The 72,089-nt window shown below is 35.4% G+C and overlaps 3 protein-coding genes across 4 annotated transcripts; 2 read left to right on the top strand and 1 right to left on the bottom strand.

Moving 5' to 3' along the window:
- Positions 1-16,760: 16,760 nt before the first annotated feature.
- On the top strand, positions 16,761-21,692 carry NIA1 (nitrate reductase 1). The gene is made up of 4 exons (XM_020346587.3): positions 16,761-17,835; positions 17,924-18,064; positions 18,543-18,775; positions 20,101-21,692. Exons 1-4 carry the CDS (start codon positions 16,872-16,874, stop codon positions 21,415-21,417), a joined length of 2,655 nt encoding a protein of 884 aa, XP_020202176.2. The 5' UTR covers positions 16,761-16,871; the 3' UTR covers positions 21,418-21,692.
- A 6,311-nt stretch (positions 21,693-28,003) lies between these two features.
- On the top strand, positions 28,004-28,899 carry LOC109787974 (small ribosomal subunit protein uS13c). Its single transcript, XM_020346588.3, has 3 exons — positions 28,004-28,163; positions 28,232-28,456; positions 28,543-28,899. The coding sequence occupies exons 1-3, from the start codon at positions 28,065-28,067 to the stop codon at positions 28,702-28,704; spliced, it is 486 nt and encodes a 161-aa protein (XP_020202177.1). The 5' UTR covers positions 28,004-28,064; the 3' UTR covers positions 28,705-28,899.
- A 33,871-nt stretch (positions 28,900-62,770) lies between these two features.
- Positions 62,771-67,038, bottom strand: LOC109808174 (phosphatidylinositol 4-phosphate 5-kinase 1). Of its 2 annotated transcripts, none has more exons than XM_083077076.1 (8): positions 65,778-67,038; positions 65,535-65,699; positions 65,207-65,372; positions 64,782-64,892; positions 64,501-64,694; positions 64,266-64,396; positions 64,066-64,171; positions 62,771-63,549 (listed from the first exon to the last, which is right to left on the bottom strand). In XM_083077076.1, the coding sequence occupies exons 1-8, from the start codon at positions 66,761-66,763 to the stop codon at positions 63,264-63,266; spliced, it is 2,145 nt and encodes a 714-aa protein (XP_082933202.1). In that variant the 5' UTR covers positions 66,764-67,038; the 3' UTR covers positions 62,771-63,263. The 2 variants fall into 2 exon arrangements, with proteins under 2 accessions (XP_082933202.1, XP_082933203.1); XM_083077077.1 differs by having other exon boundaries at positions 64,078-64,171; positions 65,778-67,036.
- Between the last annotated feature and the right edge of the window lie 5,051 nt (positions 67,039-72,089).

Genomic DNA, 72,089 nt, shown 5'->3' with positions numbered 1-72,089 from the left:
ATTAAATTCTTTATACAAATGAAACTTCATAATTTAGGATATACAATATCAACTAGATTAAATATTATTCAATAAAAATAAATCAACTTACCTTTGACTCATTTAGTTGAAAGGTTAAAAGAGTTAAATTATACGAGTCAAAGAGTGAAACACGCAACTAAAACCCAATCAATATATGTGGACTAAATGAGTTGATCAGTCAACCCGATTTAACATTCTACCAATAAACAACACTACACAAATGAGAAACATGAATTTGACACCGTCATGTAAAACTAATAAGTGAGATTTTTTTCCCCTTCAAATTACTTATTGCGATTTACTTTGAAAATCTTATCAATAATTAGATAGCTTAATTACTACAACAAAATTTAGTATTATCATAATTATTTAATGGCAATAAATTAATTGCCTCTATTTTATTATTTAATAAAAATATTAATGACTATTATATAATAATCACTAAAAAGGTATTTACATCATATCAAAATTTACTATTAACAACAATTATTTGTTAGAAAAAACTTAAGTCTCATATCGACTAAAAATAAAATAATTAAAGAGTATATAAGTAAATGATAACTCTCACCTTACAAGTATGTTTTATAAGGTTGAGTTAGGCCTATAATTTACTATTCTAAGTTGGTATTTAGGAAATAAGATAATTAAAAAAATTAAAGAATATATACTTAGAAGATAATCTTCGTCTTCTAAGTCTCACATCAATTAGAAATAAGGTAATTAATGAGTATTTGTACTCATCTTACAAGTCCTACATCGATTAGAAATAAGATAATTAAATAATATTATAAATCTTTTCTTAAACTTTTAGCGGCAATTTTAAATGCTAGTAACAAATGACACAAAAAATTATACACTTTTCCCGACCATTATGAGGGTCTTTACCAGCATATAGAATAATTGCCGGTAAATATTTTAGCGACACTGCATACAATGACTAATATGTGAAATGCTGGTAAAAGATTTTATAGCAATTTTTATTGCCACTAAAAATCTATTTTATTGTAGTGAATCGATCAGCATCCATATAGAACGAAAGACAAATTTAATAGGCACTTTTTTTCTGATAAAAAAACACTAACAAACAATTTTAATACAAAATAATACACTATCAATATATCATACTGTTAATATAATGTATCATGTCACTATAAATTCATAATTTCTATTAATTAACATTTTAATTTTCATTAGTTAAAAGTTATTATAACAAAGAAAATTTCGATTCAAATATTATGTATGAAAAAAATATGATTAGAAAGAGAGACTCCATTAAAGTTTAAAGGTAATCAATGAAATTTTCTGACAAAAATTAATTATCAAAAAAAATTAATAAATACTTCATACCAATTACATAATTACAGTAACAATCTTAATCTTGATATATTATATATATATATATACATTAATAAAAAAGATATACAAATTTTAGATTAATTTATCTTGTACATCCTTCTAAATCATTTTCTCTCATTATTTTTTATTTAACTATTCTCTCTTTGTTCTGTTTCAACTTCACATTTAGTTTTTAAACTTATCAACCTTACAGTAACTACTACTTATTATTATTTTTTATTTTTTTTTAATTTGAGACACATAAAGTGTCTCTTTTTCTTTAATTTTTTTATAACGTAATTTTTACAGATTGAATCAAATAATATCCAATAATACAAAGTAAAAATTATATATATATATATATATATATATATATATATATAATATGATTCAAACTAATGAATTAAATATATAAATTTAAGCTTAATTTGTTTAACAAATTTGTCAAAATAATTTAATTCAAGATCGTAACCCTAATCCTCAAAAAAGATCGTAACCCTAGTTTTCTATATTTAATTATTTATAAATCAAGCCCGCGAAAAGTTTACTGGTTGTTTCACCTTAATTTTACCCCAACTTATTGTTTCATGTACATCCATAATTTATAGCCTTGCGAAGAAGAAATCATTTTTTTATTCCCCTTGAAGATTGAAACGTTGATACAAACATGTATTTTTCATATAAATAGGAAGTTGATAAGTTTACTTGACTGTGATGATTAATAGTAGACCAATGACATCATTCTTAATGGCATCAAACAGATAAATGCACACTCAAAGGTATGTGCGTTAGAAGAAAAGGAGATAAATATGATATATAGGTGAAAAAAAAAATGAAAGTGAAAGGAAATTAACATTTATATTTGTTACAGATGATAACTTTGCCGACTTGCCGTGAAATCTGGATGAATAATTGAATATTTGTATTAATTCTGTGGGTGGAAAGTAGAATATTTAACGGCGAACCAGACGCCTGATAATGATTTTCTTTTTCTTTTGATGACTGATGATGATTTATTTTGAAACTGGTGATGGCATTACCACGGTAACACATTTCACGATACGATTCAATCCCGTGATTTTCTATTCTCATACGTGTGGAAAGCGTTTATCTGTAAAATTTTATCAATAAATATGTTTTTTTTTTCCTTATCCTGTATTTTAAGAAATAATTATTTAATAAATAAAAAGTGTATATTTCTCTTTGGGTAATTGTTTTCAAGCATATATTTGTTTTAGTCTTCCAATGTACTTTTTTGTATTTGATTCTTTAACGGGTTAACTAACTTTTTTAGCTGTAATATTTTTTTTAGTTGCCAATTATGTTTTCTCTAATGGTGTGTATTGGGATTGGTTAAATTAATTCGATCTATTTTAAAAATAAACCTATTAAAAAGTAACACGTGTAGATGAGTAAGATTAACAATTATATGTTTGTTTATTTTGCCGCTCACTTGTTTATTTTATTTTTGTTTTGTTTATTCGTTTGAAAATTATTTTGAATTAATTAAACTTCAAGATAGAAGACATTTAATTTTATTATACATATGTTATTTGTTTTATAAGTTGAGTAATGAAGGATTTGCCTCTTCATTTGCAACACTTACATTTATCATATTTTTTAAAGCAGAGTTGGCTGGGTATTTTTAGTAGTTATTTACTAAAACGGATAGTTTTGAACTTATTTACCAAAAGCATGTTGTTTTGAACTTATTTACCGATATCGGTCAATGTTGACAAACAAGCATTTTTCATGTTACACCACCATTTTTGGTTCTCTCTCTGGAGGCCACTTGTTGGAGGCCACTTGTTAATTGCATGGTAGATTAGCATTCACCTATTTGCTTAAACAAACCAACAACTTCGTATCCAGCATATCTCCATGGATGATGATCCTCTATGGTAACTATCGCTTGGTTATCAATCATGCAACTTCATGCAATTCCTATCAATATCAACATTATATGAAATACGTTTGCCATATTAAGAAGTGTGTATTTTTTAAATTTTTAGATAAATGTTCCAAGTGTTGGGAACAAAAAAAAAACTTCTTTTCTTTTATACATTGTTCTTACCGGAGATCGGTGGGTTATTAAGCACTTAGTATTTGAAATTGCTATAGAGTGTTCTAAGTCAAGCATGTATATATTGTCAATTCTTTTTCTAAAGAATCTGATTTCTTTTGTCTTTTTATCACATATCAAGCAACATGTATTATCAAATTCAATTTTAAAGCCTTTGTCACTTAGTTGACTTATACTCAAGCAAATTATGTTTCTGTTCTTACCGGAGATCGGTGGTAGGGACGATCTGCTGGGTAAGATCAGTGAGCCTCCTTCGCTGGTACGCTTGCTGTTCCAAGATGGGGGTGGTACTTGCAAAAGAGACTCCGATGCTAAAGTTAGGATTTGTATGAGTAGATGTCTCGTATAAGTAATGCACGTACCTTAGTGTGAGTTAGGGTTACGTTGGGCCTTAGGCCTGAGATCAGTTATGATCTAATTAGATAGTGGATCTCGTCTAGACCGAGATCTTCTGAGATCAGTTATGATCTGGTTGGATTGCGAATCTCGTCTAGAACGAGATCTCCAAATGCGTGTTCCGAGGTCATTCCACGCCGTGATGCCGAGCTCGAGCTCGGCATGGCGGCACGGATAGTACACTAGCCCCCCGAGCTCCGAAGACCGTGGGTCAAGGAGTTAAGACCGAGCTCGTCAAGTGGCTGTGACCCTTCGCGTACGCCTGCTTATCGAGATGTCATGTGTCGCAACTGGTCATTTCCCGAAAACGTGTAAGTGGCGCGTTAATGGGAGTGACGGTTATGTAATGATGGTTTTCCTTTGTCATAATGGTTCTCAATTAATGTATCGTCAGATGCGCCCCTTGACTGACATGTGTCATGACCATTTTGAATTTGGGAGGAACCCTTTTCTTTCACTCGCGCCTCTTCCCTTTTCACTTTACTCATTTTTCGCTTTTTCAACTTCTTGCGCACACCGCTTCTCTCGCTTCTGTTTGTCTTCTCTGTTTCCGTCGCCATTCCCAGCAACTGGGTTCTGCTCCTTCCTTATTGCTTCTTTCTTTTGTCAAAGGGGTACCAGGTACTTTGATTTCTCTGTTCTCTCTCCTTTCTCCAATCTTCTCCTTCTTTGAGTCTTTCTTATTTTCTTTATGGCTGGAGAGAGTGGTGTTGGATCCTCCGCGCCTGCCAAGGGTAAAGGTAAGGCGCGGGGCAAGGCGGTAGCTACCGGAACGGCCGCCGCTGAGAAAAAGAAGGTGGTGAACCCGCCTAAGGACCTCGTTCCAGGCATTCCTGGCTACGATTGGGTTCGGCGCGAGATAGGGGAGGCCCAAAGTGTTTTTCGGTCCTTTCTTGAGGTCAATGCGATTTGGAAATCGCACAGAGTTTGTGACCCTTCCGTCTCTCGACTGATCCGGCTTGAACCTTGTCGGGCCGGTGAAGGTGTGTACATGGGGAAGTCTACTGACCCTCCCCATTTCTATGTCTACCAATGCTTCTTTAGGGATTTAGGTGTCTGCCTTCCCTTCACTCAATTCGAGTGTGATTTCTTGAATTTTATCAACTCGGCTCCTTGCCAGTTGCACCCAAACAGTTGGGGTTTTTTGAGGGCTTTTCAAGTCCTGTGTTCTGCTCTAGGTATAGAGGTATCCCTTCCCGTCTTTCTTCATTTTTACCAGCTGAAGATAGGCGTTCCGCCTTATGGCGTTTTGTCTCTGAGTGGGAGTAGGGATGGGGATTTATTCACTCTTTACTCCCAGTCATACAAAAATTATAAACAAGAGTTTTTCCGGGTTGCCCTTGTGGATGTCGACCCCTTGGAGGATGGGGCGTTCTACTTCGGCGGGTTGCCGAAGTTCCCTTTCTATTGGTGCCCCAAACCATCTAGGTTTCACGGGGTGGGCCAATTGAAATTGACGGCTTCGGAGACGGCCGCCATTGAGAACCTTATCGCGCTTCCTCGCCCGCTGGATTGCAAGCTCGTCCCGTCGCTTGCGAATTCGGCGTACAAGGAGAGGGGCCTGGAGAGTGAGTATCTCGTCCTCTTTAGATTGTTAGGGTTTGTGTAACCATCCTTTGCTGATGTGTTTTCTTTTTTGTGCTTGTAGGCATAATGGGCAGGAGCAAGTGGCGTGAGCTGAAGCACCGCTACAACGTTACCCAGATAGAGGTCCCCGAGCCTCAAGAGGAGGAGATTTCCCCCCTGAAGATCAATCGAAAAAGAAAGAGGGGCGAGAAAGAGGTCGGGGGGACCTCTGCCCCTCGTGGGACGGAGGAGGTGACCTCCAAGGCTACTGATGCCGGCACAGTCGACCTTACTGGGAGTCCTCCGTCTAGGGGGCTCCCCAAATGGCCGCTGCGGAGACTGCTGAGCGAGTTGCTCCCTCTGTCGAGGTAAGTGTCTTATTTTCTTTAGCTTTTCTTCTATGCTGGTTTTGCTTGGTTTATTGAGGTATCGCTCTTTGTAGGCAGGGATAGCTGTCGAGGTGGGGGCCCGGGTTGCTGAGCAAGTCGCCCAGGCCGCCGTGGTGAGTACCTCGTTTTTCGTTTTTCCCACTATCTTGTAGGTTGTTCTTTTTGTTTCTTGACATGGGGTCGGTTTTTGCAGGCAGGGGATGCGGCTGAGACTCCTGTGCCCTCGAGGTCAGAGGTGCCAGACGTGGACCCTCCCGTTGCCGAGCAGGAGACGCCTGTTTCTGCCTCTGTCGAGGCTTGCGGCAAGGGGCCGAGTTTCGAGGTCCTCATCGCTACGCCTGTAGCTTCGACGGTGCCGTCTGGTTCATTGCAGGGGGCTTCCCGGAGCCAATACTTAGCTCATCGCTTCGGGAAGGGCCGCACGCAGGTGCGATTGGACCACGTGAGCGCCTCCGCTGACATGAACTCGCTGTGGAGCGCGGGGGTGACTGCCGAGAAGTTCTTCCCGCAGGGCTCGCTGAGCTCGGACGACCAGGGGCTGATAGACGAGGTCGGACCCGTGGAAGGCTTTGACGCCGCCCAGGTCTTTCTGCAAAGGACTATGGCGATTGTGGACCACTGGAAGCATAAGTGGTCCAAACAGCAAGAGGACCTGGTTAGGCTGAGGAACCGAGTTCAACCTCTGAGGGACGAGAACAAGGTCCTGAGGGAGGAGAGCAAGGTTTTGAGTGCCGCCCTTGGCGAGGCAAAAATGCAGGGGGCCGAACTTCGAGCAATAAGGGGAGATCTCGCCAGGGTTCAGAAATCGTTGGAGATCGCCCTGCGCTCCAACGAGAATTATGCCTCCCAGGTGACTGAGCTGTAGGGGCTCGTCGGCTCGTCTCGAGGTCGGGTGCGTCTTTTGGAAGATGAGGTGACGTCTTCCCGGGGCCAGATTCGCTCTTTGGAGGATGAAGTGACATTTCTAAAGAGCGAGCTGGTGGCAGCGACTGAGAAGTGCCTCTGCGACGAGGTTGTCCTCGGTGGCAAAGAGGAGGAGGTCGCCTCTCTGAGAGTGGAGCTGGCGAAGTTGGAGGCGGAGAGGGCGGTGCTGGAGAAGAAGCTGGAGGAAACCGAGCAGTCTGTCTTGTTTGAGCATAAGCGGGGTTTCCTCAAGGCAGCTCGCCAAGCGAGGCTTCTTGCCCCGGGGTTCGATTTCTCTGCCATGCAAGTGGAGAAGGTTGTCCGCTTCGGCAAGCTGGTAAAGGAGGACGACGTCGAGGACAACTCCAGCGATAATGCCTCTGCGTAGGCTAAATGTGTAATAGCCTAGTTTAATCTTTCTGCTTTATATTTTTTTGTTGAATTCAAGTGTGGAACTTTGAAAACATGGCTGTGTATATATGTATTTTTTGTCCATTTGTCATTGCGTTATTCTTTGCCTTTGCGTTTAGGCTTGATTTTTTCCTGTTTGCGCGTTTTGAGACACACGTTCAATGTCTGTTGCGTACTTTTATACTTTGTGATACTTAGACTAAGTTTCGGGGCAGAGTGGATTGCGCTACGGTTCAAACTTGACCTTGAGTTGATCATGCCGAGGTTCGAGCTTGGCCTCAGATTTTTGCTAAGTAACTCTCGTGAGGGTTCGAACTCGACCTTGAATTAGTTACTCCGGGGTTCGAATTCGACCTCTCGAATTTTTGTGAAGGTTCGAACTCGACCTTGAATTAATCATGTCGGGGTTCGAATTCGACCTCGGATTTCCGTGAAGGTTCAAACTCGACCTTGAATTAATCACGTCGGGGTTCGAATTCGACCTCGGATTTTCGTGAAGGTTCGAACCCGACCTTGAATTAATCACGTCGAGGTTCGAATTCGACCTTGGATTTTCGTGAAGGTTCGAACTCGACCTTGAATTAGTTATGCCGGGGTTTGAATTCGACCTCAGATTTTAGCAGAGTGAATTGTACGAAGGTTCGAACTCGACCTTGAATGAGAGCGAAATAAGTTAGTCCGAACTCAACCTCTATTTGGCATAAAACATAAAATGACGCGGAACTTAAGAAAATATGAGTTGAACAGAATGAGTCATTTTATTGATTGTGTAAGTGTGCCTCGTTAAAAACCCTCTCAGCCAAAACCCATTTTTCCTGTTTTTTGGGATAAAAGACTGAGGCGGGAAAAGAGTGCACAGCTCATTCGTACAAATTTAGCTAAAATAGAACTTGAGATGTGTAGTATTCCAAGTTTGCGGTATACGTTTTTCGCTGAGCTCTTCTAGCCGGTACGCTCCATTTTCTAAGTCTTCTGTAACTCGGAATGGGCCACCCCAAGTGGGTGCAAACTTCTCATCTGACGTGTCTTTTCGTTCTTCACCTAGCAATCGCCATACCAAGTCGCCAACTCGGAAAGAGCGAGGTCGCACCCGGGTGTTGTATCTTCGGGAAGCTCGGAGTTTTGGAGGCTTCTTCGTGGATTTGAGCTTCGTCTCTAAGCTCGTCAACCAAGTCGAGGTCGGCTGCTATCTCCTGAGCGTTTTGCTCGCTGTTGAAAACTTGGCGTCGGTGGGATGTTTCTCCGACTTCCACTAGGATCATTGCGTCAGTTCCGTAGGTCAGCCTATAAGGTGTCTCTTGCGTGGTTGACTGGGGGGTGCAATGATACGCCCAGAGGATGCTGGGAAGCTCGTCGGCCCACTGTTTTTTGGCATTCCCCAGCCGTTTCTTAAGTTCTCAGAGGATGACCTTGTTGGCTGCTTCAGCTTGGCCATTGATTTGGGGGTGTTCCACCGAGGTCGGGAGATGTTTGATACCGAGCTTGCAAAGGAAGTCCTTGAATCCCTATGCTATGAATTGTCGGTCGTTGTTAGTAACGAGGGTATGAGGGATTCTGAATCTGCAAACAATACTCCTCCAGGTGAACCTTTGCACATTTTCGGTGGTGATTTTGGCGAGTGGGCATGCCTCGATCCACTTGGTGAAGTAGTCGATCGCCACTAGGAGGAACTTGAGCTGACCTTTCGTAGGGGGGAATGACCCGAGGATGTCCATTTCCCACTGTGAGAAAGGCCATGCCGACATCATATGGTGGAGAGCTTCGGGCGGTTGCCGTGTGTGTTGCCGAATTGCTGGCATTCTCTGCATTTTTGTACGTAGTCCTGGTAATCCGATTTCAGAGTGGGCTAGTAGTACCCAACTCGGAGTACTCGGGTCGCCATTGAGCGTGCTCAGGAATGCATGTCACATATGCCCCGGTGGATTTCCTCGATGACATAGGTCGCCCGAGGCGCGGTCAAGCACTTGAGTAGTGGGGTGGAAATGCCTCGCTTGAATAGCTCATCCCCGATAATCACGAATTTGGCCGATCTCATCCTCACTTTCCGAGCTTCGTCCTTATCCTCGGGAAAGGTTCCTTCTTTCAGGTAACTCCAGATGCTTGTCATCCACCCCTGGTCTTCGCTGTCGCTAGCGTTGACGACTTTGTCGTCCAGGCTGGGTGAGTGCAAAGTCTCCTGAATGATAGTCCGGTGCTGTCCAGGCCTTTTGATGCTAGCGAGCTTTGACAGGAGGTCGGCTCGGGCATTTTGTTCTCATGGCACATGTTGTATGGTGAACTTGTCGAAGGACGAGATCTGGTGGGATGCGATGTGGAAGTACCGTTGTAGAAGAGTATCCTTTGCCTGGTACGTCCCACTAAGCTGCTCTACCATAAGCTTCGAGTTGCTGTTGTAACTCACTCTTCGGGCTCCGAGGTCGCGAGCTAGCCTCAGTCCTGCGAGAAGTGCCTCATACTCCGCCTGGTTGTTGGTCACCTTGAAGCTGAACTTGAGAGATTGCTCCAATGTGACCTGGTTTGGCCCTTCCAATATGATACCTGCACCACCACCCTTAGAGTTGAAGGACCCGTCAACGTGTAAAGTCTATGCCTGGGGTTCCTCGGCAGTGGTGGGCGTGAGCTCGGCTACGAAGTCGGCTAAACATTGAGCTTTTAGGGCGCCGCGACTTTCGTACTGGATGCCGAACTCGGACAACTCAACTGACCATGCAATCATTCGCCCGGCGAGCTCTGGCTTTCTCAGGATTTGCTTTATGGGGTAGTCGGTTTTGACTATCACTTGGTGGCTCTAGAAGTAAGGTCGGAGACGTCAGGCTGCGGTGACGGGTGCCAGTGCCAATTTTTCGATCATTTGGTACCGTTTCTCTGCATCTTGGATGACTAGGTTGATGAAGTAGATTGGCGTCTGCACTTTCTGATGTTCCTGCACTATCACTATGCTGATGGCATTTTCTGCCACGGCCAAATAGAGGAGGAGGTCAGTTTCGTGATCCGGCCTTTGTAGGATTGGCGGAGTCGTGAGAAAAGTCTTGAAATTGCAGAAAGCCTCTTCGCACTGATCCTTCCACTGAAAGTCTTTTGGCTTCCGTAGCAGAGTGAAGATTGGCCTTGCTTTCTGCGCGAGTCTGGGGATGAAACGGGATAGTGAAACTAACCGTCCGGCCAGGCGTTGGACTTCTTTCACCGTTTGCGGACTCTACATCTGGATGATGGCTTTGCACTTCTCAGGGTTTGCCTCGATTCCTCTGCTAGTGATCATGAAACCGAGGAACTTACCTCCCTGGACACCGAAGACGCATTTCTCCGGGTTGAGACGCATGTTATGTCTCCTGATCTGGGCGAACACCTCTATGAGGTCGGTAGCATGGTCTGTGGCCGAGGTGGTCTTGACCACCATGTCGTCGACGTAGACTTCCATGTTCTGCCCGATCTGCTGGTGGAAAACCTTGTCCATTAGTCGCTGGTAAGTGGCCCCGCATTTTTGAGACCGAAAGGCATCACCTGGTAATAGTAATTGGCGTGGTCAATGATGAATGACGTATGCACCTCGTCGGGTGGGTACATCATTATCTGGTTGTACCCGGAGTAGGCATCGAGGAAGCTGAGGAGGGCGTGCCCGGACACTCCGTCGACCAGCCTGTCAATGCTCGGCAAGGGGTATGAGTCCTTGGGGCATGCTCTGTTCAAGTCAGTGTAGTTGACGCACATGCGCCACTTCCCCGTGCTCTTCTTCACCAGAACCACATTCGCCAGCCATGTGGTGTACATGACTTCACGGATGAAGCCGGCGTTCAGCAACTTTTGTGTCTCGGTGATGATGGCCTCCCGTCTTTCACCGCCGACCTTCCTTTTTCTTTGGGCCACTGGCTTTGCCTCCTTGTGTATCGCTAACCTGTGACAGATGAAGTCAGCGTTTATACCTGGCATGTCGGCACTAGACCAGGCGAAGAGGTCGGCGTTCTTAAGGATCTCAGCTTCGAGCTGCTATTGCAACTCCGGGCTCAACTGCCTGCTGATTTTTGTGCACTGCCCGGGGAGTTTCCCGATCTAGAGGTTGTCAAGCTCGTCAATGGGGCTCTGCCACTCGTCATGGGAGTCAGATCTCGGATCGAGATCAGCGATTTCCACGTGGGTGATGTGAGCCACGGTGGGGGGATCCTTCTTGCTTTGCTCGTCGGACGAGGAGATCTTCAGACTCTCGGTGTAGCACTGTCGAGCTGTCTTCTGATTTGCTTTGACGGAGATGATTTTTTCGTCACTTCTTGGGAACTTCATGGTGAGGTGTGGGGTGGACACCACTGCTCCGAGCTGATTCAACGTCGGCCTTCCAATGATGATATTATAGGAGGTGTTGGCTTCCACCAGGAGGTATGGGACCATAATTCTCCTTGTATCCAGAGAAGTTCTGAAGGTGGTCAGCAAGTCCACGTATCCCCGGGTGTGTACTCGCTCTCCTGCAAAACCGACTAGGGGCTCTGTGTGAGGTTGGATGAGAGAGTGGGGGATGTCTAACCTGAGGAATGTCGGCCAATACAGGACGTCTGCCGAGCTCCCTTGGTCTATCAGTGTCTTGTGAACCTCCCAATTAGCTACCTCCACGGCTATGACCATGGGATCATCCTGGTTGGGACTGATGCCAGCATAGTGGTTATCGGTGAAGGTGATTGGCGGTGAGCTTTGGTGCGAAGCCGAGGTAGCGGAATGGACGCTGTTGATATTGCGCAGGTGTCTCTTTCGGGCCGAGCTGCTGGCGCCTCCCCCTGCGAAACCACCTGCAATTGTATTGATTACTCCCCGTAGGGGAGTTGACCCTGTTTCCTGGCTTACCACGCTTGCACTGCTCCGCCGGCATTTTGCTGAGAGCTAGAGGGTTGGTCTGTGCGAGCTCCTGAACCACGACCTTTGCCTCGTCCTCGTCCACCATAACCTCCTCGGTGACCCTACTGTCGCTGGACATATTGGCCTGCCTAGATGAGCTCTTCAATACCGTCTCGGAGTGTGCGACACTCCTCAGTGGTGTGACCGTGATTCCTGTGGTACCGACAGTGCTTGGATTTGTCGGCACTTTGGGGGTTGTGACCTGGCGGTGGCAGGGTGAGCAGGTTGCTGTTACTGGCCTCCTCTAGGATATGTACTCGGGGTGTGTTCAGGGGAGTATAGAAGTCATATCTCCCCCCTCTGTTTGCCCTAGCTGATTTCTTGAACTGGCTGTCATTGTTGACCTTGATCTTGTCCTTGTGACCTTGTTCTGACTTTATTGGTCCTTTGCCGCGAACCTGGTCACAAAAAGCGGAGTGTTCCTCCATCTAGATGAAGACCGCAGCGCGGGCGCGGAACTCGTCCATGTCGCGAGGAGCCTCACGACATAGGCTGTCGACGAATGGCCCGGGCTTGAGTGCCCTGAGCATGGCATGCAGGGTGACCTCGGGGTTCAGATTTCTGATCTTAACCGAGGTGGCGGCAAATCGCTCTAGAATGCCCGGAGTGGCTCGTCGTCGTTCTGTCTGAGACTGGCCAGGGTGGCTAAAGTGATGTGGTGAGGCCAGCTCGTTGCATATTGCGCCGTGAATCGCCTGACCAGAGTGCTGAAACTGTCGATTGACTCAGCGGGAAGTTGGGTGTATCAATTAAGTGCGGCCCCTTTGAGCGAGGTCGGAAAAACCTACACAAAATAGCATCATTGTTAGTGTAGAGGTTTACCTGTGTCGTATACAGGTCGATGTGCTAATCGGGGTCCGTCGTGCCATCATAGCGATCGAGGTGGAGAGGTTTCCATCCGTGAGGGAGTGGTGTCCCCTTGATGCCATCCACAAAGGGATGACGGCGGAAGGATGCCTGACCCCACGTGACATGAGTAGGGGCCTTGCTAACTTCATGGGCCGACTTGTTCGTTGGTGCATGAGACCGATGCGTGGCAGGTCGCGGAGTCGGTGCCCTAGTCGCAGTCCGAGGTTGGGAGACCGAATGCCCTTCTTCCTCGTGGAGGTTGCTCGCCTGAGGCTGATGCTCAGAGGGGCGATGAGGGAGCTGAGCGCGAATTCGCTCGTTTTTGGCACGTAGTGCCGCTAGGTCAGCTTCATTAGCGGTCCGCATAGCCGCTAGGTCGGTTTCGTGCTTGGCACGCATGTTTCACAGATCGGTGTCGTGTTGTTGTCGCATCTTTTAGACCTGGTCGATCAGTCTCCTCAATGTGGCTTCGTTTTCCATGGTAGTTGTGTGATCTGCATCGTCTGTTGCGCGTCTACTATGGCTTCTGGTGAATACTGAATACCATAAGCGTGGCCGATAAGAGCTGTCTTAATCGGCCCCACGGTGGGCGCCAAATGTTCTTACCGGAGATCGGTGGTAGGGACGATCTGCTGGGTAAGATCGGTGAGCCTCATTCGCTGGTACGCTTGCTGCTCCAAGATGGGGGTGATACCTGCAAAAGAGACTCCGATGCTAAAGTTAGGGTTTGTATGAGTAGATGTCTCATATAAGTAATGCACGTACCTTAGTGTGAGTGAGGGTTGCGTTGGGCCTTGGGCCTGAGATCAGTTATGATCTAATTAGATAGCGGATCTCGTATGGACCGAGATCTTCTAAAATTAGTTATGATCTGGTTGGATTGCGGATCTCGTCTAGACCGAGATCTCCAAATGCGTGTTCCGAGGTCATTCCACGCTGTGATACCGAGCTCGAGCTCGGCATGGCGGCACGGATAGTACATACACAATAATAATGAGAAACATATTAAAATAACATCATAAAAAATAGAAAAAAGATCACACAAATTTATTTAACGTGCCTACTTCCACAAGGATGTTTATTATTTATTTTAAAATGTGTTACATAAATCTTGAAAATCCTCCCTTCAAGTTTTGTGAGTAAAACTTGGAAATTCCTTCCTCACAAGTTTTATTTTAAATATTTTTTTTATTTTTAAAATAGTAATATAAGGTCAATAAATAGAGATTTTTAAGATGAGAAGAATCACTACTCGCGGCCTGTAGAGGGCGTCAGTGTCTTCATCGTGTTCCTATTTTTTAGCATGTACCTCTTTTATGTTTTGATTGTATATCTTTTTCATCTAATGGTTCCACGTATATTGGACCTACTATATCCTACTTTTTTTTTTTTTTGAGGGGATACTATATCCTACCTTATTAAATAGTGAATTGTTATATCTTTATCTTTATCTTATGTTAGAGTTACACCATAACAATAAATAAGTTTTTTTTATCTATCATGAGCCCGATCGGACTATGAATGATAATCTAACTCACTCAACTTGTGTATTGAAAACTAATCGATCAATCAAAGACCTACAAATGAACATTAATGTTGAAGTGCCATAAACTAATTATATCAGTACCTACCTTAGGTACTAAGTTGACCATAAGCCAATAAGGATACAAATACATACAAAATACCTCCTCCAATGCAACTAGAAAATGTCCTAGTTCAAACTCTTGTAACAATTCATTTAAGACAATGATAATTTATTATAAAATGATAATATAAATTTATTTATACTAAATTAAATGATATATTTAATATTATTTTAAAATAAAAAGCACGAAAAATAATTTCATATAAACCATTTGTCGTACACAGTAACACAAGTTGTTGAAATATTAATTGACATAAATAACTTTACCAAATAAATTGGTAATGATAATTTGTGTGGGCTTAAAACTTTCATCGACTTCTCCCATAGACCATAGTCTCGTACCATCGTCACTAATGGATAAAATCTTCCCTTCAGAGTTGAATTTTGACCGGACTCCATCATGTGTCTTGAAATCCAACTTCAACCACAATTCACAAAATAGATTATGAATATTATTGGAAAGTTTTTGTTTCTTGTTATATATTTTCACTTTTAGAAATAATATTTTTGAAAACATAATAATAACGAGAATAACGCTCTTAAGTAATTTAAAAATAATTTAATTAATAATTAATCCTTAACTAAACTTTCCTTATATTTCATTCGAGTTATATTGATTAAAAACGAAACAACATTGCTGTGAAAGTAAAAGAATTAACAACTAAATAGAGTGCGAAGAAAATTAAAAGAAAAAATGTAAATTATATATATACATATATTATCACTGCATGAAAATTAAGCTCACTCACTCCATTGAGATTTTAAAAGTATTTTATGTTAAGAAATATTTTTATTTCATAAAAAACATAAAAACATATTTATTTTTCGTACGTTCCAAAAATAGACGGCTAAAAATAAATTACTTTCCTTAATTATAAATATACATCATATTTATGAAGAGAGATCAAATAACTCAAAAAGTAATTTTTAGTACTCGATAACTCATAGTATATGTTAAATTTCAACAATCCAATCGTTATATTAAAAGTTCTTAATACATAGATCAAGATTATAATTTTTTTAAAAAAATTAAAATTATATTATATTTTGTTATATAGATTAAAATTAATATATAAAATACTTTTATGATTATCTATTAATTTGAATTAACGAAACAAAATATCAAATAATTTTTAATTTTTTAAAAAATTTATAGACTTAATTTATGCACTAAATTTTTTTAATTTAATAGTTGAATCGTTGAAATTAAATATATACAATAGATTATTGAGTGAGATAATTTTACCAAAAATTACTCTTGGAGTATTTAATATGTAATTTTTTTCCAATCCTAATTAAGTAATTATTTGTCCTATAATTTTATAAAATTATCTATTTTAATCCGATAACAAATAACTACACCATTAAAATTGTATTATTATCTGAGACTTAACATTAAATAAAAATATATAATAATGAATAATTAATAATATTATTAAATATTAATTGTACTTAAATGTTATTAAATATTAGTAACGGTTAATATTATAAATTTAATAGAGAAGTGACTAGAAGTGTATTTTAACAATTATTTTTCATGATTCTTATCATTGGGTTCTCCCGTAATCTACATACATCTCTCTCTTTTTTCTTTTTTAACACACATATATCTCTATTTGATGCATGAGAAAATCCAACTTTATTCATATAATATTTTTTTCATTAATTCTGTATATTCATTTTCTTTTGTAAAAAAACAATATTTCATTTTCTTTTCTGTTTCTTCTGTTCACAAATATCCTCGACTTATGAAAAATATCCAATCGTGTTTTTTTTATATCATAAAAAGTATGATTTTTAATTGAAATATATTGATGTTATAAATGTATTATTTATTATATATAATTAATTACCTTTATAATTACTACTTAAAAGTTACATCCAATAAGGTTTTTAAGAAACAAAAGTAAGAAACTTAATACAGTAACAGTATAAAAAGTTAAAATAAAACACTATTTATTTCAACTAATAATTTAAGTATATTTGTAAACATTAAAATATAAATAAATAAATAAAAAAACACTTTCATTTAACTATAAATTGTCATATATAAAAACTACTTTTAAAGTTATCTCTTGTTCATACTATAAATTTTTTTTTACGGTAATAATAATATATAGAAAGTAGACTTTTATAATTTCGTAATATAATTGGTGACTGACCGATAAAGTTTGTTTGTTTGGAGTGGGACACAATATAGTACACAGTCTTCCCTCACACAGTTTTGCTACGTCTCTTTCCCTCTTCCCCCCACCACGCCCCTATATAAACCCCCATTCCCTCATTCTTTCCCTCGCTCCAAAACCATCCAACCAACCTTCATGTTCCTCCAAACTACACACACATCTTAAACAAAACTCTTCTTCTTTAACTTCCATTTCCTTTCATCCCCTCAATGGCGGCTTCAGTCCACCAGCGTCCGTACGCCGCTCTCCAGCACGGCGTCGTTCGGGCCTTCAAGCCATCCCCGTCCCCGGACATGCCGCGTCCCAAGAAGCTACCCCAACCGCCGCCACTCTCCGATTCCTCGAGCGACGACGAAGACCACGCCGCCACCTTCAAGGACCTGATTCGTAACGCGGAAGTGGAAGCCTCCGTTTTGGACCCGCGCGACGACGGAACCTCCGACCACTGGATCGAACGGAACGCTTCCCTGTTCCGTTTAACGGGGAAGCACCCTTTCAACTCGGAGCCGCCCCTCCCCCGCCTCATGCACCACGGCTTCATCACCCCCGTCCCCCTCCACTACGTCCGCAACCACGGGCCCGTTCCCCGGGCCCGCTGGGAGGACTGGACCGTGGAGGTGACGGGCCTCGTCGCCCGGCCCACGCGCTTCACCATGGACCAGCTGCTCCGCGACTTCCCCAGCCGCGAGTTCCCCGCCACGCTCGTGTGCGCTGGGAACCGCCGCAAGGAACAGAACATGGTGAAACAGAGCATCGGCTTCAACTGGGGCGCCGCCGCCGTCTCCACTTCGGTGTGGCGGGGCGTACCGTTGCGTGCCCTGCTCAAGCGCTGCGGGATCTACTCCCGCACCAAGGGCGCGCTCCACGTGTGCTTCGAAGGCGCCGAGGATTTGCCAGGTGGCGGTGGCTCCAAGTACGGGACCAGTATCATGAGGGAGGTTGCACTCGATCCCTCCCGCGACATCATCCTCGCTTACATGCAAAACGGGGAGCGTTTGACGCCCGATCACGGTTTCCCCGTTAGGATGATTATACCCGGTTTTATTGGAGGCCGCATGATCAAGTGGTTGAAGCGCATCATTGTCACTACCCAACAATCTCAAAGTTATTACCATTACCAGGACAACAGGGTTCTACCTTCTCACGTGGATGCCGAACTTGCCAATGCAGAAGGTATTATTCAATATTCTATTTCTTATATTTTGCCCTTGCCATAGACGTTAATTAAATACTAATATTTTCTCTGTTTCAAATTTTTTAGCTTGGTGGTACAAGCCAGAGTATATTATCAACGAGCTTAACATAAACTCTGTCATAACCACACCCTGCCACGATGAGATCTTGCCCATCAACTCATGGACTACTCAGATACCTTATTTGCTCAGAGGTTACGCGTATTCTGGTCAGTTTTATGTCATTCCCACAAGAAACACGTATTTGTCTTTGTGGTTAAATATAGGAGGACTTTTTTTTATTTCCCAATATTTTTATTTAATTTCTACGAAAGCAGAAGGTTTAGATACGATAGTAATATTGAAAAAAGATACGAGAAGGGAAGCAGAAAAAAACGATGTTTTTTATAGGTCAATACATTAGAAAAGAACTTTTGTAAGACTGATACATATTAACTTTTATATGTATATGGTCTGGCAATAATTTTGATTTTGAGGGACTAGAAAAAATAGTTATTATTCATGAAATTGAAGAAATTTATAGTTGAGTAGAAAAAAGAAAACGTGGGAATGGAGTGTTGATTTGGTCAGATTTAGCGTAAGTAGTGATATGTTAGAGGGCGTAAGAGGTGTTGGAAGTTGCGGGATTGCGGTTTAGTGTTATTGTGATCCACTTGGAAGTGTATTTATTGGTGAGAGTGTGTGCAGGTGGTGGGAGAAAGGTAACACGTGTGGAAGTAACCCTGGACGGTGGTGAAACGTGGCAAGTGTGCACGCTGGACTGTCCGGAGAAACCCAACAAGTACGGAAAGTACTGGTGTTGGTGTTTCTGGTCCTTGGAGGTGGAGGTTTTGGACCTGCTTGGAGCCAAGGAGATTGCGGTGCGCGCTTGGGACGAGGCCCTCAACACCCAGCCTGAGAAGCTCATTTGGAATGTTATGGTGACTACTTCTCTCTCACTAACTTATAACTTACAACAACGCCTCTTATACCACTACTAACGACCATGGAGCGTTTATTTTAGGAAACTCATTTTTTTATGAGTGTAGATAGAGAAATGGATAAATAATATTCCATAAAAGTATTAAAGATTCTTTTTTTTATAACATTTCTAACTTTTTTATTTAAGTTATTTTAACTTTTAAAATATATTTATAAGAATAGAACATCATTTTTTATATTCTTAAAAATAATATTTTAAATTATATTATTTCTAAAAATATGGTTTCTCAGAATAAAATATTATTATATGAAACAAACGTCGTTAAGTACCATTCATAAAAAAAATTACTTACCCTCATCCTTTTAATTATAATTAAAGTTTGGTTAAAATAATCTATATTATTAATAAAAAGAATTGTCTCATTAAATTTTTTTATTTTTGAATAATTTTATACTTATAACTATCTTTTTATAAATTACAATTTTTTATAAATTTAATTTCATAACTGCTTGGATTTTTAATAGTTATTTTATTTTTAATAATCACTTATTATCATGTATTTTTTTATTTTATAAATAATTCACAAAATTATGAAGTGCCTTTTAGTAATTATGTATATTAAAAAGTAAATATCTGAAATTAGTTTTTGGCATATTAAAACTACTAAAAAAATATTACTTATGACTTTTATTTTTAAGATTGTGGATATAAAAATATATACAAACATTATTCAATATAATATAATGTGAAGAAAGAAAAATAAAAGAAATTGATTAAGAAAAATTAAAATAAAGATATCTAAAAGTCATTATTCAATAATAATATGATAAAAAGAAAAAGAAAAACATGAGTTTTTAATATGCTAAAGCTAAACTCTAAATATAATTTTCTTATTTATTTAATTTATATAATTAAGGTCACATCTTACTTCCATCTTACCAAACAAGCCGGGTATTTGCTGCTTTCGTTTTCCTCATCTTTCCGCCTCTCTCGTCCTTCCATTATCTGTCATGTTCCATCCATCTATTTATCATTCTCGCGTGTATATTGACCGCGACTTTGTTTGATAGATTCATGCACACTACCCACCTTTGGCACCGTTAAATTAGAGACAGCTGGAAATAAACTATTTCCCGTGCCTTGAAATCTAATCAAACTATTTATTACCCTGATTCAAGTGCCCAACTTGCCAAGACCTGATAATTAAACTCTAATCATAATTTGGGTTTTGTTGACACATGCATTTATTTTGTAATGAAAAGAAAAATTGTTAGAAATAAAAAAATACTTGTTACTAAGGTTTTTGCGTTTTACAATGTACAGGGCATGATGAACAACTGTTGGTTCAGAGTGAAAACGAATGTGTGCAAGGCCCACAAGGGTGAGATTGGAATAGTGTTCGAGCACCCCACCCAAGCAGGCAACCAATCTGGCGGCTGGATGGCCAAAGAAAAACACTTGGAGAAATCATCGGAGTCAAACCCAATCCTCAAGAAGAGTGTCTCCTCCCCATTCATGAACACAACCTCAAAAACCTATTCCATCTCCGAAGTCAGAAAGCACAACAGCCCCGACTCCGCTTGGATCATCGTCCACGGCCACGTCTACGACTGCACCCGCTTCCTCAAAGACCACCCCGGTGGCACCGACAGCATCCTCATCAACGCCGGCACCGACTGCACCGAGGAGTTCGAAGCCATCCACTCCGACAAAGCCAAGAAAATGCTCGAGGACTACCGGATCGGCGAGCTCATGACCACCGGTTACACCTCCGATTCTTCATCGCCAAACACCACCGTGCATGACGCCACCCATTTGGCCCCCATCAAGGAAGTCACACCGCAACGCAGCGTGGCCCTCACCCCACGGGAGAAAACCCCATGCAAGCTCCTCTCCAAAACATCCCTCTCCCACGACGTTAGGCTCTTCCGCTTCTCGTTACCCTCAGAGGACCAACTCCTGGGCTTGCCCGTAGGGAAGCACTTATTCCTATGCGCCACCGTGGACGAGAAGCTATGCATGCGAGCCTACACGCCAACAAGCAGCGTGGATGAAGTGGGGTACTTCGACCTCGTCGTCAAGGTTTACTTCAGAGGCGTGCACCCCAAGTTCCCCAACGGTGGCCTCATGTCTCAGCATTTGGACTCGCTTCCCATTGGCTCCGTCTTGGACGTGAAAGGCCCACTGGGCCACATAGAATACACCGGCAGAGGAAACTTCCTGGTTCATGGCAAACCAAGGTTTGCCACGAGGCTGGCCATGTTGGCTGGTGGCACCGGGATCACGCCCATTTACCAAGTGGCTCAAGCCATTCTGAAGGACCCAGAGGACCGCACCCAAATGCATGTGGTGTACGCGAACCGAACCCAGGATGATATATTGCTGAGGGAAGAGCTTGATGATTGGGCTCAGAAGCATGACAGGTTCAAGGTGTGGTACGTCGTACAAGAAAGCTTAAGAGAAGGGTGGGAATACAGTGTGGGGTTCATCACGGAAAGTATCCTGAGGGAGCATGTTCCGCACGCATCTCCTGATACCTTGGCGTTGACCTGTGGACCACCACCCATGATTCAGTTCGCAGTGCAGCCCAACTTGGAGAAGTTGGGCTACGACATCCAGAACAACTTGCTCGTGTTTTAGCCTTTTAGGGGACTCAACTACTAGGTTCTATGTGTATATATTCTATTATATTATATATAAATAATTCTATTGGAGTAGCTTCTTCGTTTCGACATTTTTTATGTTTCAATTTTTAAATAAATCAAAGTGTACATGGACAGCTAGCTACCTACTGGCTACTAGGTTTACTTTTCCCCGTCTTTAAGTTTTGATGTAGACAAGTAAGTCAATTGTTTTGACTACTTTTTGCATGTATAAAATAAAATAAAATGCAGTGTGCAACTCTCGCTTTTCAATTCTTTTTTTCTTTGGAATACTTTTCAATTTGTTTACTCTTCTATGAAAGGCATTACAGCGTATTGCCATTAATTTAAGCATGAATACGATGTTTAATTTGAATCAAATATATATAATACATACGGCGAGAACAATTTATGCACGACTCGTACCTTTCTTTGTTGTATTGTGTACTGTATGATATATGTACATAAAATATAAAATTAGAGTTGAAGATGAATATTGATGAAGACTTTAAAATATGAGAGAGAACAAACGGTTCCAAATAGTGACACTCTTTTTTTTTTTCCGAAGAGACCAAATAGTGTCATTGATCATTTGGTGATTAGAAAATTTTATATTATTATTATTATTGTTTGCATAGAATATTTAAAAGCTAATATATAGAAAATTTCTTACTTCGATCATACATATAAAATTTCTTAATTAATTTAAAATAATTTGACATATCATTCATATAGATTAAAATTATTATATAATATATTATACTGCTGAGAAATAGATGTATAAAACCTTTTGTTTAAAGCTCTCGATCTTTAGACTCAAAATCTTAGATGTGGATTGTATTTGTAAAAGGGACTCTAGTGCTAAAGTTAACAAACATTTAGAGTATTTTAGCATTTTATTGAAAGTTGTGTACCTTGTGAAAGTAAATTACAAGTGTATTTATAGGTAAAAGAATATTACCATTGGGAATATGGTTATTTAGAGTTTTTATTGTCTCATAACGGTTGAACATTACTCTTTCTCAGGATTAGTATTTAGTCAGGTTAAGCACTTCTCGACTCATTAAAGCACTATAATCAGGGCTAACAACATTTTGATCTCGAGACTTATTCGACACATATACATTTCAAAATATACTAAAATATAAATAATGTGATCACTTTCAAATTGTAGATCAATTTTAACAAAATCTGACATAAATATATAAGGTAATATGATGTTATAATTTAAGGGTTGAATCAATAAAATTCACTTAAAGTGTAAAGTTATTAAGTGATATAATAACTGATAAAAGTCACATCGGTGTCATTTAATCTCCCCCTCCACCCACGCACACAAATATATATATATATATATATATGAAGAGAGTTCAAACGACACTGGTGTAACTTTTACTAAGTGTTACACTGCTTAATAACTTTATATTAAATGTGAATTTTGAAAATTTAATCGTTAGATTGAAAGTTCATATCTCTTAGATCATATATGTCAAATTTTGTTAAAATTGAACAACAACTTGAAGATAATCAAAGTGTTTATATTTTAGTATATTTTAAAATGTGTATGTTACGTCAATTTTGTTTTATGAGAATGAAGTATCAAATCATCTTAGATTAATATAAAATTTGATATAAATAATCTAAGAGATATGAACTTTCAATCTAACGATTGAATTTTCAAAATTAACATTTAATATAAAGTTATTGAGCGATGTAACACTTAGTAAAATCTACAAATTCTTAAAAAAATATAAGAATCATATAATATCTCGTTATATAAATTTAAATTAATGTATAAAATATTTATATAATTATCTGTCATTTTAAATAATAAAAAAAACTTATTAAATATTTTGCAAACATTTAAAAAATTTGTAAACTTTATTTATATATCAAAAACTTTTAATTGAAAACTCTATATATATATATATATATATATATATATATATTCAAGATACTTGTTCAATATCAATTCGATGACTGTTTAAAATATCATGATTGTAATCTTCAAGAAAGCTGCCAATATAGAGTAATATTGATAATGCTACATTGGTTAAATACACACGTATGTGAGAGTATATATAAACATATATTGCCCCATTCATATGTACTTCAGTACTTACTCTAATATAGCCAACCATCAAATGTATTTGACAAAAACCAATTCTGTTTTATTGGCAATAAAATATTAATATCATATATGGTATCCCACATCACACATCTTAAAAATATCATCATTTTTTGTATTTTAAAAAATCAATAACGCTACATATGGCTATTTCTTTTTTTATTTATTTATAAATTTACATAAAACTATCAAATATGTAAACATGATAGTGCTAAATCAAATATTTTTTAAAGATATTTAAGATTTAGGATTTAAAGATATATATAAAAATTGTAATTATAAATAATATATAGTCACACATAATTTTAATGTTAATTTTAAATAAAATTTAATAATATATTTTATATTTTATTATATCTTATACCAATATTTTTTAGCAATACACTAATATATATATATATATATATATATATATATATATATATTATATATAAAGTATAAATAAAAATAATTTTTAATGATAAATATTGTATTATTCATTCATTATAACATGTGTGTGTTATTATATGATTTTTTTTATAGTGTATGAATTATGTTCCTAAAAAAAATGAGATATTAGTCTCGAGATATTGAGAGGAAGTACAAAATTGGGTGTGAATGGGGGCTGCAACTCTGCGTCAATGTAATGGATAGATATGCAAAAATGTTTGAGGAAAGGATGAAGTTCTGTATCTAATCAGCTGAAATATGATGTAAAAGAAGGGGATGATGAAAACAATGCACTATTCTGGTACTCCAATACATGGGTAGGAGGGAGTCCACTTTGTGAGTTACAACGAGGTCTATATAGGTGAAAACAATGCACTCTACTAATTTTGTTTTTTTAATTATGGGACAGAAGGAATATTTTGTCAATAGAAAATGGATTTGTTAAAGAAAGATTAACAGTAATTTTGTTAAAATATAACAGTAGATATGAATTTGGGCAGTGTAGGCCTTGCATATGGTGCGTTGATTAATTTGACGATGACGGAAGATGCATTGGGTGGAAGATAATAGAGATATATAGGACATGCGCCGCTTCACAGAAACCGTCAGTCACCCTTCAGATTTACATTAGGTCAAGGAAAGGGAAGTTGCGTGGTGTTTGGTGTGCGGAAAGGTCACCTTACCATACATGCATGTTCCAGTTTCCACGCACAACAACGCTGCCTCTCTTTCACTTCATACTTCGTCCTATTATTAAACACCCTCTGAGGCTCTGACCATGCCACTAGATACGACCTCCCTTATATATTAATCTTATACTAGTATTAATATAACTATCTATGTGCCTTTCTTACTTTTTAAAAAAGGAGCCAATCATCACACCTTCTTTCCTATCTAGGTTGCTTAATTTTTACTTAGTCGACAACAATGTTTCAACTTTATACGAAGTTTTTCTTTAATTTTTGTAGATTCTCCGCAAGATTTGTTTAAAGTGAGTTAAAAAGAACAGTAATTATTAATTTATTGTAAGATGAAAATATGCCCCCCACTGCGTTTGTTTAGTTCATGGATATATGCATATATTTTTTTATCAATAATATCGAGTGGTGGATATGGTCACTAGTGGAAAAATGAGTTACTACGTCTTTTCATTTACGTCGGAAACTAGCACACTCGACGTTGTAAAAATGTGGTGGCAATTCTGTAAATAATAGGAGTTACTTACGTCGGACAAAGATGGGTCTGACGTAAATGAGATAATTTACGTCGGACAGTAAAGCAGCTGACGTAAATTATCTCATTTACGTCGGACCCATCTTTGTCCGACGTAAATAACTCCTTAAATCATGGGCGCGCACTATGGATTTCAAATCGTAGCATTCTTCCTCATTTTCACGTTCTCCCGCGCGTTGTGGATTCTTCCTCATCCCTCCGCCTCCTCCTCAAATCGTGATTGTCTTCCTCATCTTCACGTTCTTCTATTTTTCTTCTTCGGAGTTACGTTGTTTCTTCTTCGCGTGTTGATGGAAATGGCTTAACCATACATCCATCTGTTTTTCTATGAGGTAGTGACCACTCCTTAACCGATGTTTGTGTTTTCTGGGATGTATTTTTCGTAATAATGTTTGTGCATTTCGTGTTTGTGAAGCTGCAGAAGTAAGTGACCACTGCCTGGGTTTATCCAGCAGAACGGGCCGTTCTGCAACGGGCCGTTCTGCTTGGAGAACGGCCTGTTCTGCTAGCAGAACGGCCCGTTCTCCATGGAGAACAGGCCGTTCTCCAAGAAGAACGGCCGTTCTTCAAGGAGAACGGGCCGTTCTCCAAGCAGAACAGCCCATTCTGCTTGCAGCGTTTTCTTTTTTTTTTTATTTAAATTTTTACGATTTTTTACGTTGGGCCTTTATGTGTCCGACGTAAATTTACGTCGGTTTTTGACCCGGCGTAAATTTTACATCTTCCGTAATGACGTTTGATTCTTTTCCGACGTAAATGGCTTTAAATGCCCAACGTAAAAGGGGTGTTTTGTACTAGTGGATGGAACGGGATAGCTAGTATTATATAGTAAGAATTAGAAAATTTCATAAAAGTTGGAAATGAGCTCCAAGGACGTTGGGAGGGAAGAGTCAATGATTAAAAAAACAAAAGCACATGCTTTTGTCCCTTTATGATGCCTTAGGAAAGCGGATTTAATAGTTTAAGAAAGTATTGTAAATCAACGTTTGTCTGATGTATTAGGCGGCTAGTTTCAACTTTAAAGGGAGAATAAAAGCGGAACCACAAACCTAGGCTAATTATGTAGTAGTAACTAACAATACCACGAGCGGTTTCAGGACGGAAAAAATAAATGAAAAGAAAGTAGAAATATTTCAAATAAGTTAATTAATGTAAATTTAACAAAAAGGTAGCAGTTATCACATTAAAATAATGCAGAAATGTCTGCTTCTGAGTTTCAATAAGATTTAGCTTAATTTATTCCAGCGAGTTTGTTGTTGGCTAACGACTTGTAGCTAGATACAATTAGTAGAAAAACGAAAAAAAGCATTTAAAGTTTTCAGTCTAAATGTAGTGTATTAATATCATATTGTTCACTGATTTTTTTTTGGAAAAAAATAGTAGACAGAGTGTAGCATCCAAAGTCACCATGAAAGACATAAATTAACGATGATAATTAAATATATTTTATTTAACAAGTATACGTATTTTATTTTAATGAACACTTAAATCATTATTATTATAGTTATAAAAAAGGGGAGTTAATATTATAATTTTTATTTTTTGTTTGACAAAAACAAATTTTTTAATATACATATCTTTATGTATTATGGAGGATCAAAGTCATGTTGATTCTTTATGGACATATTTGAGTGTCAATAATTTTTTAATTAATTGTTTTTATTAAATTTAGAATTTATAAACTGTCTTAATTCATACAACCTAAAATTAACTGAGGTGTATATTAAAATTAATTTATTAAAATATTTTGTGTGATTAATTATTATTATTATTATAATTATTGTGGTATAAATTTTTTTTTTAATAAAACAATGTTACAATGCTTTTCAAATATTTTTTATCAAAATATTGTAGTAGTATTTTAAATATTTATGATATGAATTTTATGTTCTTAATTTAGGAAAGAGCTTTAAAATAGTAAATTATATTCTTAAATCTTAGGATTATGAGAATGTCACGTTTAAATAATTTATTATCTATTAAATATTACTTGATTTTAAATAATTTATTTTTTTTATAGATTATAAAATTTTGATTCATAATTAATAAAATATTTTATTTTAAAAGATCTTGAGCCAATTGTCATAATTTATGTCTCAGTAAGTTATAAAGAAAAAAAATTGATATTTAGTCAACCTTTTTGTATTTAAAAAATTATCATGATTTTTAATACTCAATTTTGAATGATTATATATTTATTCTTTAAAATTTTAGAACAATCAAGTTGTCTAAACTTATGTCTTAAAGATTTTAAGAGTTAAAAAAAAATGACGTCCAATCAATTTTTTTATTTAAGATTTTACCGTGATTTTTGTTATATTATAAAACTTGCATCTTTGTTTGTGTTTAAAATTTTGAAAATTTCCTTTCTTATACCAACTCATATTTCAAGAAATATTAAAGATCAATAAAATAAAACATTTAAGTTTCTTGGTTATTAATTTCTTTACCCGAGTGAAATGATTTCACTGTGATTTGAAATATAACATTTATTAGTACAAATACAATATTACTCTAGGATTTTAATTTCATTTTTTTTTTATGAATCTGTATTTTTCTTTTAAAAATGTCAAAACTACTTAATAATATAACATCACGAAAACACATTCAACTACGAGAAATGTAACTTACAATTTGGTTGGATCATGTATCATGGACCTTTCTTGAAGGGGAAAATGCGTGAAGAATAAAGCTGGGCCTGAAGGTTTATACAAGCCCAAACATAAAAGGTGTCGATTGAATTTGGGTTTGAAATGGGCTTTGGGATTCAAAGGAGTGGGTTTGGAGGGACTAGATAAGGCTATGGATATGGTTATGGCTATGGTGGATAACTTGCAGAGAGCAAAGAACAGAAGATGGCGCAAACGCTGGCAATGCCCGTGGCACCTTCCCTCGCTATCATCTCCAATGCTCGCCTCACCAACACAGTTTCGCTTCCCGTTCTGAACACAAAGGTAACAAAATGTAATTAGGGTTTTGTGTTTCGTACAGTAAAACATGAATTCGAGGGTTTTGCGTGCAGGTTCCTGGGCTGAGCATAAAGTGCGTTCGTGTCGGCGGTGTGGAGATTCCGAACAATAAGAGAATCGAGTATTCATTGCAGTACATTCATGGAGTTGGAAGAACGAGAGCGCGACAAATCCTGTGTGATATCAGCATGGACAACAAACTCACGAAGGACCTCTCTGAGGAGGAGCTCATCACTCTCAGAGACGAGGTCTCCAAATACATGATTGAAGGAGACTTGGTACTACTGCTTTAACCACTTCGTTTTTCTTTTCTGTGAGTTTCTCTGTAGCTAACTGTTCAATTCAATGTCGTTGGGGGCTTCAGAGACGGTTCAATGCGATTAATGTGAAGAGACTGAAGGACATCCAGTGCTACAGAGGAATAAGGCACATTCAGGGGCTTCCTTGCAGAGGCCAGCGAACCAAGAACAATTGCAGGACCTTGAAGGGTAAGAAGGTTGCTATTGCCGGCAAAAAGAAAAAGTAAATACCTCTTGATTTTTTGTGATGTTGTTTTCTAATTGTCAATTTTGTAAGAAAATAAGAAATCAATGTTTACTACCATTCAATTATTTTTGTCAACACGCATGTAATGTATCGTATTTGGAAGTTCAACTAATGTACTTGGCAATACATGACTTTGACATTGTATGAATCACTCACTGCTTGGGCTTGTTGGAAATTTAGTTTTGGGCAGACAAACTTAGATAAGGTCGCATGATCCTATTTTGATATGAAATTTTACTATTTTCATGTCTAGTCTAGGTGGTGTTGGGTTTAATGTATTACTTAGTTCCTACTTCCTAGCTTTTTTAATTGATTATGCTGTATGTGTTTTTAAAATGGAATTGGTTGGTTGGTATGCTTAGTTGTTGGACATTTTTGGGGATTATTGGTTTGGTAGATTGAAGTTAAATGTTTTAGAGTAGTGTCTTGTTTAGCAGATGTCATCAAATGCTTCAGCCTTTCACACTGAGTTAGCGTCCGGTTTATTGTACTCCTTTGTTAGCTTTATTTGGTTATGCATAGTGTTGTTTAAATGTAAATGGTCTGTATGCTTAATGTGGTAGACTAATATAAAATGTTTGATTTTAGTCTCTTGAAGTTGGCGAATTTCATCAATTGTTTCAAATCTTTTACTCTTGCATTAGAAAACTTCTGTTTGAAATGTCCCCCACCCGCTACCCATGGGAATGTTATTAGTTGTGAGGTTTATTTTAAGTGAATTTGCACTAATTGCTTCCTTTCTTCTCGATAATCCACTTCTAACTTTCTTAGATTTTCACTAGTCCTGCATATATGTCCTATATGGGTGCAGGTTTTATACCTCTTATCATTGCATGTGTTGTTTTCATGTTGAATATCAAAATTACATAAAAATAGGGGCTGTCCGCTGTTAGATTGCTAATCAATCATAAACTTGTCAATCTTCTTCATTTTCATGCTGAATTATTGTTAAATTGCATTCTACTTGTGTTCAATCTTGTGCATAAACTAATTAATAGTTTGTAGAGTTGGTTTTGTTAGCAGACACTCTAGCTAGTGAACTGGTGATTTCACTAGGATCTATCATAGAATTAAGATGTATCATTCTGGATACAACTAAACAAACCATTTCCACTTTGTAGAGTGCACCATAGTATTAGGATGTACCACCTCTGGTCCTTTTTATAAGAAACAAGTTATTGTATATTTTACCGTAACTTGTTTATTATAAAAAGGACCAGAGGTAGTATCATTCTTTAAATTACTTATACAAAGGATCAGAGGTAGTATCATTCTTTAAATTAAAACACAAATATTGAAGAATGAGCCCTTCTAGATCAAATTAAACATTTTTGGCTTAGTTTAACTAGTTATTTTTAGTGCATGGCAACTACTGAAATGAATGAATTCATGATTAATGTGTGCCTGTACCAGTCTTATACTGGTCCTATTAAACCAAATTTATCCATCCGATTTCAAAACATTAGTTCAAGATCTATTTCATTTCAACAAATTTACAATCGTTTCTGTCTTCAAACAATGGCATCAAGGGCATAAACAAGAACAATTGAGCTTTGCTCTATGGATGAGATGGAAACGTCTTATTTAAATTTAATAGTTTCTGGAAAGCAACAAGCAATTGTTCTAACAATAATTTAATAGGAAAGCATGGACGTGTTTCAGTCTTTGCTTCAATAAGATTACTATCTAGGGTAGATGCAATATTTGTGTAAAGTACAGAGTTGGAGGGTATTAAGGAAGATGATGATACTGACACATGTGGCTATATCTGGTTTAATTGTGTCGGAATACTAATAATAATAATGTATATGCATAGAAAACATATCAAATGTGAGGACTATTTTCAAGTGAATGGGATGGACAGTTTTGATCATCTTACAATGAATGATAATAATTATTACTTTTTAAATTAATCATGTGATTCAAATTAACATAGTTATTTAAATTTACATTACTTTTTTAAATAATTATATAACTTTATACTTTTGATTTTAATTTGATAATTTTATTTTAAAATCTGTTATTGATTGCAAATTTATTTTATATTTAATCATATTTATATGATTTTAAATTAATCTAAAATAATTTAACATTTTATATTAAAGTTGATTTATTTATCTTCAAATATAAAAAATCTTAGAACTTGGATTTGAACTTTAATCAATCTTAGAAACTGACCTTTTAGGTGAGGCTTTTACATTAATGTAGTTTTTTAATGCAAGTTTGAACTTAACTTTTTATAATACTCTCATCTTAAAAAGTTAGTTTAGTTGGGTTAAGTTAAGTTCAAACTCATTCAAATATGATATTAGAACTTATTTTAAATATATTAATATGTTTAACTATCATATTATCCATGAACAATCTAATAGTATTGGGTGATGTATTAGGAAAAAATAAGTTTCACATCAACTAGAACTATAAGTTAGTAAGTTAGATATAATTCTTATTTAAAAGTCTGATTTTGTACAATTAAGTTAAACTTAAATTTGTCTTGTAATATGATATTAGAGTATGTTTGGATGAGAAATTTAAATGGAGTAATTTTTCTTTTTTATGAATTTCAAATGTTTTGGGATGAAATATTTTGTTTGGATAGAGAATTTACAAAAAAAAAAAAAAAATTCAAGTATTTGTGAAATTCTATAAAATACTAGAATTTAAAATTCTTCTAAAAAAGTAAGAATTTGAAATTCTTTATATTTTATCTTTTTTATCTTGTATATATATATATATATTATACCATCTCTCCTATTTCTTAATTATAAAATATTATCTAATATTAATTCTTAAAACTATTAAATATTTTTAAAATTTGAATAATATTTATTCTTATAAAATTTGATTTGAAAATCTCTCTCTCTCTCTCTATATATATGTATATATATATATATATATATATATATATATATATATATATATATATATATATTCAAAATCAATTTTACACATGAAAATTAAATTATCATATCCAAAATAAGAATTTAAAATTTAAGAAATTTGAATTGATTTATCTAAACCAAATATTTAAAGAATTATGAATATTGAAATCAAAGTAATTTAAATTTCAAGAATTTCAAATTCCTTGAATTTCTAAAATTTCTCATCTAAATACACTATTAGAATCTATTATGAAGATTGTTGTTTTGCCTTTTTAGCTATTACTAATTAATCTGGTATTAATCTACTTCATAATGTTTAGTTTTACAAATGTTTTTTTTGAAATGTTCAATTCTCAATATGAGAAGTGTGTCAGAAATTTCACATTAACTTGTGATAAGATCAAAGTAGTGTGCTAGTTTGAATAATTTTTATTTTCCAAGTCAATTTTATAGGATTGAACTAGTCTCAAATCTTTATGAAAAAGTATGAATATTTGATTATTTTATTGTCTAACATTGATAAAATTTGATAAAAGGAGGGTGCTAATGACCTATTCCACTTGATTTGGCTTGAAGAGACTTTTGATTTTAAGAGACTTTTGATGACCTTGTTTAAGAAATGTGACTTTTTACTTTGAAGGTAAGTTTGGATTAGAGTAATGTCATATGTATAATAAAAATTGTACAATATTACTTTTGTGTTTATTTATTACCATATTAAATGAATCGATATAGAAAAATAGACACAAGTGATATTGTACAAGTTGTTGTACATTTTTTATTGTGTGTAATATTACTTTTTGGATTATGTATTGTGTTGTCTCAATTCAATCTAATGGTACCTGTTCTATTAAAAAAATGTTTTTTTTAATATTTTGTATTAATAATTTAATTTTTTTAATATGATATTATATTTGTTTTGATATTATTTATTTCAAAATTTATATTTTATCAAGATTAACTCACTCAATCCCTTTCATGCAACCATCAAAAGAGAAAAAGGAACATCAAAGTTCAAACAACCACAAGGGGAAAAACATCATGCATTTTATTATCTTTTTTATAAAGGAAGACCCACCACTCGGTGGGCCTTAAAGAAAGGCTATAGTGATCTCATGAAGAGGGTGGGTTGAAATGAGGTTAGAATTTAGAAAGAAAATGAAGTGACTATTAATATCATTTATCTTAAAATGACAATTTTTTTTTTAGTTTTATTATACAAAATATGCATACTATTTATCTCTATAATATAGGCCTAATCATATTTACACTTTTGGGTGGCTTTGAGATAAAATACTTTTAATCACTTTTTAATAATAGTAATAATAATAATTATTGTTTACAACATTCAATGATTAAAATGATCGAGACTTCCATTTTTAAAAGCAAATTTGGAGATCTACTCTATAAAATGTGTCTTATTTATAGATGAAGTCTACGATATAAGCCTGATAATATTTTACACTTTTGGGAGGCTAGAGGACATATAGGATTTTTTAGGTGAGTCATTAAAGTTATAGCATTTAAAAAGTGTAATGTGTTTGTCTTTGTTCTAGGTTACGATTTTTATACTTGACTGCTATGGGTTTATGGACTCCAAGAATTTTCGGATTTGATAAGGTAGTTACTTATCAGTACATACTTTTGACTAATAAAGATAAGATTTTGTGTTAGATATTGGTTTCAGGTTAGATTTTTGTCAAAATCCCTTGGAAGGTCAAGTTAGTTGGTCTATTAGGGGTATGATTGCTGGAGTACTCGACCGGATCCTCTTGATTAGAACCTCTCAACCTGATCAACCTCTCAACAAAAAGTCGAAAGGATACACTTGTCTACCAGTCTTGAGCATGATAGGCGTAGATGCTAAGTTGCATCACTCGGCCCAATCCTTCTCACAAAACCTTTTGGGCAAATCCTTTCGAGCAGAAACTCTTGGCCAAATCCTCTCATCCAAACCCTCTTGGCTTGATCCTCTTGATCAAAATCTCTCAGCTTGATCCTCTTAACCATGACCTCTAGGCAAAAATTCGGGAGGGTACACTTGCCCATCGGCCTTGAGCATGAAAAGCGTAGAGGTTAAGTTGCATCACTCGACCCAATCCTTCATGACCAAAACCTTTTGTCCAAACTTCTCGGCCACATCTTCTTGACTTGGTCCTCTCGATCATAGACTCTCAGTCAAAAAGTTTAGGCCAAACCCTCTCGACCTAATCCTCTTAGCCAAACCCTCTCGACTTGATCCTCTCAGCCAAACCCGTCGGCAAAAAGTTGGGAAGGTATACTTCCCCATTAACCTCAAGCATGAGTTGTCATATCGAATAGATTCTAATATGCTTATAAATGTAGGAAGAGTGGGAAGTTAGTCAAAAGGAGATTAAGTCATTGACATCCATCCTAGAGAAGATTGAGTAGTCAAAAATTTTCCAAGCTCTCCAACCTTAAACATAAGGTATGAAAAAGTTGTCAAGCTTTCAATTTCTACTTGACATTTTGCTGATAAGAGTGCACAAGTTGTCAGCCTTAAGCACAAAGTGCCAAAAGGGTTTCAAGTATACAACCTCCACTAAACATTGTTCCATGAGGTTAAGAGCATGATCATAAATGTCTAATTTCATCACAATCACTTGAAAGAAGTCTACAAATTGGTTGTTTCAACTCGAAAGTATATATTGTTAGCAAAATACCTAAATAGTATACTAGTGGGTTGAATACCTGGATGGTACACTAGTAAACAAAATACCTAGATGAAATAATAGTCGTCGAAATACTTAGATGATATTACAGTCAGCAAAATACCTAGAAGAATATTGGTAAGCAAAATAGCTAGGAGAATATTAGTTGGCAAAATATTTAGATGGTACAATGGTTGGCCAAATATCGGGACGCTTACAATAATGGTGACCGATTGTGATCGTATTACAAATGATCGTATTACAAATGATCATACTCGTCGATTCTCCAATTCACTTCTAATTGCGGTGGCCAGTTTAATCGTGTTGCAAACAGTCCTACTTTTTGATTCTCCAAGTCGCTTTTAATTGCGATGGTCGATTGCAATTTTATTGCAAGCGGGCCTACTCGTCAATTTGCTTCTGATCACGGTGGCCGATTATAATATGTTACAAGCGGTCCTACTCGTTGATCTTTCAAGTTGCTTCAATTTACGATGGATGATTACAATTTTATTGCAAGCAGTCATACTTGTTGATTCTTTTATTCACTTCTGATCGCGATGGCCAATTATAATTGCGTTGCAAGCGATCATACTCGTTAATGTCGCCACCGGCCCAAACGGGCCTCGGCGGTCGCGAAGACGGTCGAGCTCGCTTTTATTTTAGTTTTGAAAATGTATTGGATTATTAGAACGACTTGTTCTCAAACTGAGACCTTGTCGATCTTATCCAATTTATTTATTAAATGTCTCACCAATCCATGTTAATCCCAAGCGGGACCCTCCATGGATTAGTGGTTTTCGTAGTAAAAGGGTTCGTGGAGTCGCCACCAATGTTTTACTCAAAACATTGGAAAAAGGGATAAGGCAATTGATTTTATAAATCAACTTCGGCCATTACAACCAGAGTTGGGTAAGGGAGTCGGTTACGCGTGGGGAAGGTGTTAGCACCCCACAGCGCCCCTTTCGGGTTCCCTATGACAGATTATTTCTAAAAATAATAGTGCGAAATTACTAAATTACCCCTATTTATTCTAAGCAATTATAAATTAACTATCTACATGATGACAGTTTAATATGCACACAGAAAGCAGTAAAAGAATGGATTTTTAGAAAAGAAACCTCTTGAAGCGTGCTTTTTATATATCAAGTAAAACTGGGAAGCTTTTTGGCGTTCCCTCGCTCTACAAGCCCGCTCGCTCCCTCCTAGAAAATTTTAACTATGGAAATCCGGAGGATTTCCCTTCGACTAGGTTCGAGACTCAAGCAAATGGCTCGTGACTCAAGAACTTCGTCGGATCAACTCTCCGAGTGATTTCTAGGGCAGAACACTGCTCAAAAACCCCAGAATACTCAAGGAGAGGGTTAAAACTATCTGTTTTAAAGTGTCCTATGACGTCAAAATGACGCCATATTTATAGGGAACAGGCGCAATACGGGCTATGGAATCAATACGGCCGTATTGAAATTTTTGAACTTCAATACGGCCGTATTGAGTTCAATACGGCCGTATTGAAATTCAGAAATTTCAATGCGCCCGTATTGAGTTCACTGCGGCTGTATTGAAGCTTCAATACGGCCGTATTGATTTCAGTACGGCCGTATTGAAGTTTCAGAAACTTCAATACGCCGTATTGAGTTCACTGCGGCCGTGTTGAAGCTTCAATACGGCCGTATTAAGTTTAGTACGGCCGTATTGGGCTTCATTCCCTCCACTTCCTTATTTTAAGCTACTCTAAGACCTCTAAACCTACAGATAGCCATCCTATGGTCTTCTAGGAGTCCTTCTGGCTGACTTTCCTTCGATCTTTGAGGGTCTTCGAGTTTTATTTCCGACCCGGACAATTTTAGGGGTCTACAGCTGCCCCCCCTTTACTTAGTCGAACGGCCTTTTGGTGTACCGGCTGACAAGTAAAGGAGTTGACCCAATTGTCCGGGTGATGTGCCGACCTTCTGACTTGTAATGTCTTCCGGTGGAAAATTGTTGAGTAGCCTCTCCAGGTGGGTGCATACCTCGACGCTTCTGACATCCTCGGTAGCTGAGTTTACCCTCTCCAGGGTCAACTTCACTCGACGCCCGAGCCGGAAGTTGAACACCGACGTGCCTCTGGCGACCCTGGTGATTGAGTACCGTCTCTCCAGACTTAGCCTCACTCGACGCCCGAGCCGGAAGCTAGACACCAGTGTTTTAACATCACTGATGATTGAGTATTGCCTCTCCAGGCCCAACCTCACTCGCCGCCCGAGCCGGAAGTTGGACACCAACGCACCTCTGATGACGCTGATGGTTGAGTACCGTCTCTCCAGACCTAGCCTCACTCGACGCCCGAGCCGGAAGCTAGACACCAGTGTGTTAACATCACCCTGATGATTGAGTACCGCCTCTCCAGGCTCTGCCGCTTAACATTTGGCAGTTGAGTTTGCCCTCTCCAGGGTCTGCGTCTTAACATCGGCAGGTGAGTTTACCCTCTCCAGGGACTGCGTCTTAACATCGGCAGCTGAGTTTGCCCTCTCCAGGGACTGCGTCCGTGTCTTCTGATCACTTCGGCAATGCGAGTTTACCCTCTCCAGGGATTTGAGATGATTTTTGTCTCCACAGTCCACTATGCTGCTTCGACAGTTTTTTCTGATTTTGTGCCGCTGAGGGCTGGATAACGCAGGGATCCGTCTAGGGGATGTGCAGTCATTCATAGGTTCCTGTGCCCCAACTTGCATTGCATTGTTGGTACCCATGGGGAATTTCTGAATCCTTGGGGTGTGGACACAGATGCTCTCTCTTTGAGTTGAGCGATGCCTTATGTTTGGCTGACGTCCTTTGACGTTGGTGGAGTATCCCGGTTGTCCTTATTCGGGTGACTCTTTTCAATTTTCTGATTTTGTAGCCTCTGTGTAGGCTATTATCCACTAGGGAATTTTGTCATTCATTTCTTGACTGGCCTCTTCTGTTAGGCAGATAATCTTGATGTTCGGTGCTTGGCTGGATGCCGCATTCCGCTTGGGGAATATTTATTGAGATTTTTTATTTTTTCTCCTTTTGTGGGGATGCCTCTTGAGTAGGCGATTGGGGATTTGGGGATCTTGTGTATCCCAGAGTATTATTTAGGAAGCCTCTGCAGGCTTAGTCTCACTCAACGCTTGAGTCGGAGAGTTATCTTCCACTGAAGAAGTTTTAAAGTCCTTTGACTTGAATATACTGCTTGGATGATCATACTTCCATTGGAGATTTTGACGATCTTGCTTGATAGCTCTTGCTGGGGATTTTGAATCCAAGAGCATGAGTTGAGGTTCCCTCTGGGGAGTATTATTTCTGCGAGCCTCTCCAGGCTCAATTATTCTGTTTACTGAGGAGTATTGTTTCGGCAAGCCTCTCCAGGCTCAGTTATTCTGTACAAACTGATGAGTATTGTTTCGGCAAGCCTCTCCAGGCTCAGTTATTCTGAGAGTATTCTTTCGGCAAGCCTCTCCAGGCTCAGTTATTCTGAGAGTATTCTTTCGGCAAGCCTCTCCAGGCTCAATTATTCTGTATGACGCTGTTGATTTTCTGAATCTTTGCATTTTGTTTGCTGCTGTCATACACAAGCAATTTTTTCTATTTTTTCTATTTTATGCAATTGCCTCATGACGAGGTCTTTGAAAATTTCTTTATGGCCAATACGGCCGCATCCATTTCAGTACGCCCATGTTTGAGTTAAAAATTTGTTCATAACCCCAATTTTAGTACGGGTGTACTGAACATGGTACGGGCGCATTATTTTTTTGAAGTTTATATATATTTTTTTTTGTTTGTTTTTTCAATAAATAGAGAATAAGTGATCTTCCAGTACACCTATCATCTGTATGCATGTATGCGGTATGATGCACCTAATTCTATTTGATTCATTTTTCAAAAGAATTAACCGATGCGTTTTTGGATTTTGCCATTCCTCTAGACGGGCTGTGCGCTGCCGATTTCTGTAACCGAGGAATGATGCGTGTTATATTGAGATGGGCGTCATCAACCCAGTGATCCTCCTTTCCTTTAGAAGACGTGTCAACCCTCCTATTGACCACTATATCTCCATGTTTCCACTAGATTATTCAAAAATCGTTTGGGACAAGAGAGAAAAGAAGGAAAGGATATATTTTTTTCGAAAGTTTGTGTTTTAGAGGGGATTATTTTATTTTTTGAAAAATGGATTTTGTAAGAATGGCTGGCCAATGGTAGGCTTAAATGTTTAGGTTTGTTCGATTAAACACTTATGAGGTTAAGCACATCTTTGTTATTAATGATTGTGCTTTGACAACTTGGATAGCTTTTCTTGAGCCCCTTGTTGAATTCAATTGATGGTACCATCATGGATTTATTTTGTTTTTTTTCTTTTTTTGACGGCCCTAACTTTTGCCTAAAACACCCTTTTGTGATGTCTTAGCGGGCTTTTGTATTCATTTTGTAACCCTAACTTTTGCCTAGGTTACCCTTTTCGTGGGATTCCTAGCGGGTTTTTGTCTTCATTTTGTAACCCTAACTTTTGCCTAGGTCACCCTTTTGTGGGATTCCTAGCGGGTCTTTTGCTCTTATTTTTGCGCAGTCCCCTTTTTGGGTTTCCTGCCAAGCTTATTATCTTTAGGATTTCTTTTATCCATGATGGCACTTATTGATGCCAAGAAAAGGTGCTCCAAGCTGTCATGCACATTTCCACATAAAAATGATGCGGGTTTATTGTTATCAAGATGATTTTAACCTCATTTATGCTTATTCAAACAGGGTTAAAATAATGTGGTCTAGAATTTTATTGCAAGCAAGAAAAGAAGCAATAAAGAATTAATGAAGAATGATTTTATTATAATCGCAGCGGAAACATGTGCCCTATCGAGGCTCGGGGGTCGGGCTGTCCCCGAGGAGTGATCTCTAATAGTCACTGAGTCTATACATCCCTATCGGAAGGAGAAAAACATTTTGACGACAACGACCGGCCTTGACGCTTGTGAACCGGCCTTCCTAAAGATCTGGCTTAAAGAACGTCGAGAAGGATCTTGATTCCTCTTCGTTCTTTGATCTTTAACAGGGTTGTATCCTAACCCTTGTTTTCCCGGATTGTCCTTGATAATGGGTAGCTCCGGGATTCCTTGGGAGTCCTTGCCTAATCCTTGTCCTGGCAAGTATCCGTTCTTTGTGAGCATATGAGCTACCTTCTTCATTTCTCGGGGAAACGTTTCAACATTGGCAATTTCCAATGCTTGGAAGGCGGTTTCCAAAGCTTCCTCTGCTGCATCCACATAAGGTATGGTGGATGGCTTGCTGATGAGTATGTCATCTTCAGCTTTGCACGGTCACCAGCTTGTCACCCATTATGAACTTGACTTTCTGGTGGAGCGTAGAAGGAACAGCTTTCGCATCATGAATCCAAGGTCGGCCGAGGAGACAGCTGTATGCGGGAGTGATGTCCATCACTTGAAATTCGACGTTGAAGATAGTGGGTCCAATTTGGATTGGAAGATTGATCTCTCCCACCACTTCTCTTTTAGATCCATCGAAGGCTCGAACGATCATGTTGCTCGGGCGCATTTGGATTCCTTTGATTGCCACTTGCTCGAGCGCTCTTTTTGGCATTACGTTCAAGGAAGATCCATTATCTACCAAGACTTTAGCGATGTGATACTCCTTGCACTTTATAGGGATGTGCAAGGGCTTGTTGTGGTTTGATCCCTCGGCGGGGATTTCTTCATCGATGAAGGTGAGGTGATCATTAGCCTTGATGTGACTAACAATCCCCTCAAACTCGTCTTGGGAGATAGTGTGCGACACGTATGCCTCGTTCAAGACTTTCAACAGAGCTTGCCGATGCGGTTCGGAGCATAGGATCAACGACAACAGCGTAATCTTTGCTGGCGTCCTATGAAGTTGATCCACGATGGAGTACTCGCTCTGTCGGATAAATTTTAACAGCTTGTCAGTCTCCTCCTCGGATTCTTTTTCCTCGGTTTTCTTTTCTTCTTTTTCTTTATTCTTGGGGGCTTTGTTATGAAGATCATCGGGAGTGTAGATCCTACCACTCCTAGTCATGCCCCCAAGTCCAGCGATGTTGGAGATATCGCTGTCGGCAGAAGAGTGGATGTCGTATATCCACGGCACAGCCTTATTTGATTTGTAAGGGAAAGGCCTTGGAACTGTGATCCTTAATGGTGTTGGACCTTCCCCTTTGTTTGTCTTGATTACCAACAACGGAGTTGACGTGTGCTCGCTTGGCGCGGTTGTTGGCTTACACTTGATAACGAATGGCGCGTGATCCATTCTTTGAATATACGCATCGATTATTTCTTTCTTTTTATTAATGTTTATTAATGGATTACTAGGAGAGATGTATGAATGACTCCTAGATCTCTCCATGATCTATATGCATGATATGAGATGATGAGGTTGAATATGCATGCATAGTGTTTATTCAACTAAGCATTATCATGTTTTTAGGATGTTCCTAAGATGATGCATGATATTGCTTGGTTTGGATAAATAACCCTTTTTTCTTTTTTTTCTTTGGGTATTTTGTATCTTTTTTGTATTTATTTTTTGGGTGAAAAGGGAAACTACCTATATGAATGTGATGAAGGTAGATGTTAACACCATGTAATGGAAGATTCTTATTCCCATTTATTTTTATTTTAAAAGAATAGGAATGTTGTATGTTTAAAGAAATGCAATGTATGCTCAAACAATTTCACATAAACAATGCACAAACAATTCACTCATCCACGAACAGTCACGAGCGAATCACGAGGTAGGGGTATCCTGCAGAAAAGTGCATATTCAAGGTGGTTCTAACTGTTCTCACCGGTCTGAGGCCCCCAAGGTGCCCCCATTATAGGGACCCAATTCCTCTCGCCGTAAGTCGATGGAAAGCTCCAACGCACTGTCGGACTCGAGTTCATGGTTATCACCTTGAGTGATGTTTTCCGACAACGGTCTACGGGCACCTATAGACCCATTCGACAACCGGCCGTACTAACATCCACTCCCTATGGTTAATCACTCATGCCCCCGGGTATAGAGGGAACTGTTGTGTGCAAAGGTTTGTGTACAGTTTGTATTTCAAACAATTGCGGAATTTTAAACATACAACAGTTATTTAAAGCCATATAATAAATCATGTTATCATACAAGCAAGGGGTAACGAAGTAATTTTTAACTATTATTTGTTAAAAACAATCTGTCACTAAATGGGACTGACTCTCGAAGCTTCCCCAGTGGAGTCGCCATCTGTCGCCACCGGCCCAAACGGGCCTCGGCGGTCGCGAAGACGGTCGAGCTCGCTTTTATTTTAGTTTTGAAAATGTATTGGATTATTAGAACGACTTGTTCTCAAACTGAGACCTTGTCGATCTTATCCAATTTATTTATTAAATGTCTCACCAATCCATGTTAATCCCAAGCGGGACCCTCCATGGATTAGTGGTTTTCGTAGTAAAAGGGTTCGTGGAGTCGCCACCAATGTTTTACTCAAAACATTGAAAAAAGGGATAAGGCAATTGATTTTATAAATCAACTTCGGCCATTACAACCAGAGTTGGGTAAGGGAGTCGGTTACGCGTGGGGAAGGTGTTAGCACCCCACAGCGCCCCTTTCGGGTTCCCTATGACAGATTATTTCTAAAAATAATAGTGCGAAATTACTAAATTACCCCTATTTATTCTAAGCAATTATAAATTAACTATCTACATGATGACAGTTTAATATGCACACAGAAAGCAGTAAAAGAAGGGATTTTTAGAAAAGAAACCTCTTGAAGCGTGCTTTTTATATATCAAGTAAAACTGGGAAGCTTTTTGGCGTTCCCTCGCTCTACAAGCCCGCTCGCTCCCTCCTAGAAAATTTTAACTATGGAAATCCGGAGGATTTCCCTTCGACTAGGTTCGAGACTCAAGCAAATGGCTCGTGACTCAAGAACTTCGTCGGATCAACTCTCCGAGTGATTTCTAGGGCAGAACACTGCTCAAAAACCCCAGAATACTCAAGGAGAGGGTTAAAACTATCTGTTTTAAAGTGTCCTATGACGTCAAAATGACGCCATATTTATAGGGAACAGGCGCAATACGGGCTATGGAATCAATACGGCCGTATTGAAATTTTTGAACTTCAATACGGCCGTATTGAGTTCAATACGGCCGTATTGAAATTCAGAAATTTCAATGCGCCCGTATTGAGTTCACTGCGGCTGTATTGAAGCTTCAATACGGCCGTATTGATTTCAGTACGGCCGTATTGAAGTTTCAGAAACTTCAATACGCCGTATTGAGTTCACTGCGGCCGTGTTGAAGCTTCAATACGGCCGTATTAAGTTTAGTACGGCCGTATTGGGCTTCATTCCCTCCACTTCCTTATTTTAAGCTACTCTAAGACCTCTAAACCTACAGATAGCCATCCTATGGTCTTCTAGGAGTCCTTCTGGCTGACTTTCCTTCGATCTTTGAGGGTCTTCGAGTTTTATTTCCGACCCGGACAATGTTAGGGGTCTACAGTTAATTCTCCAAGTCACTTCAAATCGCGGTGACCAATTGCAATTTTATTGCAAGCAGTTCTACTTGGCGAATCTTCGATTCACTTCTAATCATAGTGACCAATTACAATTGTGTTGCAAGCAGTCTTACTCATCGATTCTCTGTCACTTATAATTACGATGGCTGATTGCAATTATGTTACAAGCGGTCCTACCCATCAATGCTCTAAGTTACTTCAAATTGTGGTGGCTGATTACAATCATATTACAAGCGATCTTACTCGTCGATTCTTCAGGTCACCTTAAATTGCGGTGGTTGATTGCAATTTTATTGTAAGCAGTCGTACTCAACGATTCTTCATTTTATTTTTGATTATGATGGTCGATTACAATCGTGTTGCAAGCGATCCTACTTGTTGATCCTCCAAGTCGCTTCCTATCACGGTGGCCAATTGCAAGCGTGTTGTAAGCGGTCCTACTCATCGATTCTCCAATTCACTTTAAATCACATTGGCTTATTGCAACCGTATAGCTAGCAGTCCTACTTGTCGATTCTCCTATTCTTACATAGTTGTCATCCAATTGTAGAATACCATAACTTTGCAAATTCACTAAAACAAACAAAAAATGTCATCGACTTGAAGTGAAATTGAAAACAAGAAGCTTCTTTAACAAAATTTAATGAAAACTCAATGAAAATACTGAATAATAAAAACATAAGCTTTCAAAACCTAGTGTTAATTATAGGACCGCTATGTATGAACACTCCTTCTCGCTCATGTGTTATTCTTGTAACATCTCTTTGCCAGCTTCTGGTCAACACGAAGCACTCCTATCGAACTGTCTATCACAAAATACTTAACTTTTAGATGGGTAGTTGACACCATTGCACCCAATTTATTCAAAGTTGGTCTCTCGAGAAGAATGTTGTGTGAGGATGGGGTATCCACCACTAAGTACTGCACCACTAACATCTTTGCTTGTTTTCCATCACCAAATGTGGTTTTTAAGTTAGCGAAACCCTGAACCACTATTTGATCATCCATGAATCCAACCAAAGCTACTGTATATGGCATTAAGAGGTCCTTCGAGATCTTCAATCTTAAGAAATCATCCCAATGTAACACGTCTGTCAAACTACCTTGGTCTACCAAAATGCGTTTTACATTAAAACCCATTAGAATCGTCGAAATGACAACTAGGTCATCTTGATGAGGTGTCACTCCATCATAGTTGACATCTGAGAAAGTGATAGTGGGACGTTGACTTCCTCTTTTTTCCACTAGTCATTATCGATCAAGTGTATCTTTTTCTCGCTATCAGTGTGGTGCCTTCCCCTACAAAGCCTCTAGCAATTCTATTAAATTCCCCATATATTACTTGTTGATGACTTAATGTCCCTCTAACCAAGGAAGGAGGCATGGGTGGATCTTTATCATCTCTGTCATCCCTAATTTTTCTCTCCTTAAAACTATTGCCACTCAAATACCTTCACTTAACAAATTTTGATAAATGTCTCTTTTTTATTAAGCGTTTGATTTGCCTAATTAGGACAAAACATTTCTCTATGTCCACGACACACGTCTTATGAAACTCACACCACTCTGACTTCACTGACCCCATTTGCCAATCAGTTGTGGCAGGAAAAGTAACCAAGTTAGCATTATTCACATCCTTAAGAATATGTTGTCTAGGAGCATTCAAAGGAGTTCAATGTTCCTCCTTTTTGTCATCCTTACCCAAATTATCCCTTCTTTTTGTCCAATTCGATTGAGGACCTAGGTGATCTCGCCCTCCCTTGGTTTCCAAGACCAGCTCCTTATCTTTTTTCAATCTTTTTCTAATTTGACCTTCCTCCGACTTTATGTAACTTAACACATACGCTCTTACCTCAACCATCGTTTGGTAGTTCATTCTCTCTAAGGATTCATCAAACACTCTGGATCGTAAACCTTTCTAGAAAGCTACAACTGGCATCTTTTCATCCAAAGATCAAACTCTTATGGAGACTTCATTGAATCTTTGGAGGAAATCTTTTAAAGATTCACCTCGTTGTTGCTTTAAATTCAAATCCGATGTGATTGGGGGTTTTCACTTGTTAGCAGCAAATTGAGCTACAAATAGATGACTAAACACGTCAAAATCGATTATTGACCGATCTGGTAGGTTGCTAAACCACTCCAAAGCAATTTCTTCAGGGTTCCCATGAACAACTTACACTGTACCCCCAAACTTCCACCACAAATCAACATTTGGACACAAAAATCCATCAAATGTTGACTAGGATCTTGGTTTCCATCAAATGAATCAATTTGAGGCACCTGGTGGTCTCGTGGAATGGGTAATGCCCCAATTTCTTTTAAAAGGGCCTATAAACCTTTGGCACCTCGATCGTCAAATCTCATTTTGAAGGCTTGAGGTTGGCTTGTATCGTCTCCTACATCTCATTCGTCCTTCACCGAATTTCTTCATTCTCCCTCCTAATAACTTTTTCTCTTTCCTTAGCTTGAGCATTTTCTTCTCTCAAACTGTTGATCTAGGCCATCAACTCCATTGTTGGATGTTGAGCCTCGTGATTCAGTGTCATTCCTCTCGTCATCTCCACCTAAACTTCCTTACACCTTCTTCAATTGATAGTCCTTGGGGCGTAGGAGAAGTTTCACCATAGCCCCATGGTTGGTGCCAAAATATTATAGTCTAGTGGACGTCTAAGGTTTTTTAGGCGAGCCACCAAAGTCAAAGCATTCAAAAAGTTTAATTTGTCTATCTTTACTCTAAGGTTACAATTTTATACTCGACTATTATGTGTTTATGGGCTTCAAGAATTTCAGGATTTGATTATGTAATTACTTATTAATACACAATGTTGACTAATAAAAATAAGATTTTGTGTTAGATATTGATTTCAGGTTGAATTTTTGCCAACATCCCTTTAGGGGTCGGGTTAGTTGGTTTATTAGGGGTATGATTGATGGAGTACTCGACCAAAATCTCTGAATCAAACCTTATCGATCAAAACCTCTCGAACAAGACCTCTCGGCAAAAAGCCAAGAGGGTACAAAAGGAGATATTCCTTATTTTGGTTTTCGCTTTTGGGAGATGATTATACCCTTACTCAACTTTAAGAAATAACTATCTAACCTTCTCTGAAATAAAGATGTAACTAACTACACATTTATTTTACTGTTTTACTTCATTTTTCAAGAGGCATGGAGTTCCTTTTTTCTACTAGTAGTAATAATTGTTGTTGAAGACATACTTGGATGATTTCAAGTTTTTATTCAAATTATATTAAAGTAGTTTAATTTTTCTAGAAAATATAATTATTATCCGGTTCCATACATCTTATTAGAAATATTATTTCTTAAAAAATAAATGTAATCTTCTTTTTCTGTTGATTTAACTTTGGTTAAAAAGTGCTAACAAACTCTTTTAAACAAATTTTTTACCAAAATTTATTGAAAGTTTCACAAATCAATATATACTCATTAAATAAAAAAATTAGATGACTTCAAGTAAATTTTAATCAATAGTGGAGATTATGTTCAACTTTGCTTTTTATTATTGTTCACCCAATTTTTTTACCTGAACAATTTTAGTATAAATTTATTTTGAAATAAAAATAAAGAAATATTTTTTCATTCGAAAAGAAATTTGTATGGATCCGTTTTAGGCCTTAAAACCAAGACTTTATGATCCAAACTGGGCCATTGGATAGTAAAACAATGAGGGCTGGGTGCAAGGATTCAATTTGGGTCTTTCTTATTGCCACTGTTTATATATGTCCATGCCGATGCAAGGGTAGTGGCTAATGGGATCACTTGATACCAAATAATGGAAAAAAGTTTGGGCTTCTGAACGGAGACGGACCAAATCAAATCGGACTTTACATTATGTTATGTGGAACATTAAACTTTGATCAACTCAGATTTCAGGGTCAAGAGAACCCAACAAGGAATACAATAAAATGAAGTTCATGCATGTTATTAAGAGTGAGGTCATGCGCACAATCTTTATGAATTTCCTCTTTTTGAAGGAAATAGCTTATAGTAGTTGACTAATCATGAAAAGTTAGTTAATTAAAGTATCTCTAATTAATTCGACCTGAATACAATTTTTTTTAGCATATTAGACGAATAATGGAGAGTAACTTATTCATAGTTTTATTAAAATAAACAAAATAAGAAAAACCAATATTGAGTTAACTTTCACTGAAATCGAATTAATTTTTTAAAAATAGTTTTAGAAAATATATTAATGATTTAAATTTTTAATTTGTGTAAAGTGTTCTTACAAGAATACAGTAAAAACATAATGGAAATTTTGATAGGTTCAAGTGATTGATTTTACTCAAAAATTTAAAATTAGAAACCCAACAATATTAGTTAAAGTATTAGTTTTTCTTTTTTTTCTGAATGTTTTAAGTATCTTAGATTCAAGCATATGGAACTCGACTTTAATTTTTTATGTTGTGTAATTTTATAATTCTACAATTATTAATTTGTGTAAAATTAATTAATCATCCAATACACGTTTCATTTCCCCTTCCACCTATTTGTTCAATATGAACCTTGGGGCCATTTCTGATAGAAGGTTTTTGTACGAGTTCTACCATTATATTGTATTTTTATTATAACGTATGAGTTCAATCTATACCCTTTTTGAAAATTATATTTTTTGTATTTTATAATTTTGATTTTTAGTCTTTTCATTAACTTTCTTTAATTTTATTACAATATTCTGTTTATAATTTTTCAACTTTTAAATTTAGTCGATGACCCAACCCTAATTAATCTGAATATGATCCGCTCAGTCTGGCTCAAATTGTCAAAAACAAAAAAACAAAAATTACATTCAATCTTACTCAAACTCGTTAATGTTGACTTGTTTAAATCTTTATATTCTCCGAACCCTACCCAATTAACTTGTACCCATCCCTAATGTTGTGTCAAAATTTTGAAGATTTCGTGTTTATTTTTTCTGAAATGTGCGTTTCTTTTCATTACTGGGCCATGGTTCACTTTTTTAATGGCAAATTGAGGTCTAAATTGGTGCAAATGCATAACCCATTGCACGAACTCGTTTATGACCAGTCATTATTTTTGGACCCAAAAATATGTTGGTTTTTTATGTCAATTGGAATTGTCATTGTTAAAACAAACTGTCTACTCGAAAGGAGCTCAGAACTCACTTTCAGTTTGTTCTTAACTACTATAAGGACCACAAACAAGTTGCCTTGAAAAGGGTTAAAACTTAAAAATCTAGTAATAGTAGCAATCTTGTGTTGCGGTATGACATTGATTTGATCCCTTTCATGTCCCAAAAGCTTAAAATGAAGCACAATCACACATTGAAGAAATACATTAGAGGCAACAACATGTGGGCACAAACCAAACATCCCACGAGACGGGGTGTGGACAATTTGTCAATTATTATTTTGGTTGAATAAAATCACAACTATTTATGTGCCAAAGTGGGGTTTCTTTGTACTCATCTTGAGGGACCTTACTCATGACATTCCTTGTCTACTTTTAAGTGCTTTTATGGCCTATATTTTGATGAAGAGTTCGATAATGACCTCCACATAAGGGACCTCAACTAATGCAAAACAAATCTGTACTTCATTTGGATATAAAAAGATCAATAATCCCCCGACCCCCCTCCCAACTCTCCAAAAGTAAAATAAATCCCCCCTTATTAATCAATTTCTGGGAATGGGCATTCATTTAGTTTTGAGACTATTTTTTTTCTTTTATAACCACCAATTAGGGCATTTCACCCTTTTTGGACCTCAAAGTGTTTTTTGTATTATTATTATTTAGTATTAAAAAATTTACTACAAGTATTACCTGATGGTTAGGAACAAAAGTAAGCTCTCCCATATTGATATTGGATCCCAAAGGCTGAACCCTGTTTGGGGTTTAGGGAGTCATCACCAATCCATGATCAGAGGCGCAACACAAATCACATTCCAGAGCGAATAGGCCATGATTTCCTTTTTCACTTGTTTTATTTAAAAAAAAAATGTTTTCTAGAATAAAATCTACACTTAATTTCTAATCCAAGATGTATTAAGTTTTGAAAATTGTTTGTAAAACAAGTGTTTAAAAAAATAGCTAGAAGATATTGTCTCGGTCTCTTCTTCTATTTTATACAAGTGTTCAAAGGATAATATTTAAAAATAAAAATATATTTAGGGGATAAACACTTTCAAATATACTTGGGGGAACAAACCAATTTGTAAAACAAACTATTTTTGAAATCAATAGACAAACAAGAAATTTCCACGACTTGATCAGTATGGGAATTTCCTAAATCTCATGATGTATATGGCACTTCTAAAATAAGCATTATAAGAAAATAAATTGTAGATTCTTATTATGTGGATTTTGTGAGGTTTGCTATGGCAATATCCTACTTGATTAGCATCCATGTGGTCGGGCACTAACATTAACAACATTATAGAAAATCTTTAAAAAGGAGTTCCACTGCACCTACAACAACAAATGGAAGGGCCAATCGCGTTTATGGAACATTATCTCTATATATATGTCCTACTACCCTTAACTTTCACGCGATTTAAACCAGAAAAAATGCACATTCCAATTGCTTTCACTCACCCTTCTTTTCCATTTTGTCTTGTATTGTTTACCTATAGTAGCCACCACTAAATAATTGAACGATCCCTTAATTAATTGGTGGCATGGAATTTAACTCAGAAATTAATTCAAAATTTCGAACCAAAGTCAACACATATATACCTAAATTTTAGAGTTTATATATACAAGTCCTCACATTGACATCAACCAACGGCCAATATTAAATATAAAATAAGTCGATTGATTTTGATTATCTATTGATTGATGTTACAATTGGAGAATTAAGGTCTGAGGTGGCGTTTTAAGAGATATAGGAGTCTTGGCAGGCCCCCTAGAAGAAAAAGAGAAAACAACAAACAATATACTACTAGCTATGAAGAAGATGGTATATGATTAATGACAGTTTTCAGAAAAGTGCATAGGGGTCCGAGAGTTTGGCAACTACTGTATATTTTTCCCTAAACTTCTGAATATTCTAGTTGATGCCACTTTTTCGAAGCCTTGGACAACATGATTAAAACTTTAATTATTTAATTGTGTTTGTGGAGTACATTAGTTGTAGGGGCTCAATTCTTCCACATTAATCAGTTTCTAGTGCATCCAATATCAAAGTGGAAGAAGATAATTAAATAAAACAACGTGTTGGAGAAGAGTGTCCCCTATATTGGAACCTCATGTTTGGTTTGAGATTCATCATTCGAAGATCTCTACTCACCTTGTAATTCATGTGTATCCTTCTAGACAGTAATGTTATGAGGGAAACCTCAAACCTGAAAGAACATTTTTATATACATAAACATTAATTTTTAGGTTTGAGGTTAAATTAATACACAGAGAACTTGATAGCTTTTGTTGCATGCACGAGCTAGCAGTTTTATTATCAGTCATACAATAATTTTGTTATTGCAATTAGGTGTAAGAGAACTCGTGTAAATAACTAACCGCACACTACATGTATATTAGGACTCACCCTAATTGGACGAGAAAACTTAATTGGATAAAGTAGTGCTCAAGTTTCAACTCACAGACTCTATGCACGGTGATCAAACTTATCTAGGTTTATAAAGTTTACGGCCGAATAGAATTATTGATTTTATTTTTAGATGTTCAACGATATAAATATAATGCAATATGCCATTGAAATACAATAGTATATTTGTTTAAACTTAAAAATAAATGTTTTTAAATAAGTGTTTTTGAAAAAAAAAAAATTTCTTTAAGAAGTAGATAGGACTTGCTTCTTTAAAAAAAAAAAAAAAAGGAAACTATTTATTTTATAAAAAAAAAGTTTAGACAAATAAATCAAAAAATACAAAAAGTATTTATTTTATTAAAAAACGCTTTTAGAGAAAGAAAAAAAAATAAACTAACAAACTCAATATAGTTAGGGTTACTTTTGTTGGAATAATCTTTATAATTAACTATGTACATATATCGATAATATGTATTATTTTATAATACCAGCAGATTTATCTATTAATGTGACATATTATATTGTTAATTTAGATCTTTAGTATTTATATCAGCAATTTAATTCCCGCTCACCAAAAAAAAAAAAACTTGATTTCCACTAAATAAAAAATTATACACAAACCCATCACCTAATTGTTAGTATATGATATTTTAATAGTATATATAAGAGACAAATCATATAATATTTATGTGATTTTTTTTAATTTATAAAATTTTAAAAATAATTTTTATATTTAACTACTCAATTAAAATTATTTTATGTTTCTACCCAAAAAAAATAAGTTATTTAAAAAATTATGTAAATTATTTTTTAAAAATCAGTTTAAATGAAATAGTTTAAGTAACTGTTGAACAGAAATTAAGAAATAAAAAATAGAAAACTTCCAGTCAAAAGTAAAGTTTTTAAGTTTCTAGTAAATAAAATGTAATAGTTAAAAAATTTCACATACTAATTCTTTAATCATAGATATTGATAATAAAGAGAAAAGTTAAAACATAATTATTTAATAAAAATAAAATATTTATTATATTACACCTAATTAATATTTATATTTTTAAAAATTAGAAATATCCAATAAAGCATGTTGAAATCTTGGTTAATACTCGTTCCATTATAAAGTTATAGACTTTTTTTCTTCTAATTATCTAAAAAAATATTGTTATTTTAGAAATTCACGCCTTGGTTAATTTTTTCTCAAAGTATTTCTCTTCTAAAAAGTGTATAGATAAGTAATAATTTAAAATTATCTAAACTAACTAGTAAATTAAATAAGAGGAAATCAAATAAATGCATTCTTACTAAAGTAGTACATCAATTATCATTTTCTTAATTTATGTATAATAACCTTAAAAATTATAGTTTGAAATGGGGTGATTGATAATTTGACACTTATTAACAACTTTTCTTAACCATTAATTGTTCGGGTTACCAACCGTGATTATAATTCAAATCAGATGAACCAGTGAGCTGCATTTTTCAGTTAAAATTGTCAAGAGTATGAAATGCATGTATATAATGTTTTCCAAGATCATCATAAAAGAAGAGGTTGCAACGTTGCAGCATTAGAATATATACATTCATTAACCCATCATATGGTTGGAAACTTGGGACCCAGAAATTGAACTTATTTTCTATCTTTGCTACGATATTTATGTGATACTGTAGTTAGGTAGGAGAAGTATGAATAGTAATGAGCATCTATAAAAGCAATTATTATGGCTATGGAGAAGTAGCTTGTTCCCCTCTAGACACTTGTGCCTTTTTCTCGACAGGTGGCGGCCACCCAATAAATAACCCTTACTTACTTTCAAAGCTTCCAAAACATTGCATTAATTCACACAACTAATCATTCTATATGCAAGTTTTTTTTATAAAATGATTATTACAATTTTTTAAATATAGTTGATGTTATTCTTTAATTAGAATTAAAAAATTTATTTTGATAATATATATTTATATTTAATATAGATTTTATTAATATATTTATGTATATTGTTAGAAAAAAATGCTTATTTCTTATGGAAAAATAATATCCACCACACCTAATAAACTAGACGTAAGTTTTCTCTGATTAGAATAGTATACCCACGGTATCTTCTTTCAAAATCCTTTTTTTTTCTATAAAAAGTATTTAAAAATAAATATTTAATATCTTGAAATTATAAAATGCATCTAAAACTTACTATTATCAAAAGACCCCGGCGATTACACTGCATTTTGAGACCACCTCACTTGAATACTCAAATCTTTTTACAGATACTCAGAAATATTAGAGGAGACAATTAAAACCCACTGCAAGAGGTATACTACTTAAATTCTGATAAAAATGTAAATAATTTAATATAGTCTGTCAAAAAATTTGATCTCTAGTTTTGTATATGTCCGAAAGATTAGTACGCCTTCCTAACCAGAAAATATATATCCTATATTAGAAACAAGGATGGAATATAGTATTCTTTTAATTGATATTTTTTTTTTCCAAACTACATGTGTCATAACATAAGCTACATTTTTTAGTATATTTTTGTAGGCTTGCAACTTCTAAGTATATATATAAAAGGGTTAAATTTGAAATAAGAAAGAAAAAAAAAAGCGAAATCAACTGATGGATATTGTATAGTACATATATTTGACGTAAATAGTGAATTTGAAAGAGATTCATGCAGGCATGGTGGTGAGTGGACCAAAAGGATAAATCGAAGCTTGTCAGGGACATACACAAAGACATGCACCTTGCATGTGTGGCTTGTGTTTATATATATTCATACACGTATGCTGCGTATGAGTTTTATCTTCATTTAGATAACTAGCAGGTGTCATTGTCGTCGTTGCAAAGTGTTTTGGTCACACTCTAATGTGCTGACACGTACACTTCCATAGAGTGATATACGCTTTCCATTAATTATTGAAGCCGAAACATAAGGCGTGGTAACAAATTAAGATCATAAGAAAGAAAATGGACGAAAGTTGAATTACAATAAATGTGAGTTTATGTTTTTGGTGCATGATAGGGTTTGTGCACGCTACCAATGTGATCTGGTGCAGGCGATCGATAAACCCTGCTAAGTGCTAAATGTGTGGCTAGTAACTACCTTGCACCCAACCTTAATGCCTCCAATTATAATCCTCATCTCATTCTACTTATTCACAATTACTTCTTCCGTTTTTTTTTCATTGCCTTTAAAATTATGCACAAAAATTAAGATAATTATTAATATTTTAGTTTTTTAAAATAAATAAACATATTGTTCAGTAAACATACATTAATTATCAAAGATAAAAATAAGAAAAAAAAATTAATAAATCATTAATTTTAGTAAAATGATAATAAAAAAAATGACAAATTCTAACAAAACGACTATGAATAAAAAACGGAGAGAATACCTTTTAGGTGGTTAGAGAATAAATAATATTAAAAAATGAATAGTCACATTATTCAATAAACATGCATTAATTATCAAGAGTAAAAATAAAAAAAAACTAATAAATCATTAATTTTAGAAAAGTGATAATACAAAAAAATAACAAAATCTGACAAAACAACTATGAAAAAAAAACTGGAAAGAGTAGTATTATTCATCTACCCATCTACGTGTACCCTATAAATTACTTCTTTCGATTTAAAATTATCCATATTAGGACAAGAAAATTATTTTATAAAATTATTTTATAGTGACAAATCCTTCCGTAACTAAAAAATATCTTATCAATATTACAGATAAAATATATTATATTAATATATTGTTAAAAATATAAATAAAAATTATTATAATATATAATATATTTTATTAAATTCCATTCAAAATTAATATTAAAAATATATTGATACATGTTAAATATATATATATAGAGAGAGAGAGGAGGGTTCAAATGACACCGGTGTAACTTTTACTAAGTGTTACATCGCTCAATAACTTTATATTAAATGTGAATTTTGTAAATCCAACCGTTAGATGGAAAGTTCATATCTCTTAGATCATATATGTCAAATTTTGTTAAAATTGAACAACAACTTGAAAGTAATCAAAGTGTTCATATTTTAGTATATTTTGAAATGTATATATTACGTCAATTTTGTTTTATGAGAATGAAGTATCAAATCATCTTAGATTAAAATAAAATTTGATATATATGATCTAAGAGATATGAACTTTCAATCTAACGGTTGGATTTACAAAATTCACATTTAATATAAAGTTATTGAGCGGTGTAACACTTAATTAAAGTTACACCGGTGTCGTTTGAACCCTCCTCATATATAAATTAATTTTTATTTTAAATTATTGACATTTTATAAGCTTTAGGTCTTATTACTGATTATTATTATTATATTTTATTTACATATACTTCTATTCAAAATAATTATATTTGATTTTTAGGATGATAATGTACTTATAACCTATTTGAAAAACACTTTAATCTATTTAAAAATACATAACAAAAAAAAATACACAACACATTTACATCAATCTTAAATTAAATAATTAAATAATTAAGTCTCCAACGTAACGAAGAGATTAGTCATTGCTATCGACAGTGAATACTTAAGGAATAAACCCAAAAAAAAATTAAGAATATTTTAGACTGCTAATATCATAGACTTATGAAATGCTCATTAATTAACATACACTGACCTTGGAAGAATTATTAACACAAAATCATAAACAATTAGAGTGAAGATTATAACTTGTGTGTATAATTTTGTCATGTTTAAAAGAAAAACAGACAGAATCATTCCCCTATCATAAATATCTTTGAACAAATTTATGTCGAGAGCTATCGTTAGGTATTGTGAGGAATGACATAATGATGCATATCTTTGAATGAACAAAAAAGCACTTGGCAACTGAAGGACATAATGTTGATCCATCTAGCTTACTTTACATCTATAGAGGTAGATGTGCAAGTTCCAAAACTTCCAATTTCCAAGGCACCAAAATGAGTGTCCAAAACCAAAGGTTCTCGAGTATATATGACATGCCCGTATAATCGCGTTCCTTCAAAATAAGGATTTGCTGAGGAGCAATGATATCTTGTAGAAAAATATTAAATTTTATGTGAAGTATAAATTAATTATTTTAATGATAGAAAACTGTTATCATCACTTAACTTATTCTATTTTTTTATTTTATTTTTTATTTGTATTTTTAATTCAGTTAAGAGGTTAATTAATCTATTTATTTTAATTATAGTTTGTTTTTTCTTGTATTACAGTAATTATATATTAATCATTGTTAAATATAATTTTTTAATATAATTTTGATTTCGCATTCTTCGTGTTTTTTTTTTAAAGAAAATTTCTTTCATAACATTTTCACGGTGATTTCTTCGTCAAAATTGTAATAGAAACTAAAGTAAAAAATAAGTTAAGCAATCTCTTAAGAATACGCGGTCTGACCTAAAAGTATTTTTTTTAATTAAAATGGTCTGCTTTTAGACCTTTAGAAAATCTAGTAGACTTAATATGTCACCTACTTAAAATATAAATAATATTATATTAATATTAATATTAATTAATAATTAAAAACTATATTTAATATATAATTAATAATATTATATTTTAATATTTATTAAGTTTATCAGCTTATTCGTGTGCCTTATATAAAACATATATATATATATAAACAAATTATCTGGTCGAACCAAATTTTTAAATAAATTAGCCTAAGCCTTAAAAAAAAATATTTGTAATAATTAAATAGCTCATACTCAAACTTAGTAATTTGTTGAAGGTTAGGCTTAGGTTCACCAAATCCTAGTTGGTTAGTTTCGTTGTGTACACGCAGGAGGTTGACTGCTTTTAGTGATTTTTTCCTCTCAACTATCGCTCAAATTTTACAGTATTCAAATTCTAAGACTTCCACTTCAAAACTTTTTTCTTTCATAAATTCATGTTTACTACTCAAATCAATAACTTGTTAATAAATATATAATTATTATTTTAAGATGTTTAATGTCTTTCATTAATAAGTAAGAAATTTTAAAATGTTTGAACATTTAAAATTACGAACTTAAACATACCTTATTTATTGAATATATATTAATAATTTAAAAATTAGTTATTTAAAATTAAAATTATTTTAATTAGTGTTTTATTGTGTACAAGAAACTAAAATTTTCATTTTTTTATATAATTAAATTTTTTGATAATAAATATTTTAGATTTACAAATTATATTATTGTTGTCTGATTTCATCTAATTATATGATGGATTGTAAGATTAATATTGATTAGTTATCAACTATTTTTCGGGACTCTAGAGTTCAGGGACTCTGAGAATTAAGTTACCTTTGAAATAGTTGGATTAGAGTTATTTTAGTTCATCTTAAAAAAGAATATATAAAATTTTTCTTAAGATTATAGTTCACAATTTAAAATTTTAAGAAAAATTATAGTGAAGTTAGAGAGAAGTTCTTTGAAAACTAAATCTTCTCTTTTATTTTATTTTTTTACTAAAATTCTTTCTTTTACCCTCTTCCATAATTGATTTAGAGTGATTAAGTTGAAGATTCAAAATTGTATGGGAACCCAAAGTTCATAACTTCTCTTCCCCTCTTCTTGATTGGGATTGAGAAGAGGTAAAAAAAAGCTTTGTGTTATTTGTTAAAATTGTTTATGAATATTGTATATAATTATAATTTATAATAAATAAATAAATATAAATATTTAAATTATATTATATTTAGAATTTGTAAAAAAAATATTTTGAAAAATAACTCTTAAAAATACTCTTAGTCCTTTATTAAAAAAAACTGTTAGCAAAGATAATTATTTTAATTTATATATATAGGGAGATTTTGATTATTATCAATTTTTAAAATATTTAAATTTAATAGAAAGTGATTTGTGAGAGTTGAGAAATAATTTTTTAAATCAAACTTGTTAAACAAAACAATTAAACTAAATATAATAAAACTAAATGATTTCTCCCTCTCTTCCTCTATCTATCTATCTATCTATCTATCTATCTATCTATCTATCTATCTATCTATCTATCTATCTATCTATCTATATATATATATATATATATATAAGATAAGACATGCAATTTAATGAGAGTGAAAATAATTCTTAAAAATTTTCTCATTTAAGAACTTTTAAAAATATTCTCATTATATAATAACCCTTAAAGACTCTTTCATTAAAAAAAATTAGCTTTCAATCATAGATGAAGTTCATATTTATAATATAAGAATAAATTTAATATTTAAAACTTTATTTATCAATTAGTAAATTAAAAAAAATCATAAGATTACAAATGCAACAATCCAACTAAAATATAGTTTGAAACTTGATTTATAAATTAAATGAGTTAAATTTGAGTTGAAAATTAAATTTACAAATTAAAATAACTCAACTTAACTTAAGCATAGTTCAATTTATTTTATTTATGAATTATTTTAATTCTCTATCTCTATATTTAAAGAGAGAGAAATTTTCCATTATACATATATAATTAATGATAATTTTGTTTTGGAATCTTATTTATGTAGTTTGAATAAGTGAGTTGAACTGAATATAGTAAGCTGAATTTGAGTTGAAAAATCTTTCATATAAAGCTTCATTTAAATTCAAAATTTTGAATTATTTTTTATTGCATTAAATTGAATTAAGTGTTGTTACCAAAAAGGAAAAATTGAATTAAGGCATATGTCATCCCATCTCTAATCCTTAATAACAAAATTCTTAAAGTAAAAGGTTTTAGGAAATTGTCATAGAGTGACACACATCTTATAGTGACATAATATATGTCATTAAAAACTACTTTTACCTACACAATAAATATAATATATGTTAGTATATTGTTAAAAAGTGTGGATATAAGCTATAATAACACACAAAATATGTTGTTAAATCTCATTTAAAATCAACACTAAAATTGTGTGTACTATATGTTAAATAGATATATATATATATATATATATATATATATATGCATACATATATTATACTTATAGTGAGACTTTTTATATTTCACTATATGTAACATTTATTGTAGTGAGTGCGTAAAACTCAAATCTTACATTCCGTCATTCAATTATTGTGTAAAGATTAAGTACGATAGTTAATGGCTATTTTGCATTCACAATATAAGCCATAACATTTTCATATTTATTTAGGAATGATAGATACAATTATATGATTTGTAATTAATAGCTACATTAAATTAATAATTATTAAAAAAATATTTAGTGTAGAGTCAGTAGTAATACCAACTTGTTAAAAATAAGTCGGGACAAGATGAGTTAGCTTGTTTGATGATAGGATGACAAAATGAATTTGAATCTTATGAGTTCTAAAATACTTTCATACAGGACGGGTAAATATCTGTTTATAAGGAGATGGATATGGAATGAGTATAAATTTGTAAAGTTTAGTAGGTGTGGGTACGAGTACTGTGGTATCCACCTTGCAGTAATATATATATATATATATATATATATATATATATATATATATAATATCACTTAATAATATTTATTTATATATACTAATTAATATAATATTATTATTATTATTTTAGATCCAAGATATAAGTTGAAGTTGTTAGAGTATTTTTTTGCTAAATTTTATGCTATAGTTCATCTTTAATTAAAATTAATAATATCAAGAAATTATGCTACTCATTATTTGATGAATATAAACTAAAGCTAAAAGAATGGTGAAAAGTTCAACTTCACGAATAAATGTTAATAAGTCAAACTTAGATAATCTAAATATTAGTAATTTTCTTAGTGATTATAACTCATTTATAAATGACAATTGAAATACAAATAAAATTTGAAATAGAGTTTTACTTTTAAGAAAAAGTTTTACTTAGGAGTGATGTTTTTGACATTTTTAAATGATGTAAAAGAAATGGGATCAAGTATCCAATTTAACTGTAGCTTCAAAATTTGCATTTAATACAAAAAATATATTTTTTTAATCATTTTTCTAGGTTCCATAAATTTACTCTAGAGACATTTATTTGTACATCAAATTAGTTGAAACACAAGTAACTAGATAATAAATTATTAAGCTTTGTTTATTTGATAAAATTTTGTTTTATTTTTTATTATTAGTTTTAATTATTAATTTAAATTTTTGAATCATTCATTTTCTTGTCATATAATTCCTATTGGTATTACTGAAATAAAATAATATATAGACTTGGAAAACAAGCGTTTGCAAAAGGATGGAGAAAGTGATTCCGATGATGAGATTAACTCTCTCTACATATTTGTTTTTTGAAATTTATAGTATATAATTTAATTTATAATTTTAATCTAACTAATTTTTGTATAATTTTTTTCACAGGTCTTGGAGAATATTGTTTATATATAAATTATCATGATGTTGGAAGTTTAATCACAATTTTTATTGTGTTAATTTTTTAAAAATTTTATTTACAAGAATTGAATGTTTTATAATCTTTATTAATTTATAAGAGTTGTTGTGTTATATTTCTATAATGTAAAGATCTGATAAATTAATATTATGTTTGCTTATGTGAAATAATATCTCTTTGTTGATTTATTTACTTTGTACATAAATAAAATACATGTCGCCGATACAAATATAGGTAAATAGATACCCAATAGTTATAGAGATGAGATTAAAATTATTATCCGTGTAGGTATGGATTTTGATACAAATATTATTTTTAAACGCAAATGTGAGGACAATTATTATAAAACCTATTCAAATCCTACCCATTGTCATCTTTATTTGGTGATGAAAAAATAAATATTATAACTTGATCTATTTAAGGTTAAATTTTGACCAACCCACAAGAAACGATAAGAAAAAAGAAAGAAAAAATAAGTTTTTTTTACTTTAACTCATATTAACAAATTTAATTAAAGGAACTAAAGTATATTAATGATATATTACGTTTAGTCTAAAAAAAATTTCTTATCTTATTGTTTATAAAGTTATTTTTGCTATACTTTTTTTTTTTATTTTATCAAATTGCTATACTTAAAAATGTAATAGACTATTTTAAAAACAAAATTTATACTAGTGTTGGTGTTCTGAATATATCTCTTACGTCAACGTTTGAAATGTTGTGGCTGCATTTAGAATGATACTATTCAATGGATCAAATCTAGCACACAAAATAACTAAAGTCAGTGTATTTTTAAAAGCCTATCTAATAAAAAAAAATTGAATTTAAAATTATTCAAAAAAAAAGTTAGACCTAATAGTTTGACTTATATGAATAAATAAAAATAATATAAGATATTATTATATCATCTTTTACTTTAATATTCTATTCAAAAAACTTAAATTCTTTAGATTACTTGTTGAAAACTTTTTTTAATAATTCTGATTACAAGTAAGTTTTAAAATTAGGTTTTGGGGATGTGGGATATAGTTAACTTGAAGACGTACAATTTGCTAGGTCAATAATTAAAAAAAAGCATGTTGTTGAATTGAAAAAGCTGAAATGAAGTTATCATAATATTGCTGCTAAAACGGCCTAAGGTACGCATCATTGTTAGAGACTAATGAGTCTTTAATTCTGAACCAATGCAGATGCAGATTAATTTAACAGAGGTACTGCAATGTGTATGTAGTAGCAGTGATGAGTTATTACTTATTACAATATTAAAAACTCTTGTTTTGGTAATGAAGTGCACATGAAAAAAGCATGGAGACATGAGGCAAAAGCGCAAAGGCATGCAATGCATTTACTAAAATATATGGCGTAGATAAATAGGGTGAAACCAATTCCGGGTTTGTTGTTGTACGGATGGATTTAAATGCTGTTCCTGTTCTCTACTCACGTTTCATGCATCAACCCAACACATGCTGCCCATGTTTCGAGGCATTTAATGTTTCATATATAAGTAAAATTTCTTTTGGGATCTACTATTCTATTCATAGTTTAATTTTTTATTTTTTTTTGTAGCACATTGAACTTCCAATGTTTAAATACAATAATATATATGTAGCTGGAATGGGAAGGAAGGTTTGTGAATGTGATTACAAAGGAAAGGCTTTGAATTCATGGTGCAGGTAAGTAGGTTGCGATTGTGGAAGTGAAAGAGAAACAAATGGGAATGGACCCACTTACTCACAGTGACGTTACGTGAATCGATTGCTTCCTGTCTCAGCAAATGGACAATAGAATCTCCCAACAAGAGAACAAGGTCAAAAAGATGAAAATAATACTATAGAGATTGCAAGCGGACCACACCTCTCAGCTTCAATGTTGTATTCTTTTTATGTTCTTTGTGTTAAACTTATTATACCAAATATTTTAGAGGGAATAAAAAACACACTTTATGCCTCTGCCACTGACTTTGACCTCTGCAGAATTTCAAACTTCATTCAGACATAACTTACACAACATCCATGGCTTATTCGAATAACCACAGCACAGTTGTCTCTCTATATCCCATCTCAGAATCAATAATAGTTTATTCTATCTATCCATGAATGTTGGCCACAAAAGAAATAACAGTGTAGCTATTTTCTTAGATTATATTGTCAAACAATAATGTTTTTCGTGACGAATAATGTCTCGTGAAAAATGATTACAAATATACAAGATTCTTTTAACCACCATACAAAAAAATAAAAAAGATTAATATTAAATACTTTAATTTATATATATTTTTAAGTTATATTTATAATTATTAAAAAATATATTTTTCACTTGATTAATATATTTTCATATTAAATTATTTATTAAAAAAAACCAATACAATATACAATTTAGAGAAATATAAACGATATGGCACTTCCTAAAAAGCTCCTATAAAAAGAAACAGCTATACATTTTAACCAAGATAATTGTGTAGAAGTTATTGCTGAACAATACTCTAAAAAAGTCTCTGTAAAATTTAAAAATTAAATTCCTCTATTAAAAACATTCTTAATATATTTTACCATAAATTTTTACCTTGAATATAATTCCAATATTTCTTCCGTTAAATTCTTAACAATATCCCAAGACACCAGTAAGCAAATACCATATACACAAAAAAATAATTTGAATACTAAATTTGTCATCCTTCTAGGGGAACCAAAATTAAATATAGATAACGGGGGTCAACATTGAATTTTTAAAAAAATAAAAAGATATAGTACAACTAGAAACAGTGAAAAGTGAAAAAGTAAACAAAAAAATGAGAGGATAAAACAAGAAACGCTTGCGAATCTTTCTCGTGCTTTCTCTGCTTTTCATACCTCACAGCCCAATGCCCTCACTTTCACTGCAAAAGCTAAACCAACGACCCCTTCAATTTTAATGTTCTTCACCACCGTATAGAGTATAGACAGACCCGTATTTAATAATTCAAAAAGTAAACCACTTGGGTTGGGTTGTGTGGAAGGGAGGGGAGAAATCCCAATGAGACAGTGGCCCTCCATTTCACAACCCTGTCCCAAAATATCTCAAAATTAAACAAGAACTTGCCAAGTGACTGATTAAAAAATCAAGAATTTACCAAAAATAAATAAATAAATAAAACCTTCCGCCATCTATCCTTTCTAAATGAACTGTACACTTTCTTTATTACACCAAACTATCCACGCATTTTGAATCCAATCTCCGGAAAACATTTCCATGTCTCCTCTATCTATCATTTTTCACATCATATTCATATCCTATTTTCTGACCACAAAAAATCCACAAAACCCACCCCCCATTCACGGGAAAAAAACAAGAGAAAAAAAGACAGAGATCATTTCTATCATCCTCCATGTACAAAGATCTCCCTGCCTTCATTATCATGGCCGTGTATGTTCAAAATTCAGCCACGAAAACAACCTGCATTCAGGTGAGCACTCTTGGTTACAGCCACAGAAACAGTGGCCCGTGAATCGAACAGTCAACTGCAAGCTCTCCAACTCCATCAACGGGTTCAACTTTCAGTTATTTTTCTGGACATTCAGATCAAAACCCTTTACCATCATGACAATATTTCAGCCTCTTTTTTTTTACATACTATTACCAGTCTTCGATGAATATTCTACCCACAAAATCCCGGAACCTTTTTGAGTAGAGCTTTGGATCAACAGCTGAGATTGATGAAGGGTCAACCTGAAAGGACTTGTAAGCATGCTCCAGTTTCTTGCTGATATCGTAATCTTGCAAAATGTCAATAATCCCAAAATATAAAACAACATCGTAAGTTTCCCCACTGCAACAAGGGGTGTATCGATCAAAATCACTCCTACGCGCCATGCGCTCAGCTCTTGCAGGCATATTGGCTCCTAACCTAATCAATGATTTCCTGAAACAAGAGATATGTATAAGATTTAGTATATAGAAGAAATTCTTAATGAACAATAATGCAGAGAAAGTATGGAAAAAAAACCCAAGAAACAATCAACATTGACCAAAGGAAATTATAACCGGGCCATTATTAAATTAAGGACTCCAAATTCCTTTTAAAGAATTCAGGACCACATTATGCATGTATTCCCCACAAACAATTGTTTCCTGCTACTCTTATCCCCAACTACTCACTAAGATAATTCAAACTACTTGCAAATATTATCATGAATGTCATCAATTGAACAGGTCTACAATATTTTAGGTTTTTAAGAGACGATGGTTCCTATATATTTTTCCGGTAGGGTGGCAAAGTGTACTAAATACAAGCACAAGTCTTCTTTGTGAAGAACTAAAACTGATTCTCAAGGAATACATTATACCCAAATAGCCACTTAGACTATGGATGCAGGTGTAGCACAGCCTAATTATTCTATCAACTTGAAATAAAACATATTGATAAAGGAACCTGAACCTTTTCACATACCGGCCAGATTTAACTCGATCCCTATCCTGCAGCTCTGCTTCAAGAAAGCGGTAACCACGCATGAACTTTTCACTCTGATAAGAATCCCACTTCCCTAAAAGAGGCAATAAGGAAATAAATTTTAAGTTTTAACACTCACTATCACAAACATTAACCACTGAGTACTGAAATGAAATATGGATCAATACCGTTGCGCAAAAGAAAGGGGGACAATCCCATTTTTTCATAGGTGTTATCATCACGAAAATGAAGGCCAACTAAAAGACTGTAATCCATAATTCCCTCAGCCTCCAAGAACGCACAATCCCGCTCAATTTGTCTGCAAATAATATCAAGACAAGATTAAATTAACAAAAATGCATTAAGTTTCATTGCTAAGCAGCAGCCATGAAAGTGTTTGATAGAACACGCTAAACAACATACTTGATGAGATCCTGGAACCAATCTTTTTGAAGACGAAACACAAAATTGAGATCCAAGTCCTTGAGGGTGGTAGTTTCATCAATTTCCTCCTGGGTCTTATCTGTTGTACGGCCATGTGAAGATCCCTTCAAGTCAAATCGTCTATGGATCGGATATTCAGAGCAGAAAAGATTGCCCATCACAATAAAGCGCGTCTGTATTTCAATAACAAGAAATTTTGAGGTTCTGAGGTGCATAGAACAACGGCTTAAAAAACCACCAACTTATCTTTGAAGATATACCTTCTGGCCTCCAATTGGTTTGACACAGTGTACCCCATAGAATTTTGTGACAAGTGAATTCTCGTATTTAGAAACATGTTGGTAATAGCTTCGAAGCATCCGAATAAGCACCTGAAAGAAAATTGGCAAAGCTATAAAGACGTCCATCACCCAATGTCAAAGAAAACTCTGAAAGGAAAAGAAATAAACCCGCAACTGATTAAAAAAAATTTCAAAACTATCACATACATCTGTGTGATAAAAAAGGAATTTAACTACCTACTGCATTGGAGCGAAACTAACTAGGGCTCATTGAAATAAAAACACATGCATTCAGCTGCAGAATGTGGTTTATTGAAGCAAGCTTTAGAACTTACTATCAGCATGCTGTACATGGAAAGAAGTTTTCAAATTTAATTAGAGAACCTATTACGCATGTATCTAACCTTGACTTCAGATTTCTTCACCGTCTTTATCATAAATCTGTCATCCTGGGTCAAGTAAAAGAAGCTTCCACTTTTCCCTGGAGAGGAAAGCTCCCTGAGGGCATCATTCCCACATATAGCTAACATGTAATCAGCAGGATCCACCTGAAACAGCTTCCTCAATTGCCTGACATTCAAAACAGAATCGAGTCAACCACAAAGCAGAAGAAGGCAGAAAAAGCTAGAATGAAACTCCAAAAATATCAGCCAAGTGTTAGGGTTAAAAACAATGACAGTACCAATTGGGTGTGTAGGTTAAAATGATAAAACCACAACGAAAAAACTAAACCTAAAAACCATAGGGCAGTAATCCTTCCAGCGGAACTCCAAGGATTGATGCGGTGGAGTAATCTTAGATCCTTCAGCGGGAAACCTTGTCCAGAACTTCTCCTTGGGATCAAAATGAGCAGGCTTAAGCTGTCGCGAAAAGGAGGCTTCCTTCCCGACAGAGTACCTAAAAAGCAAGAGAAAAAGCAAATTAAAGGCGTATCGGTGAAGAGAAGCATGAGAGAATAGTAAAACGGAAACCCACCTTATACCCAATTGCAGATTAAGCATGAGATCATAATTCTTGTGGCCCTTGGATATAGTCTGGCCCGGCCTCTTGACCTCGGCAGAAGGAATCCGGCGAAAGGGCTTAACATGTTGGCGATCTGAGATGGTTGAGGTTGGAGTTCCGTGACGGTAGAGCAAGGAGACATTATCGATTATGTCACAGGTGATATCCCCGGCTTCACCCTGGGATTCCCAGATGCAAATCCTGGGTCTGGCAGAGTCGAAGTGGAAGGAGGAGGTGTTGCTGAGAGAGGGGGGCCCAGGGGCAGGGTAAAAAGTGCCGTGGAGGAGGTGCAGGTTCAGGTCCTTGCTCCAGCAGCCAACATAGGAGCTGGCGTCGGGCCAAGTGAAAACACCCTGGCCCTTGGGGACGGCGTTCTCCCAGTGGCCCTCGTAGCGGTTCCCATTGGCCCAAATGAGGGTACCCCTGCCACAGATGACGCCGTTCTTCCACTCCCCGTAGTACTCGTTCCCGTTCCTCCACACGTACCTCCCCTCCCCCTCCTGCACGTTCCTCTTCCAACACCCCTCGTAGAAATCCCCGTTGGCGTACCGCTTCTGCCCGTACCCCTGCTTCCTATCGGAGCTCCAGGACCCGCGATACGTGTCGCCCTCCGATCCCGTGAATGTCCCCAACCCCTCCATCCGACCCCATTTGAATTCCCCCTCGTAGGTGGCGCCGGAGGGCCACGAGAATTTTCCCTTCCCCCAGGCCTTCCCTCGCTTCCACTCTCCCTCGTACATACACCCGTCTTGCCAGAGATACTTCCCGGATCCGTTGGGCACGTTGGCCCAGAAGCCCCCCATGTACACGTCACCGTTCGCTAAGCGCTTCTCCACGGTGCTGTCGCTTGGCGTCACCCTCCGCGCTCCTCCTTGTGACCGGCTCCACGCGGTTACCCGCCGCCTCTCCGCCTCTGGGGCGACGTCTCCTCCTAGTCCTAGGTCTAGTGCTTGGCGCATTTTCTGCTCTGCGCAATCAATTCAACGCATTTCCGATGGAATGAGAATTGCAATCTGAGTGTGCATCTGCATCGCTTCCTCTTCTGCTGTTACTTACTTTTTAATAAATAAAATGAAGTAATTAATTAGGCGGCTTTGGGTTTGGCTTTGGGAACGTTGCTAACTGTATCTAGTAAAGAAGAAAGGTGCCAGCTAGGCTTTCGTTATGCTCCATAGGACGGATATACCCTCCTTCTTTCTCTCTCTTCTCTTGCCCTTTGCCCCTTTGCTTTCATCGTCAGTGTCACACTACTTTTCTCCACCATGTAATTTCCACCACCTACCTTTTTATGTCCACCGTTTTTTCTTTTTGTATTTACAACTTTCCATTTATTCCACAAAACAAATTATTCTAATTAAATCATAAACATATTCCATATAATATCTCAAAATTATATTATTACTTTATAAAACTTTTTTTAAAAAACTCTTATTTTGTCTTTTATTTCTAAATTTATTACTTTTTATATTTTAAATTTAGATCCTAATAAAACAGTGATATTTTTTTTATTCATTCAATACTTAAAAGTCAGCGAAACTAACTAATATATTTATTAAAAAAGTCATAAATATGATAAAATTGCATTAAACAGGTCTGATTAACCAAAAATAATAATAATAAAAATAAAAAATCAAATATTAATTTATAATTAACTCTAACATTTACTTTTTACACAATTATTTCGATCCAACCAACCAATATAAAATTTTAAGTTACAATCATGGCTTCAAATAATTTAGGCATCCAACTTGTTTAATTTTACATAGTATTTGTTTAAAAACTAAAAGGTGAGATGAATTTAACTTTAAATTATTTGATTGATTTATTCGGATTGTTAATATATATATATATATATATATATATATTTCATAATTGTAACTGAGCTTGTTATTACATTTATTACAATTTAATTATTACACAATGGAAAAATAAACAATATTTAATAGATTTAAGATTTATATAAGTTTAATATCTAATATCATGTACATACATATTATATAATATAGATAAAATATAATATTAAGTGTAAAATAAACTTAAACGATAATCGATGTCTATACAAGACCTTAATCAACTTCAACACATTCAACATAACAACATTTATTATATCTAATGCAACATCATGCATATTAATTACTAAAATCTCCTACAACACAAAATGAATAATTTAAGTGTTAGGACCTACCGAATCACAATGTGTAACCTTTCTCAACTGTACTAGAAAGGTCCTGTCGACCACATGGAACGTCACGTGACACTCTATCGGCCACCGAGATGGCCGACACACTTGTGTACCGAAAGGGTCCTATGAACCACGTGGAACGTCGCGCATCGGGCGCATCTCGTTGGTCCTCTTAACAACACCTCGGCCCGGCAAATGGCCGAGACCTAAAGGATCTTCTTATTCCTTGGGACACATCAAAGGCAGATCCGGCCTTACGCTCATCGGCTCAGTAAACAACCGATAAGCTTGCTCAAGAGCGCACCTTGCTGACCTCCCCAACAATGCCTCGGTTCGGTATAAGGCCGAGACCCTAAGGCAAGTCCGGTCTTATGCTTATCGGCTTGGCCAACGACCGATAAGCCTAAGTGATTAAGACGATAATCATGAATAACGATGACAAACACATGATTAAGACATAATCAGCCGATTAGCAACGTATTACCTAATTTGGTAAGCGTTAGAAGAGGCCCACTACGTTCAGGGCCCATCACAGGTAGTTGTTAAACGATTACTTCCAATATGACAAGCGAACTAATCGCACAAGTAGTAAGTAGAAGTAATAGTTGATCTTCCCAAAGGACTTGAGTAATACAATGGCAATATGTGAAATTTAAGCTAATACAGACTAAAGAATGATTTCATATTTGGTAGATTGTAATTTTTAAGCTAAAAAGGGCAAATTGAACTAAAGTGAACTTTCATCAAACACTTGAAATGCGGTTTTGGAGATTGACTTATATGAATGAAATGTTAGGGTTAGACTTCACCAACTTTAATCTCATGTATAAAAAACCTTCCTAATTTTCTCAAATTCCAATTCCTTGGTTAAAAGAGCCTAAGTTTCATTACCAAATATCAATCCCTTGAATACTTCAATAAATCCACTTGCATTAAACTTAAGGGCTCCAAACAACAAGTAACTCATGTTCCATTCCTAGACACAAGTTTACTAGGTACCACATTCCCAAACAAGATTACCAATGATATTTTTCCACACCAAAAGTAATCACCAATCATGTAATAGTTGATCATTCTATACAAGCATTAAGCACAAGAACATGATACTAGCATTTGAATGAAGAAGATAGATATATATATTCAAACAAGTTACATGAGAGTCAACTTGGCTACATCTAACCCCAACAAAGGATTTTAACAACTCATGTCTATGAGATTAGCAAGGTACATCAAATGAGTGAGAATGGAAGAAAACCAATGAGAAACAATGGTGAAGAGGTGAACCCTAGCTTCTCCCTTTCAGACCTGCACTGGTGCTCCTTTTTTGGTTCTGCTTCCCCCCTCCCTTTTCTTCACGCTCAGCCAGAAATTATATCAATCAACGCAACTCTTTAAGTGATGCGCTCAGCGCGATACGATACGCGCTTGGCGCGTGACGGAAGGCGCGCCGAGCGCGTGATTGAACATGCCCAGCGCGATGCCAAATCTCCATCAACTCAGCCTGATCTAGTGCGCTGAGCGAGCTGAGATATGGGCTCAGCGCGGGTCTACTGAAAATGCCAGCTTGCTTCATTAGAGTTCAATCAAAAATTTTCTCTTTGACTTCGTTTCTTCCGACATGATTACCTATCCAAAAAATTACAAAAAATGAGGATTAAATATGTATAACCCTGTATGTGTAACCAAAGTGTCTTTACTTACAAAAGAGAAGTTAAATTGAGGATTACATAAGTCGAAAGTTAGAAAAGAGTTGAATGTGTTAACAAATTTGGTAATAGAATGTAAGTAAAAATTAACATTATCAGTAGTATAAATATGTCACGTAAAACGAGATATGTCATTGTTCATTATTACTCTCGAGAATCGTGCTTGTCTTGACTTGAGCGTCGGAGTGCCTTTTGCAGGTACCTCCCCCCTCAAAAGCATCTGCCCGGAGCTCTCGTTCGGACCTCCAGTTACTAGAAGATTACGAGTGTGTCCTTAAACAGGTACATCAACCAAGTCAGCTAACAACTCAATTTAATTTTTCAAGTTTGTCACTTAAATTAGGAAGTCTAATACTACTATCAAGGTATAATAATTTGCGTATTAGTTTATCATGACAGTAGCTTGCATCACTAAACCATTTATGCGATTAGCCCACTAACTACCATACATGTACTACGTCCTTCCAATATTAGGTTAAAAACTAAGTTCCTGACCTAGTGCTTTATTCAATTGGTCACTTTATACATGTGTGTTTCAATCTTATCCACACATGGATACCACATAAAGCTTAAAGGAGACAACACAAAACGTACCATTTAGTAGTTAACTCACGTACTAAAGAATTTTCAACACTTGAACTCTTGGAGCACCACATATTTGGTTTTCAAAGTCATCACTTACGCCCCTCTAGTTTTTATGTATCTTTAAATATGACATGTATCTCAACCACATACCTAATAGCTTAATAGTGTAACAACTTTAAACAACTCAACATGTGCAGTTTTACAACTTAATCATTTATCAACTCACAACTTATCACCCGTAGGTTTTCTATCATACATCATCATTCACACAACTTAATCACCATCGTTCAAATATTAAACAACCTAAACAACATCTTTTCAACAAGTAACTGATCGTGTAACTCGCACCTGGCGTCACTCATTAGGCATCCAGCGCCATTAAGGTAGAGAACACTGTCTTATCCACGCTCGATACAAAACCACCTACACCCAACATGATTGAGGCAGAGAGTCTTCCACACTCTCGAGCGATAACCATAGTTGTGGAAAAAGAATCACCTACAAATTACAACTACTATAACTCAATAACTTATGGCGGCGAGATAGAGGACTTAGAACAAGGAACTTCTTCAAGATTTATTCAATGAAAAGGATGTAGAAACTATCTTACAACCTCTTTTATTTGGTTCCTTAGGAAAAATGGATCTTATTTAGTGAAGTCATCTTATAGTTTTTGTATGACTAGTTTGTTGATGTTACCCACTTGACCCGAGATGGAGAATATGACACCTAAAAGTTTAACCTAGAGTGGAGATTTTCTATGTAGAGCTTCTAGTGACTGTTTACTTGCAAGATATTTATTAAGAACCATAAGTGTTGATTGCACTTCTTGTTGTGCTTTGTGTACTGTGGGAATAGATCAAAATTGACACATATTCTTTTCATGTGCTATGAGTGTTGATTCTTAAAGGATTGCTTCATTATGCAGGCTTATTAATACAATTATGGATCAATATGATATTTTACTAGAGTTAGTTTAAGGTACTAACCATTTTGAATCCTAATGTGTAAGCCAAACTTGCTATTGTTTTACGGAGTACTTGGCATAATATAAATGATAAAGTGTGGAATGATCATGTAGGGTGCCCACCCTACATAAGTGATACTCAAAGAAGCAATAAGGTGTTCACCCTACAACAACATAACTCCTACACCTAATTAACCCAGATGCATGATATTCTAACTTAAAGGTTTTAGAATTTTTAGAAAGAGCAAGAACATGTGCATTGGAGAACTCACTTTTAATGGATTGAAAAACATGCTCAAGCTTTTCTTCCCAAGAGGAAGGAACAATGTTCTTCACCAACTTATTGAGTGATGAAACAAGGAATTGTTCAAGATAGAGAGTTCTCTTGATTTCACTTCTTTTTTTTATATATATAAAAGTGACCGTCTTTCTTAACAATCTCTTGACAAGAGACATTATTATCCTTTTTACCCTTTTACCCTTTAAGGGTTGTTCTTGCTTTTCTTTTATCTTTTGCTTCTCTTCATCTTTATGAAACTTCATTTCTAGTTGATCCTCTACCACTAGTAAAGGTGTAAGAAGATACAAAACAAATTTTTTATCCATGTGAATGAGGGTTATTTCACTGGTAAAGCTATAATGGATAACTTTTTTTTGTTAAATAGTCATGGCCTCTCCATCATTACTATCTTTATATATTCAACATTGATATTAAGAGTCAACATCATGTTATGTTATGGATACCATTTCATACTTTTTTGTAGTGATAAAAATTCATTATTTTTTATCTTTATCATTCTTATGAATTTTCCTTCAATTCCAAAGTTTTTTTTAGGAGCTAGGAT

The sequence above is a fragment of the Cajanus cajan genome, chromosome 6 (assembly GCF_000230855.2).
Source record: "Cajanus cajan strain Asha chromosome 6, NIPB_CcT2T_4, whole genome shotgun sequence".
Classification (NCBI taxonomy): domain Eukaryota; kingdom Viridiplantae; phylum Streptophyta; class Magnoliopsida; order Fabales; family Fabaceae; genus Cajanus; species Cajanus cajan.
This window is presented reverse-complemented; position numbering and strand designations above follow the sequence as displayed.

Excerpts from the sequence above, each read along its gene's own strand:
- NIA1 (XM_020346587.3), top strand. The coding sequence starts at position 16,872 with ATGGCGGCTTCAGTCCACCAGCGTCCGTACGCCGCTCTCCAGCACGGC. Across the intron at positions 17,836-17,923 it reads CGAACTTGCCAATGCAGAAG|CTTGGTGGTACAAGCCAGAG; the intron begins GTATTATTCAAT and ends CAAATTTTTTAG. Across the intron at positions 18,065-18,542 it reads CAGAGGTTACGCGTATTCTG|GTGGTGGGAGAAAGGTAACA; the intron begins GTCAGTTTTATG and ends GAGTGTGTGCAG.
- LOC109787974 (XM_020346588.3), top strand. The coding sequence starts at position 28,065 with ATGGCGCAAACGCTGGCAATGCCCGTGGCACCTTCCCTCGCTATCATC. Across the intron at positions 28,164-28,231 it reads TTCCCGTTCTGAACACAAAG|GTTCCTGGGCTGAGCATAAA; the intron begins GTAACAAAATGT and ends TTTTGCGTGCAG. Across the intron at positions 28,457-28,542 it reads ACATGATTGAAGGAGACTTG|AGACGGTTCAATGCGATTAA; the intron begins GTACTACTGCTT and ends TGGGGGCTTCAG.
- LOC109808174 (XM_083077076.1), bottom strand. The coding sequence starts at position 66,763 with ATGCGCCAAGCACTAGACCTAGGACTAGGAGGAGACGTCGCCCCAGAG. Across the intron at positions 65,700-65,777 it reads AATCTGCAATTGGGTATAAG|GTACTCTGTCGGGAAGGAAG; the intron begins GTGGGTTTCCGT and ends CTTGCTTTTTAG. Across the intron at positions 64,695-64,781 it reads AACCAATTGGAGGCCAGAAG|ACGCGCTTTATTGTGATGGG; the intron begins GTATATCTTCAA and ends ATTGAAATACAG.